Source organism: Nyctereutes procyonoides, unplaced genomic scaffold, assembly GCF_905146905.1.
Source record: "Nyctereutes procyonoides isolate TBG_1078 unplaced genomic scaffold, NYPRO_anot_genome, whole genome shotgun sequence".
In the NCBI taxonomy this organism is placed as follows: Eukaryota; Metazoa; Chordata; class Mammalia; order Carnivora; family Canidae; genus Nyctereutes; species Nyctereutes procyonoides.
In genome coordinates this window covers 90178660-90249561 of record NW_026575125.1, presented here as the reverse complement: position 1 = coordinate 90249561, position 70902 = coordinate 90178660, and the positions used below count along the sequence as shown (strand labels likewise).

At 45.9% G+C, this 70902-nt stretch overlaps 3 protein-coding genes and 1 non-coding gene across 6 annotated transcripts in view; 3 read left to right on the top strand and 1 right to left on the bottom strand.

The window, feature by feature from the left end:
- Positions 1 to 2985, top strand: part of LOC129517814 (uncharacterized) — a 9144-nt gene extending 6159 nt beyond the window's left edge. For 2 of the 3 annotated variants that reach the window (XM_055337955.1, XM_055337954.1), the window contains 2 exons: positions 568 to 637; positions 2594 to 2985. In XM_055337955.1, coding sequence (XP_055193930.1) covers positions 568 to 595 — 28 coding nt within the window. In that variant the 3' untranslated portion in view covers positions 596 to 637; positions 2594 to 2985. The remainder of the gene's footprint in view (positions 1 to 567; positions 638 to 2593) is intronic. The other variant, XM_055337956.1, reaches the window with a different exon arrangement.
- A 25701-nt stretch (positions 2986 to 28686) lies between these two features.
- Positions 28687 to 46569, top strand: LOC129518048 (uncharacterized). Its single transcript, XM_055338099.1, has 5 exons — positions 28687 to 28901; positions 29159 to 30016; positions 36464 to 36509; positions 38666 to 38712; positions 46349 to 46569. The coding sequence occupies exons 1-5, from the start codon at positions 28687 to 28689 to the stop codon at positions 46518 to 46520; spliced, it is 1338 nt and encodes a 445-aa protein (XP_055194074.1). The 3' UTR covers positions 46521 to 46569.
- A 1303-nt stretch (positions 46570 to 47872) lies between these two features.
- On the bottom strand, positions 47873 to 47979 carry LOC129518914 (U6 spliceosomal RNA). The gene has a single exon (XR_008666251.1). It is a non-coding gene; the product is annotated as a U6 spliceosomal RNA (small nuclear RNA).
- A 22550-nt stretch (positions 47980 to 70529) lies between these two features.
- The window catches only part of LOC129518047 (homeobox protein Rhox13-like), an 11251-nt gene continuing 10878 nt past the window's right edge, over positions 70530 to 70902 (top strand). The window contains exon 1 of the mRNA XM_055338098.1: positions 70530 to 70902. This exon is cut by the window's right edge and continues 1353 nt beyond it. The gene's annotated coding sequence lies outside the window, so the exon portion shown is untranslated.

Below are 70902 nucleotides of genomic sequence, written 5' to 3'. Positions count from 1 at the left end.
GTGCCTCTCTCTGTCTGTCTGTCAGGAATAAATCAATAAAATCTCTTTAAAAAAAATGAAATTCCCTTCACCTGAATCCTAGAGCAAGAAATCATACATATAAAACCACCACCACCACCACCACAACAACCAAATACAGCAGGAGTTCCGGGCACTTGCACAAAAAGCCTAAAAGCAGTAATAGTAAAAATAAATACATTTCTGAACTTTTAAAATAAAGTGAAAAAATAAAAATAAGATTAAAACTAAATTACAGTAATTTTATAATTGAAAGATAAAATTGCTTTCGTGTGAATCCTAGAACAAAAATATCATATATTAAAAGTGAACACCAATAGCAGGAGGCCTAGGCAGTTGTACTTTATGCTACACCCTCCCCATAAGTCTCAGCTTAACTTGGACGTTAGGTTCTTGCTTCTCTGCTGTGTCATAGGTGTGACATCTTCCCCGAAGCCAATGCCCAAATATTTGTCAATTCACTCCTTATGCAAAGAGCTTATGCTTGTTTTCAGTAGATTAGTCTAATTAAACTCCTTGGTGCATTAATGTGAACGATTTCTACTTCAGACTCCATCTGGATGTGTCCCGACAATGAAGTGTCGCCTAAATGATAACCCGTTCAGAAGATGCGCTCTGTGTGAGTATGTGTGCTTTTGGGCATTGATTTCTTTACAGTTCTATAAAATACATATGTTTAAGTATATAGTATTATAAAATGTGCTCTATCTAAATATATTACCTATAGGGACACCTGGGTGGCTCAGTGGTTGAGCGTGTGTGCCTTCCGCTCAGGGCGTGACCCTGGACTCCCGGGATCGAGTCCCGCATCGGGCTCCCTGCGAGGAGCCTGCTTCTCTCTCTGCCTGCGTCTCTGCCTTCTTCGTGAATAAATAAAATCTTTTAAAATATATATATATTTACATATATATATGTATATGTAAAATTATGTACAATATCTACTGGTGTCTCCAAGTTACCTGTAAGTAATTTATACATAAATATGTATATGAACTCCATAAATATACCATCATATTATACTGATCAAATAATACATGATGACTATATTCTAGAGAACCACATAATATACCATCATATTATACTGATCAAATAATACATGATGACTATATTCTAGAGAACCACATAATGATCTTAAGATATCAACATATTGATGTGCTAATGAGTAACATCAATTCATAGTACATGACCATTGATTCGTATTTTTTTTTTAAGATCTTATTTATTTAGGGATCCCTCTCTCTCTCTGTGACTATCATAAATAAATAAAAATTAAAAAAAATTTCAAAAAAAAAGATTTTATTTATTTATTCATTCATGAGAGACACAGAGAGAGGCAGAGACATAGGCAGAGGGAGAAGCAGGCTCCATGCAGGGAGCCCGATGTGGGACTCGATCCCGGGTCTCCAGGATCACGGCCTGGGCCAAAGGCAGGCGCCAAACCGCCGAGCCACCCAGGGATCCCATTGATCCGTATGTGATCTGTAATTAATACAGTAAGGAACACGCTATTGGCTATATTATTATGCAAGGGTTATACGGCAATTCTATGTTACAGATGACTATCAATACGGGTGATAATTATATGAATTGTATATGACTTCTATAAATGTATTTTATGTTGGCTATAGCAATGATGTCCTATGGATATCTATGGTATTTGTCGGCTATAGGAGATACTCAGGAACTCCAATAAAAAAATATACGGGGAACAAAAAAAAAAAAAGGAGATACTTAGGAAAAGAAAAGAATATGCTTTTGGTATCCTGCATATTTTTTACATGTACACTTAACATATCAAATACATATTCTGTGGATCCCTGGGTGGCTCAGCGGTTTGGCGCCTGCCTTTGGCCCAGGGCACGATCCTGGAGTCCCGGGATCGAGTCCCGTGTCGGGCTCCCGGCATAGAGCCTGCTTCTCCTTCCTCCTGTGTCTCTGCCTCTCTCTCTCTCTCTCTCTCTCTCTCTCTCTCTCTCTGTGTCTGTCATAAATAAATAAATAAATAATCTTTTAAAAAATACATATTCTGTATTAGATAAATATATAGGCATATATTCTACAAATTAAATGTACTTTGTGTATTCTATAATTTATGTTACTACATTGCATATATTTCTACAGTACATATTTATAATATATACAAAGTATATGTTAGTATATAGATCTATATTGCTTACAAAAACAGCACATATACTGTATATGATCTATGCTTGTGATTATCTTTCTATTTATTTAGTTAGTTTTTAAAGATGCTCTTTATTTATTCGTGAGAGACGCACAGAGAGAGAGGCAGAGACACAGGCACAGGGAGAAGCAGGCTCCATTCCAGGAGCCCCATGTGGGACTCGATCCCAGGACTCTGGGATCACACGCCCTGAGCCAAAGGCAGAAGCTCAACCGCTGAGCCACCCAGGCGTCCCTATTTATACTACATTTAAAAATCTATATAAATATGTGTATTATTCGTCTAATTCAGTGACATCTAAAAGGATACATAGGTACAGTTAATACAAACGTATATGTAGGTTTGTATATAAGCGATCCCCTACTATACTAATTTTTTCATTCCTTTTAGGAAATGACATTCCCTCTGGAAACGGGCAATTTCCAAAACCTGGGCTTTAGGTATCCCATGTTCCCCCCGCCCTCCGCCTTCCCCCAATCCCCCCCCTCCCTCCCCAGACCCAAAAGTTCAACACTCCGTTCCCAAATCTAGAAAAGGCAACAAAAACCCAGGAAGGTGAGAAGCTCTCTCTAGGACAACGGTGCCCAAGTCCTGATGCCGGTTTTAGAATGCCTCCCAGCCACCTTGTTTTTTTTGAGGTTTACTGACCTGCACTCTGGCTTCAGACACATCCATGAATCTTGCAAGCTCCTGGCTGAGGGGAGAAAATCACAAGTATTCAGTATGTGGAGTTGGGGGTGATTTAAATAAAATACAGTGTATTTTGTTCCTCTCTTTAAAAAGTTTTTTTTTTTTTTTCGGGGAAATGTCAGTGGCATTTTTCTGAACCAGTCTCTACACTGGGAAAAGTCACACCATTTCAGGATTTACAGCGAGATTCAGTTGACAGAGAATTTCAGGAAAGCCAAGTCTCGCGGGTAAAGGAGGCACAGTCCCCAAGAACACAGGATACTCTGATGCAGTGTCTTTTAGTGTTACCAACTTGAAAATGAAGAAAAATGCCTGAGGAACTACCTCTATGGACTTTAAGTCGTTGCTCTTACCCATTTTATGGGATTAAATTAGAGCCCTAAAACAAGGTGCCGCCCATCCATCTCTCTCTCTCTCTCTCTCTCTCTCTCTCTCTCTCTCTGTCTCTCTCTCTCTCTCTCTCTCTCTCTCAGCGATGATCAAGTTGGAGTACATTGCTGCTGGGTGCTAAGGGATGGCACAAACCGCTGTTCATTCTTTGGTTGTGTTTAAAGTGTGGGTATCACTAAATCCCCCCCTCCCCTGTCCCCGAGCACTGCCGCAGAAACCATACGCCCCCACACACACTGCTCTGTAATGGCTAGCTTGAGGCTTCCTTTTCTGGGGCAGTTTCCCCTCAAGCAAAATTTAGATTTAATTTCTATTTAGATTTAATTTTTATTTTTTTCAAAGATTTTACGTATTTGAGAGACAGTGAGAGAGAGAGAGAGAGAGAGAGAGCAAGTGCACAGGAGCAGGGGCAGAGGAGAGGGAGAAGCAGACTCCCTGCCGAGCAGGGAGCCAGCCCCACTTGGGGTTCAGTCCCAGGACCCTGGGATCCTGACCTCAGATGAAGAAGGCAGAAACCTAACCCACCGAGCCACCCAGGCGCCCTCAGATTTTGTTTTCAAAGAATCTCTACAGCCGGCGTGGAGCTCCAACTTCCCACCCCAAATCAAGAGTCACGTTCTCTACTGACTGAGCCAGCCAGGCGCCCCCTTTTTCTTTTCTTTTCTTTCTTTTTTTTTTTTTTTAATTTTAAGATTTTCAAAGACCTTGAGCAAAATTTCAGGGCATGCAGAATATCCACTCATCCAGATAGTTTTTCAGCTGCAGTATTTCAAAATGCACAACGCGGGCAGCCCGGGTGTGTCAGCGGTTTAGCGCCTGCCTTCAGCCCAGGCTGTGATCCTGGAGACCGAGGATAGAGTCCCACGTCAGGCTTCCTGCGTGGAGCCTGCTTCTCCCCCTGCGTCTCTCTCTCTCTCTCTTTGTGTCTCTCATGACTAAATAAATAAAAATCTTTTTAAAATATGACATAGCTACTTTAAAAAAATGTACAAGGCGGTGCAGGGGCCCTGCGGTGGGCGTAGAGATTCCTTCAACCAAATAAGATTTTAGAAATCAGCGCAGAAATACTTGAGGACGAGAGGACTGATCAGGATTTTATTTTATTCATTCATTCATTCATTCATTCATTCATTCATTCGAGACACACACACACAGAGAGAGAGAGAGAGAGAGAGGCAGAGAGAGAAGCGGGCTCCATGCAGGGAGCCCACGTGGGGCTCCTTGCCGGGTCTCCAGGATCGCGCCCTGGGCGGAAGGCGGAGCCAAACCTCTGAGCCACCCGGGCTGCCGGGATCAGGATTTTAAACCACCCTAGCAGGATCCTAAGCCGGTTGCGCCCTCCCCCCCCTCGCCTCTCGCCCACTGCGTTCGGCCGGACTTGTTTATGTTACCAGCTGGTGGACGCGCTGGCCGGAGCACATGGGCTTAACTTCCGCCGTCGCCGCCCTGGCCCCGCCCACAGAGCGCTGGGCTCCCGAGACAACCAACCGCCCAAGGCCGAGCCCGGAGCCCCGAGTGAGTGCCCAGCCGGCCCCCCGCCGCCTGGAGGCCGGTAGCTTAGACTTCAGCCTCGAGGAGAGAGACGGGTGATAACTGGTCCCAGGCCCTCCCCCTCCCCGGCGCCCCGCGGGGCAGCCGGCTTACCGCGTAGGCGCGCTGGGGTACTGGGTGCGCTGGAACACGCTCTCCAGCTCATGCAGCTGCACGCGGCTGAAGACGATGCGCTGGCCCGCCTGCTGCCCGTTGCCCGGCAGGGGACACGGGACGGTGGCCTGGGGCGGCTGCCCTGGCACTGGGCCCTGGTCGCCGTGCCCCTGGGGGGTCCCGTCGCCCGCCGGCAGTGGAAATCCCGCGGCCTCGTCACCCATTGCCTCCTCGCCGTCGCGCTGGCCTTCACCGTCACCGTCGCGCTGGCCCTGACCGTCGTCACCGTCGCGCTGGCCCTGACCGTCGTCACCGTCGCGCTGGCCCTGACCGTCACCCTCGCCGTCACCGTCACCCTCGCCGTCAGCTTCCTCCATGACCTGGTCTGCTCCCCTGCCGTGGTCAGGTGTGAACTCGGCCGCCGCTCCCTCCTGGGTCAGCGACATGGCCACAGGCTGGGTTTCTGCAAAGGAGGAAATCCACACGGAGAGATCAGGGCATCGGAGCCTAGACTGTGGGAGGCGGGAGGCAAGGGGCAGCAGCATCTGCGGGGCGTCGGGCCTGCTCCCCTCGCCCAGGGAACCTTCGTTTCTGGGGCTTGATGGGGGCACGTGTCCCAACCGGCACCGACCCTGCGGCTCTTCCCCGCCCTCGTCGACTCCCGGGCCGAGGAAGCCCATGACTTCGTCCCTGCGTCGGCTCAGAGGCTCCATAGCCCTCGCGCTGTTCCCTGCAGATCCCGCGCAGGGTCCTCCTGGATCCGTGGGTCGGGCGCAGAGAGGTGCCGTGCTGCCAGGCTCCCACGGAGCGGTCCTCGCGTTGTCAGGTTCCCCTGCTTCTGAGCAGACGGCCTCTCTCTATCTATATACACCCCCTCCGGAGGGGGGCGGGGTGGGCTCGCCGAGGTGCGCATGCGGCTGGGCTTGGCACCCCCCGGGCAGTGCACTTGCAGGGAGAGCTCCAGTGGGGAGCACTTTCTTTGCCCAGTGCATCCGTCGGTCGATGCCTAGCGAGAGAGGTTGAGTCTTCTTCAAGTCCCAGCTAGGCTCATGCGCCCCAAATCTGGGTCGGCTGAGAGGCAGACCTCCCCCTAGCTCTGGAGCCCTTGCAGAAGAAGCCTTGGGAGAATGTCTCTTGGGCCGGCCCTGCGTATCCAGCGGCGGCGACTAGGCAGGGAATAGGCATCCGACGAATGTCACGGGCTCCGAGGTGCCACTTGGAGGTTTTTCTGTGAGGCGCCTCAAGTCAGAGCCCGCCAGACTCCCCCCCCCCCCCCCCAGACTCCTGGGTACCCGAGAACAGAAGCTTGGGCTCGGGTCTTCTGAGCGTGCCTGGTGCTCAGACGCGCACTATGCACAGAAAACCGAGCTTGCGCCTTGAGAATGTCCGGCGCCTCTAGAATTTGAGTAATGAAGCCCCGTCTCAGTACAGGGCTCCGAACCCGCACAGCGCTCAGGGCGTTCCTGGTCTGCTGGAACTGTACGAGCTCCGGCTTGGTTGCGTTTTTCCCAGGCCTTTGGCTCAAACCTTTGTTTCTCTCATTGCAACCATGGATCCTGAAACCTGTTTGGGCTCAGCGTCTGTGCCTCTGCCCAGATGCTCTAGACAAGCATGCAAGGGTCCCCTTAGGGCGGGACCCTTGGGATCTGGGTGATGACCCACCCACTTTCTTGCCGCCATTTCTCCCCCACCCCTTTCCCTCCTCCCCTTAGTTTTTCTTCGTGTGTGTGTGTGTGTGTTTCAAAGATGTTATTTATATATTCATGAGAGATACGGAGAGAGAGGAGGCACAGGCACAGGCAGAGGGAGAAGCAGGCTCCGTGCAGGGAGCCCGACGTGGGACTCGATTCCGGGACCCCAGGATCGCGCCCCGGGGCCGATGGCAGCGCTAAACCACTGAGCCACCGGGGCTGCCCCCAGAGCTGTTTTACAGATGCCCCAGCACTTTTGTTAATATCCTGAATTTTGAACATAGCTCCTAACAACGGGTCCTGTGCGGGACAACGGACTTGACTTACCCTACGTTTACCGCACAGCCTCACTCCTCCAACTCCATTTGAAATCAGAAGCTGGGCAGCCCCGGTGGCTCAGCGGTTTAGCGCCGCCTTCGGCCCAGGGCGTGATCCTGGAGACCCGGGATCGAGTCCCACGTCGGGCTCCCTGCAGGGCGTCTGCTTCTCCCTCTGCCTGTGTCTCTGCCTCTCTCTCTCTCCTCTCTGTGTATTTAAATAAATAAAAAACCTTAAAAAAAATTGAAATCAGAAGCTGCCTCATTTCTGTGGGCTCCTAAAACGCATCTCGGGCCCTAGGTGCCTCACTAACTGTGCCTAAGGGGATGGAAGCGCGCCCCTTGCCCCGTGCTCCTGCAGGAGGGGCAAGAAACTAACTACAAAAGGTCTGTGGACCGATTCATTTTCAAAGAGGTGGTAAGGGATGGCAGTAGGACTGCCTCCTCCTGGCTCGCACCCAATGTTTCCTCCCCAGGTTGGCCCCTTGTTGGGTGCCACAGGCGCCCACCCCACCCCACGCCCCCTTGGCCCGACTGGACCCAAGGCACAACTGTGGACTTGAGATCAGTTACTGCGTGAGAGACCTACAAGGGTTTTCCTCCTCTTTGTGTTCGACTACCTACGATATCCGTGGCAGGTTCTTTCCTGTCTCAGGGCGCCACGGAGCGTTCACTCCTGGGTGCTCTCCTTCAGTCACTCACGTGAGCCTTGCCATACATCGCCCTACCTGGGCATCGGTTGTGGGTAGCGTTTACTTATTAAAATGTTTACTTAACCTTCTTCACACGTCGCACATATTAAAACCGGAATGGAGCATCATCCTCAGCAAAAACAGCCACGAGTCATGGTTCCGTGGGCCGGCGTCATGGGAGGGGGCTCTGGAGCCAGTCGGCTGCAACCTGCACCCCGGCTCGCTCACCCCTTGTTAGCTGGCTAACCTGTGGAGTTGCTTATTCTCACTTTACCCTGGTTTCCCCGTCTGTAAAAGGATAGCAGCAACAACTACCTCACCAGGGTGTGGCCGAACTCACCGAGACGACAAAAATCACATATTCCCGGTGGCCATACCTTGCCGTCGCACATTTCCGATTTCAGTCCATTTGTGTTTATTCATTAACGAGGGTCCGTGAGAGCAGCGAGGTGATGGTCACTCACTGGCAGGTGGCAATGAGGACAGCACGCTATCCTGTGACTATCAGGTCTGTCTTTGCCCTACCTGTCTTTGGGGGGGGGGGGCTTTCTGTTTTTCTGATTTTTTTGAAGTCCTCTCCACACCCAGTGTGGGGCTGGGGCCCGTGACTCCAAGACCAAGAGCCGCCCGCTCCACCCGCTGAGCCACCCGGTCTCATTGTACCTCCGTAGGCTTCAGTCCATAAACCTCTTTGGCTGCTGTGTTTACAGGGCCCTCTGCCAGGCAGCGTGGGGAGCATCTCTGGTCCAGACTCCTCCGCTGTGCATCGTGCCCCTCCCAGGCTGGGGAGAGACATCAGCCCACGTGAGAGAAGGAAGCAGAGACTGATGGGAGTCCCACCACCTCTAACTGGCTCTGTCTGTGTCCCAGGTAAATAAATCAGCTGACATCTCTATGCGTCCCATGCCGCCCCTCTGTAGCATGGGGCTCATGCTGGCCCCTGCTCTCCTGAGCTGTGCCATTTCCATTGATTCACACAGGGAATCCCCACGGGGAGTGCTCAGACTCCTGGAGCTGATGCTGGAGCTAAGAAGGGGTCAGGACCGTGTGGGGTCAGGCTGTACCTGGGCCCTCACCATGATCGGAGGTGCGGGACGTGGAGCCTCGCCCCCGCTCCTGAGCGGCTTGTGAGAACCTGTGGAGCCAACCTAGCTGTGCTTGCTCATGCTGGTGACCTCCTGTGAGTGCTCACTGTGCCCCAGGGCCTGGCTCTCAATCCTACCACCGTCCCGAGGAGGGAAGGGGGTTTGGGGGGCTGGGGGCGGTGGAGGCCATACTTTTTTTCTTAACCAAGGCAGCGAAGGCCTAGAGAGTGTCCGTGACTTTGACAAGGTGCAGAGCTTGGTGGAGGTGGGGCAGGATACAAACCTCTGAAGAGACTGTTCCTCGCAGCCACGGGTAGAAGCACACTGGGCTTCTGGGGAGCAGTGGGGGTTTCCCTTACACCTCAGAGGGACTCCAGGTTCCGCAAATGCTAAGCAAATGCTAAGCAGGCCATGCATGGAACCTCAGTGCAAGGGGGTAGTAGGAGCAGCCCCAGGAGGGAAGAAGCATACAGCTCATCTCAGGGGACCCAGACACAGCCAGGGTGGCTCTGGAGTGTGACCTGGAGAGGAAGCTAGAGAGGTGTCTGCAGAGAACTCTGTAATACTGAGGGGCACGTAGAGTTTACATGTTAGGTGTGTGGGGGGTGGTGAATTCAAGGAGGGCGTTGGAACTTGTATGTCTGGGATGATGGTTAAAGTGAGAGAGTTTTGGGCCAGGGGGAGCCCTGGCGGAAGCAGTGTTTTAGGATGAGTTTCTAGGAGGCGATTCTCTCAGCTGGTTCTTGGTTCAGTTCCTTGCGGTTAGTGGGGGTGGGCACCCAGGTCCAGAGCCAGAGTCCCTGCTTGGAGGCCACCGCTGTCCACCAGGTACATCGGAGGTCCCCTTCAGTTGGAATGTAAAATTCTGTGTGTGTAGTGGCATCTGTCTAAGTCACGTGTGCACTTGCATGGGCTCGAGTGGAGACGGTGCCCCTCACCACCCGCTCCCACCTCAAGAAATCTTCTAGGGAAGACCAGGGAATTGAGGAAAGTAAGCAGGCTCTGGACTTGGAGCGCTTGCATCTGGTTTCAGGGCACAGTTTCACTCCTTCCGCTTTCCTGCTATCCGCTCACTATGTGACACTGGCAGGCCTGACTGTCTCTCGCCGCCTTTTCCCCAACCGAAAATAGGGCAACTATTCCTACTACTACCAGTGTTCACTAAAATAATGATAATCACCTCACAGAATTCTTAGGAAGTATGGAAAGATGGTTTCCCTTTCTCTCTCCTTTCTTCTCTCTTTTCTCTCTCCCCCCTCCCCTTCCTCCCTCCTTTCTTCCTTCCTCCATCATCTACTCCTGTCTTCTCCGTCCCTCCCTCCATTCTTTCCATTCATCTTCCTCTCCTCTGCCCATACTTCTCTTCTGGCTGTGATCATTTAAAAGAAACTCAAGGGCAGGGCACCTGGCTGCCTCAGGCAGTGGAGCATGGGACTCTCGATCTCCAGGTTGTGTGTTTGAGGCCCCTGTTGGCTGTCGAGATTACTTAACAAACAAAAGCAAAAACCAACCAACCAAACAAAAACAACCTTTTAAGAAATGAATGAAACTCAAGACAGTATGTCTTTTCATCTCTACACCTTTATAGTATGGAGTTTCCAAAAAACTTAGACACTTCACCTCCATAACCACAGCGCAATCCGAGCCTCGAAATAGCAGCAACAATCTGTTGGAGGGATGCCTGGGTGGCTCAGCGGTTGAGCGTCTGCCTTTGGCCCAGGGCGTGATCCCGGGGTTCCGGGTTCGAGTCCCGCATCGGGCTTTCTGCATGGAGCCTGCCTCTCCCTCTGTCTGTGTCTCTGCCTCTCTCTCTCTCTCTCTCTCTCTCTCCTCTCTCTCTCTCTCTCCTGTGTCTCTCACGAATATATAAATAAAATCTTTAAAAACAACAACAATCTGTTGGAATCATGGCCCAGTCGCCTACATTTAGAGTTTTCTGATTGCCTAAAAAATAACTTTTTACAGGTGGTATTTTTATAATTTAAGAGGCACCTGGGTGGCTCAGTCGGATAAGCGTCTGCCTTTGGCTCAAGTCAGGATCTTGGCGTCCTATGGAACCAGTGGAGCTCCCCGCTCAGCAGGGAGCCTGCGTCTACCTCTCCCTCTGCAGCTCCCCCTGCTTATGCTTTCTCTCTCTCTCCTCTCCTCTCCTCTCCTCTCCTCTCCTCTCCTCTCCTCTCTCTCCCTCTGTCTCTCTGTCAAATAAATAAAATCTTTTTAAACATTTCTAGAACTGAAGCTTTATTGTATCTGCAGTGATAAAATACGGAAGTCTTGGGAGGCATCTGCACGTAGAATTCTAGCCTTCAGAGGGTGAGGGTGAAATCAGAGATAGCCCCAATTTAACTATTACTGCTGATGATTGCAAGTGGCAATAAAGCACTGCAGATTTTGTGTTCTCTGCCCTATCTCAGGGCACCATGGACCCTTCAGGTTTGTTCTAGGGAGCTGTATCATTTGGCTGCTGAATCCCAGCCTGGAGGAGCCTGGTACTGCAGGTTCCTCTGCTATACTGCAGTGTTAAGAGTAAAATTCCATGGATTTTTTTCTTTAAATTATGTCTGTTACATTAGTGCATTTATGACAAAATCACCACGGTTAGTGGCTCCATGTGGTGAATATATATATACACATACTTAAATATGTGTATGTATGTATGTATGTATCTATCTATCTATATATATATATATGATGGAATATCATTTGGGCTTTAAAAATTAGGAAATGCCATTTATAAAAACTTGGATGAACCTGGAGGAAGTTATTTTGAATTATTAAATAAGCCAGACACAGAAAGACAACCTGCATGATCCCATTTATATGTAAAATCTAAAAGAATCCAACTCCTAGGGACCCCTGGGTGGCTCAGCGGTTGGGCGCCTTCCTTCGGCTCGGCTGGGCTCCGGGAGCGATCCTGGGGTCCCAGGATCGAGTCCCACGTCAGGCTCCCTGCATGGAACCTGCTTTTCACTCTGCCTGTGTCTCTGCCTCTCTCTCTCTCTCTCTCTCTCTCTCTGTGTGTGTGTGTGTGTGTGTCATTCATGAATAAGGAAATAAAATCTTTAAAGAAAAATAAATAAAAGAATTCAACTCCTAGAAGCAGAGCGCAGAATGGTGGTTTTAGGAGTTGGGGTTTAGGGAAAACGTGGAGATGTTGGACCAAGGGCACCAAATTTCAATTATGCAACATTAATACGTTCTGGAGATTGAATGTACAGCATGGTGATTTCGTTAATAACATGGTCTTGCTACTTGAGATTCACTAAGAGAGTGGATCTTAAGTGTTGTTACCAGAAATAAAAGGCAACCAGGGAGGTGATAGATATGTTAATTCCCTTGATTTTGGCAATCTTTTCACCATGTATACATACATCAAAATATCAAGTTGTAACCTTAAATATTTGAATTTTTTTTAAAGATGGCTTCTTCTTTTTTTTAATTTTTATTTATTTATGATAGTCACAGAGAGAGAGAGAGAGAGGCAGAGACATAGGCAGAGGGAGAAGCAGGCTCCATGCACCGGGAGCCCGACGTGGGATTCGATCCTGGGTCTCCAGGATCGCGCCCTGGGCCAAAGGCAGGCACCAAACCGCTGTGCCACCCAGGGATCCCAATATTTGAAATTTTAATTTGTCTTTTATACCTCAATAAAGCTGAACAAAATTTTTTCTTTTTTTTTAAGATTTTATTTATTTATTCATGACAGACACAGAGAGAGAGAGAGGCAGAGACACATGCAGAGGGAGAAGCAGGCTCCATGCAGGGAGCCGGATGTGGGACTCAATCCCGGAACTCCAGGATCACACCCTGGGCTGAAGGCAGGCGCTAAACCGCTGAGCCACCCAGGGATCCCCTGAAAAAAAATTAAAATAGACACAAATAGAGGAGAGGTGAGAAGCTGATAAATAACACCAGGTGAGGGAGGACATTTAAAAGAACATCGAGGGCGCCTGGGTGGCTCAGTGGTTGAGCTTCTTGGGATCCAGTCTGCCTTGGCCTCCACCCCCCACCCCCACACCCCTCCCCAGTCTGCTTTTCCCTCTGCCTGCGTCTCTGCCTCTCTCCTTGTGTGTGTGTGTGTGTGTGTGTCATGAATAAAATCGTTTTAAACATAAAAGAACACCTACAGCAATAATAATATGAAAAATAGCTAACCTTCATTAGAGGAACAATAGCTAAGTTTATAGAGCGCTTAGGAAGGTCTTTTGTTCTACTCTGCTGCTTTAACTCTCCACCCTCCCCAACTCACAACAAAGAATTCGCATTCACAAATCGTGTTATTATCTCAAGCCAGAGATGTTTGTTCATCATCCCATAAGCAGTGGTCCAGTGCCTCCTTAGTGCCAGGCACTTTGAGTTCCGTGATGAATAAAACAGAGCTCCTAGAGTACACGTGTCGTGATGGGCAACTGAATCATGTATAGAATTGTTGAATCACTATATCCTACACTTGAAACTAATAGAACATTGTATGTTAACTATACTGGAATTAAAATAAAAAACTTTTAAAAAATAGGACTCCTTACTTCCATGAGCTTTAATCTAGTGGCAAAAAATAATTATATATATAAACTATATATGTGTGTGTATCACACATATATAACACATATATAACATATATAACACACATACTCTGGAAAGATAACATAGAACAAGTAAATTCCTAATGTGGAGGGGATCTGGCTGCAGCATCTGTCACCCCACTGATCACCAGGGTTGATTTGCCTGATCTGGCTGGAAAAAAAAAAGGAAGGAAGGAAGGAAGGAAGGAAGGAAGGAAGGAAGGAAGGAAGGAAGGGAGAGAGAGAGGGAAATAAAGAAAGAACGAAAGAAAGAAGAAAGAAAGAAAGAAAGAAAGAAAGAAAGAAAGAAAGAAAGAAAGAAAGAAAATTAAAATTAAAATAAGTAAATTCTAGTAGGTGGGAGCTGCCTGGCCGCGTCTGCTCCAATTCGGGAGGTGGCAGGTCCCTTACGAAGGGACTTGAGTAAGAGTGAGGATCTAAGGATTTAGGGATTTATAAGGGCTTGTCCTAGATGGATTGAAGAGGAGGAGGAAACCGAGTGTGTAAGGCAGGCAGAAAACGCCCAAATGATCATTCCAGAGCGGGATGAATGGTGAAGGGGCTTCTGAAGGCAGGCGGGCTCTTCCGTCTCACTCACCTCCCCTCTCTCCTCGCCCCCGAGGCCAGGCCCCGCCGTCGCCCCCAACTCGCAGGCGCGCGCGGGCACCGCGGCGGGGGCCGAGGCGAGGGCGTGCCCCGCGGTGCGCAGGGCGGGCCTTGGAGAGCGAGGCCGCGGACGGATCGGCAGGACCGGTGTGGGGAGCCTGGGGCGGGGCCGCCCCACCGACGGCTCAGCTGCGCGGGGGACAGCAGCGGGCCCGCGGGGAGCGGGCGGACCGGCTGCGCTCCGCGCTCTTAGAGCAAATGCGACGCTGCCGCTCGGAGTCCCGAGTCCGGAGTCCGAAGCCTCGGGCTCGGGGCGGCGAAAAGCGGCCGCTGGAGCCGCTGTTGCCGCGAGCGGTGCCCTGGCTTCCAGGCTTCGATGCCACGGATCTGCCCACCGCAGAGACTTGGGACCAGCGCCGCCAAGTCCACAGGCCCTTAGGGCGGGCTCCTGCCCTGACGGGAGCCGCTGTGTGCATCCGCGCAAATGCGCCACGGAGCCAACCAGATCCCTGCATCCTTCCGGATGCTCAGGAGCCTCTTGGAGTCTACGCTGAACAGGACACCGCGTCTTCTCTCAGCCAGCTGCCCGAAGTGACGGAAGGGAAGGGCGATGGGCCACAAGACACTTCACAGAGAGCCAGTTGGACAGGACAGTCAATTCATCAGCTTTTGCATTAAGGTGTGTGCGTGCGTCTATCACGTGTTCCATAAGATAGGGTGCGTGCTCCGTCGTGTATAGATGCGTGTGTGTGTGTGTGTGTATGTATATACGCATGTAATATACGAATGGCTCAAGTTGAAGTCCAAGTTTTTAAAAAAGGTTTATTATTATTATTATTATTATTATTATTATTATTTATTAACGAGCGACACACACACACACAGAGGCAGAGACACAGGCAGAGGAGGAGCAGGCTCCGTGCAGGGAGCCCCACATGGGACTCCATCCCGGGTGTCCGGGATCACGCCCGGGCTGCAGGCGGCGCTAAACCGCTGAGCCACCCGGGCTGCCCGCAAGTTTCTTAATCTCTCCTGAATTCAAAGAAAACTCTCTCGGGGCGCCTGGGTGGCTCACTGGTTGAGCATCTGCCTGTGGCTCGGGGCATGATCCCCAGTTCTGGGGATCGAGTCCGCACCGGGTTCCCTGCGGGGAGCCTGCTTCTCCCTCTGCCCGTGTCTCTGCCTCTCTCTGTGTGTGTCTCTCATGAATGAATGAATAAAATCTTTAAAAAAAAGAAAAAAGAAAAATCTGAACGGAATGGGGAAAAATTACCAAGTATTGAAAGTATTTTCTATGGAAATGGCAGTATGTTTATATTACAGCTGCATTCTTTAGTAGAAAAATACAGGAGGCTGAATTACATTTTTTGAAACATTGTATTTATTTATTTGACAGAGACTATGAGACAGAGAGAGCATAAGCATGGGAGTGGCAGAGAGAGGGAGAGGGAGAAGCAGGCTCCCTGCTGATCAGGGAGCCCAATGTAGCAATCCATCCCAGGACCCCAGGATCACGACCTGAGGGGAAGGCAGATGCTTAACCGCCTGAGGCACTCCGGCGCCCTGAATTGCAGCTTCGAAAAGATTTTATTTATTTACTTGAGAGACAGAGTGCACAAGCTGGGGGCGGAGGGGCAGAGGGAGAGGGAGAAGCAGGCTCCCCACTGAGCACGGAGCCCAATGTGGGGCTCCATCCCAGCATCCCAGGCCCCTGAGATTATTTGACCCGAGCCAAAGGCAGGCAATCAACCAGTTGAGACTCCCAGGTGGTCCTTTTTTTTAGATACTTAAGAACATCTTAATTACAGATAAACAACAATATATTTTTCAATAGAATGTCCCATGCAGAGGATCCCTGGGTGGCTCAGCAGTTAGGCACCTGCCTTGGGCCCAGGGCGTGATCCTAGAGTCCCGGGATCGAGTCCGGTGTCGGGCTCCTTGCATGGGGCCTGCCTTCTGCCTGTGTCTCTGCCTCTCCCCCCCCCCTCTCTCTCTGTGCATCTCTCATAAATAAGTGAATAAAATCTTTAAAAAAAAAGAATGTTCTATGCAATTTTTGGGATATACTTCTATGAAAAGATTATTTGTTGCTTATTTGAAATTCACATATAAGGGAAAGTTCTGCACCTTATCTGTGAATGGAAGTTTACTTCTGGATCTTGAAAATCAACAAGATTAAAATATTGAGGGCAGCCCAGGTGGCTCAGCGGTTTAGCGCCATCCTGGCCCCAGGGCGTGATCCTGGAGACCCGGGATCGAGTCCCATGTTGAGCTTCCTGCGTGGAGCCTGCTTCTCTCTCTCTGCTTGTGTCTCTGCCTCCTCTCTCTCTCTCTCTCTCTCTCTGTGTGTGTCTCTCATGAATATATAAATAAAATATTTTTTGATTAAAATATTTAGGGGCACCTGGGTGGCTCAGTGGGTTAACCGTCTGCCTTTGGCTCAGGTTATGATCTCAGAGTCCTGAGATTGAGCCCCACGTTGGGCTCTGTGCTTGGCGGGATGTCACCTCCCTCTCCCTCTGTGTGCACATGCGCGCTCTCTCTGTCTCTCTCTCAAATAAATAAGAAATCTTCTTATAAATAAAATATTGATACCTTTAAAATCTTTTGAATTTCTGTTCTTTCATTCTTTTATATAATACCTTTAGTCATAAATGATAATTGGCATTACAAAATTTCAGGGAATTCATAGAGGTCCAAAGCGGAAAGATCAAATCTACTCACAGCTCAGGAAGAAAAAATACTCTTGGTATTGGTGATATTCAATCTTGCTTGATATCCTCAAGGATATTCCTACACACACAAGGATAAAGAACAGGGGTGAATGGATGCACGTATGTATAGAGAGAATCTAATAAGGCTGGAATCATACTGTATGTGCTTTAAAAAATAAAAAAGTATTACAGTTAAATTTTACTGCATTTAGTAGAAGAAAAAGAAACCTAGGAGACTGAAAAAACTGCTAAACTTCAGGAAATTGTTTCCTGACCAACAAGAGATATTAGTTCCCTAAAATCCCCTTTTTCTTCTCCAGAGAGCTCTGAACTTCCCAATCTGTTACCTTGTCTCCGAGGCATAGTATTTTCTTAAGACTCTCCCCAAGATGCCCACTTATCATTAAGAACAGCTACAAAATGTTCCAGCAAGTATGATCAGGTCCTGTGGGGTCTGATTCATCACCAGAGGGCCTCCTGTCCTAGACACTCAGATGTCTTCGTCCTCAGTGCTCAGAAATTTGAGATCAAAACTAGGTGAGTGAAAAATAAATAATAAAATTAAAAAAAAAAAAAAGAACGAGGCAAGTAGCGTGAGAACCAAAGAAACTCAGAGAGAGGGACGCCTGGGTGGCTCAGCGGTTGAGCATCTATCTGCCTCCGGCTCAGGGCGTGATCCCCCGGGTCTGGGATTGAGTCTCCCATCGGGCTCCTTCGGGGGAGCCTGCTTCTCCCTCTGCCTGTGTCTCTGTCTCTCTCTCTCTCTCTCTCTCATAAATAAATAAATAAATAAATAAATAAATAAATAAATAAATAAAATCTTTAAAGAAAATAAACTCACAGAGGGGGACACAGAAGGGAGAGAACAAAGCATGTACGAGAGCAGGGCTTATAAACAGAAGTAGGAGGGTAGAATAATGGCATCCTAGGATGGTTAGCTTTCGTAGGTTCTTTTTTTTTTCTTTTTAAGATTTTTATTTATTTACTGTATTTATTTTTTTTTATCCCTTAAAGATTTTATTTATTTATGAGAGGCACAGAGAGTGAGAGAGAGAGAGAGAGAGAGAGAGAGAGAGAGAGGGAGAGACAGAGACACAGGCAGAGGGAGAAGCAGGCTCCGTGCAGGGAGTCCGACGTGGGACTCGATCCCGGGGTCCCCAGGATCAGGCCCTGGGCTGAAGGCAGGCGCTAAACCGCTGAGCCACCCGAGGTGCCCTATTTATTTACTTTAAAGAGAGCAAGAGCACAAGAGGAGGGAGCGGCAGAGGGAGAGGGAGAGAGAGAATTTTTTTTAATAAATTAATTTTTATTGGTGTTCAGTTTACCAACATACAGAATAACACCCAGTGCTCATCCCGTCAAGTGTCCCCCTCAGTGCCCGTCACCCATTCACCCCCACCCCCCGCCCTCCTCCCCTTCCACCACCCCTAGTTCATTTCCCAGAGTTAGAAGTCTTTATGTTCTGTCTCCCTTTCTGATATTTCCCACACATTTCTTCTCCTTTCCCTTATATTCCCTTTCACTATTATTCATATTCCCCAAATGAATGAGAACATACACTGTTTGTCCTTCTCCGATTGACTTACTTCACTCAGCATAATACCCTCCAGTTCCATCCACGTTGAAGCAAATGGTGGGTATTTGTCGTTTCTAATGGCTGAGTAATATTCCATTGTATACATAAACCACATCTTCTTTATCCATTCATCTTTCGATGGGCACCGAGGCTCCTTCCACAGTTTGGCTATTGTGGACATGGCTGCTAGAAACATCGGGGTGCAGGTGTCCCGGCGTTTCATTGCATCTGAATCTTTGGGGTAAATCCCTAACAGTGCAATTGCTGGGTCGTAGGGCAGGTCTATTTTTAACTCTTTGAGGAACCTCCACACAGTTTTCCAGAGTGGCTGCACCAGTTCACATTCCCACCAACGGTGTAAGAGGGTTCCCTTTTCTCCGCATCCTCTCCAACATTTGTTGTTTCCTGCCTTGTTAATTTTCCCCATTCTCACTGGTGTGAGGTGGTATCTCATTGTGGTTTTGATTTGTATTTCCCTGATGGCAAGTGATGCAGAGCATTTTCTCATGTGCATGTTGGCCATGTCTATGTCTTCCTCTGTGAGATTTCTCTTCATGTCTTTTGCCCATTTCATGATTGGATTGTTTGTTTCTTTGGTGTTGAGTTTAATAAGTTCTTTATAGATTTTGGAAACTAGCCCTTTATCTGATATGTTATTTGCAAATATCTTCTCCCATTCTGTAGGTTGTCTTTGAGTTTTGTTGACTGTATCCTTTGCTGTGCAAAAGCTTCTTATCTTGATGAAGTCCCAATAGTTCATTTTTGCTTTTGTTTCTTTTGCTTTCGTGGATGTATCTTGCAAGAAGTTACTGTGGCCAAGTTCAAAAAGGGTGTTGCCTGTGTTCTCCTCTAGGATTTTGATGGAGTCTTGTCTCACATTTAGATCTTTCATCCATTTTGAGTTTATCTTTGTGTATGGTGCAAGAGAGTGGTCTAGTTTCATTCTTCTGCATGTGGATGTCCAATTTTCCCAGCACCATTTATTGAAGAGACTGTCTTTCTTCCAGTGGATCGTCTTTCCTCCTTTGTCGAATATTAGTTGACCATAAAGTTCAGGGTCCACTTCTGGATTCTCTATTCTGTTCCATTGATCTATGTGTCTGTTTTTGTGCCAGTACCACACTGTCTTGATGACCACAGCTTTGTAGTACAACCTGAAATCTGGCATTGTGATGCCCCCAGCTATGGTTTTCTTTTTTAAAATTCCCCTGGCTATTCGGGGTCTTTTCTGATTCCACACAAATCTTAAAATAATTTGTTCTAAGTCTCTGAAGAAAGTCCATGGTATTTTGATAGGGATTGCATTGAACGTGTAAATTGCCCTGGGTAGCATTGACATTTTCACAATATTAATTCTGCCAATCCATGAGCATGGAATATTTTTCCATCTCTTTGTGTCTTCCTCAATTTCTTTCAGAAGTGTTCTATAGTTTTTAGGGTATAGATCCTTTACCTCTTTGGTTAGGTTTATTCCTAGGTATCTTATGCTTTTGGGTGCAATTGTAAATGGGATTGACTCCTTAATTTCTCTTTCTTCAGTCTCATTGTTAGTGTATAGGAATGCCATTGATTTCTGGGCATTGATTTTGTATCCTGCCACGCTACCAAATTGCTGTATGAGTTCTAGCAATCTTGGGGTGGAGGCTTTTGGGTTTTCTATGTAGAGTATCATGTCATCGGCGAAGAGGGAGAGTTTGACTTCTTCTTTGCCAATTTGAATGCCTTTAATGTCTTTTTGTTGTCTGATTGCTGAGGCTAGGACTTCCAATACTATGTTGAATAGCAGTGGTGAGAGTGGACATCCCTGTCTTGTTCCTGATCTTAGGGGAAAGGCTCCCAGTGCTTCCCCATTGAGAATGATATTTGCTGTGGGCTTTTCGTAGATGGCTTTTAAGATGTCGAGGAAAGTCCCTCTATCCCTACACTCTGAAGAGTTTTGATCAGGAATGGATGCTGTATTTTGTCAAATGCTTTCTCTGCATCTAATGAGAGGATCATATGGTTCTTGGTTTTTCTCTTGCTGATATGATGAATCACATTGATTGTTTTACGAGTGTTGAACCAGCCTTGTGTCCCGGGGATAAATCCTACTTGGTCATGGTGAATAATTTTCTTAATGTGTTGTTGGATCCTATTGGCTAGTATCTTGTTGAGAATTTTTGCATCCATGTTCATCAGGGATATTGGTCTGTAATTCTCCTTTTTGGTGGGGTCTTTGTCTGGTTTTGGAATTAAGGTGATGCTGGCCTCATAGAATGAATTTGGAAGTACTCCATCTCTTTCTATCTTTCCAAACAGCTTTAGTAGAATAGGTATGATTTCTTCTTTAAACGTTTGATAGAATTCCCCTGGGAAGCCATCTGGCCCTGGACTCTTGTGTCTTGGGAGGTTTTTGATGACTTCTTCAATTTCCTCCCTGGTTATTGGCCTGTTCAGGTTTTCTATTTCTTCCTGCTCCAGTTTTGGTAGTTTGTGGCTTTCCAGGAATGCGTCCATTTCTTCTAGATTGCCTAATTTATTGGCGTAGAGCTGTTCATAATATGTTTTTAAAATCGTTTGTATTTCCTTGGTGTTGGTAGTGATCTCTCCTTTCTCATTCATGATTTTATTAATTTGAGTCTTCTCTCTCTTCTTTTTAATAAGGTTGGCTAATGGTTTATCTATCTTATTAATTCTTTCAAAGAACCAACTCCTGGTTCTATTGATCTGTTCCACAGTTCTTCTGGTCTCAATTTCGTTGAGTTCTGCTCGAATTTTAATTAACTCTCTTCTTCTGCTGGGCGTCGGGTCGATTTGCTGCTTCTTCTCTAGCTCCTTTATGTGTAAGGTTAGCTTTTGTATTTGAGTTCTTTCCAGTTTTTGAATGGATGCTTGTATTGCGATGTATTTCCCCCTCAGGACTGCTTTTGCTGCATCCCAAAGATTTTGAACAGTTGTATCTTCATTCTCATTAGTTTCCATGAATCTTTTTAATTCTTCCTTAATTTCCTGGTTGACCCTTTTATCTTTTAGCAGGATGGTCCTTAACCTCCACGTGTTTGAGGTCCTTCCAAACTTCTTCTTGTGATTGAGTTCTAATTTCAAGGCGTTATGGTCTGAGAATATGCAGGGGACGATCCCAATCTTTTGGTATCGGTTCAGACCCGATTTGTGACCCAGTATGTGGTCTATTCTGGAGAAAGTTCCATGTGCACTTGAGAAGAATGTGTATTCAGTTGAGTTTGGATGTAAAGTTCTGTAGATATCTGTGAAATCTATCTGGTCCAGTGTATCATTTAAAGCTCTCGTTTCTTTGGAGATGTTGTGCTTAGAAGACCTATCGAGGGTAGAAAGAGCTAGATTGAAGTCACCAAGTATAAGTGTATTATTATCTAAGTATTTCTTCACTTTGGTTAATAATTCGTTTAAGTATTTGGCAGCTCCCACATTCGGGGCATATATATTGAGGATTGTTAAGTCCTCTTGCTGGATAGATCCTTTAAGTATGATATAGTGTCCCTCTTCGTCTCTCACTACTGTCTTCGGGGTAAATTTTAGTTTATCTGATATAAGGATGGCTACCCCTGCTTTCTTTTGAGAACCATTTGAATGGTAAATGGTTCTCCAACCTTTTATTTTCAGGTTGTAGGTGTCCTTCTGTCTAAAATGAGTCTCTTGTAGACAGCAAAGAGATGGGTCCTGCTTTTTTATCCAGTCTGAAACCCTGCGCCTTTTGATGGGGTCATTGAGCCCGTTCACGTTCAGAGTTACTATTGACAGATATGAGTTTAGTGTCATCATGATATCTATTTAGTCCTTGTTTTTGTGGATTGTTCCACTGAACTTCTTCTTAAAGGGGAATTTTAAGAGTCCCCCTTAAAATTTCTTGCAGAGCTGGTTTGGAGGTCACACATTCTTTCAGTTCCTGCCTGTCTTGGAAGCTCTTTATCTCTCCTTCCATTTTGAATGAGAGCCTTGCTGGATAAAGTATTCTTGGTTGCATGTTCTTCTCATTTAGGACCCTGAATATATCCTGCCAGCCCTTTCTGGCCTGCCACGTCTCTGTGGAGAGGTCTGCTGTTACCCTAATATTCCTCCACATGAAAGTCAGGGACTTCTTGTCTCTTGCTGCTTTAAGGATCTTCTCTTTATCTTTGGAATTTGCAAGCTTCACTATTAGATGTCGAGGTGTTGAACGGTTTTTATTGATTTTAGGGGGGGGATCTCTCCATTTCCTGGATCTGAATGCCTTTTTCCCTTCCCAGATTGGGAAAGTTTTCAGCTAGGATTTGTTCAAATACATATTCTGGCCCTCTGTCCCTTTCGGCGCCCTCGGGAACCCCAATTAAACGTAGGTTTTTCTTCCTTAGGCTGTCATTTATTTCCCTTAATCTGTCTTCATGGTCTTTTAATTGTCTGTCTCTTTTTTCCTCAGTTTCCCTCTTTGCCATTAACTTGTCTTCTATGTCACTCACTCGTTCTTCCACCTCGTTAACCCTCGTCGTTAGGACTTCTAGTTTGGATTGCATCTCATTCAATTGATTTTTAATTTCTGCCTGATTGGATCTAAATTCTGCAGTCATGAAGTCTCGTGAGTCCTTAATGCTTTTTTCTAGAGCCACCAGTAGCTGTAGAATAGTGCTTCTGAATTGGCTTTCTGACATTGAATTGTAATCCAGATTTTGTAACTCTGTGGGAGAGAGGGCTGTTTCTGATTCTTTCTTTTGAGGTGAGGTTTTCCTTCTAGTCATTTTGCTCAGTGCAGGGTGGCCAATAACAAGTTGTATTGGGAAAAGGAGAGAAAGAGAGAGACGGAAAGAAAAGAGAAAGAGAAAAATGAAAAAGAAAAAAAAAGGAAAAAAAGAGAAGAAAAAGAGAAAGAAAAAGAAAGAAAGGTGAAAAAAAGGGGGGGTGGGGGAAGCAATCAGAAATCAAAAAGAAAAGAAAAAAAGAAAAAAAGAGCAAAAACAAAAAAAACCACGGGGGAGTATCTTCTGATTCTGTAGACTTTAAGTCCCTTGACTTCCCCTGGAACTGGTCCGTCCAGCTGGTCTTCTGGGGGAGGGGCCTGTTGTGCTGATTTTCAGGTGTTAGCACTTGGGGGAGCTGCTCTGCCCCTGCCTGCTGCAGGGCTCAGTGGGGGTTGTTTACCCCGTGAGGCCCCAGGAGGAACAGCCCCAGTTGCTATGGCAACCCTGGAAGCCTGGTTTCAGCCTCCGGAGGAACTATGGGGTTCTTCGTCCGCAGGGGCCTGGAGGCTCCGGGGCGGGGCCGCTGATCTGCTCAGCTCCGGGCAGGAGCGTCCTCGCTGTCCCGGGCCCTCCCGGCCTCTGCCTGTCCCGGGGGGAGGCCGGATCCTGGGCTGTGTCCCGGCGCCCTGTGCTCCGGGGTCTGCGCTGTTGGATTCGCGCTCCCGCCCCGCAGCCCCCTCCGCGGAGCCGCCGCCCGAGCCCCTCTGAGCTGCTCCGGGTCCCGACGTGCGCGCTGCAGCCCTTAGGGAGCTCGGCGCACTCTCCCGGGGCGCAGGTGTCTGTTAGGGTCCCAGGGAGCCCGAGGGCATCCCCGCCCTCCTGGGTCCTGCTCCAACTCCCTGCGAGCCCCTTTCCGCCCGGGAAGGTTGGTGCAGCTCCTGCTCCTCCGGGACGGGGCTCTCCTGTCCTGGGGACACTCGCCCCGGCCTCAGCCCGGCTCCTCGCGGGGCCCCTCCCCTCGGAGGCCTTTTGTTTCTTTATTTCTTTTTCCCCGTCTTCCTACCTTGATAGAAGCGCGAACTCTTCTCACTGTAGCGTTCCAGCTGGTCTCTCTTTACATCTCAGGCCGAATTCGTAGATTTTCAGGATGATTTGAAGGTTATCTAGGTAATTTGGTGGGGACAGGTGACTTGGGGACCCTACTCTTCCGCCATCTTGCCCCTCCTCCGAGAGAGAGAATTTCAAGCAGACTCTGCTGATTAAAGAGCCTGACTTGGGGCTCCGTCTCATGACCCCGAGATCCTGACCTGAGCCAAAACCAAGAGTCAGATGCAACCGACTGAGCCACCCGGGCACCCCAGGTGTTGGTTGGTTGGTTGGTTTCTTTCCTTCTGACTTTCTTCGATGACGTTCTTCTGCTCCAGACAATGAAAATTGTTTAATGTTAGCTTATCCTGGAAAGGTTGCAACCTGGCAGCTGCAGCCTGAATCTAGTCCACAGATCTCTTTTAGATAGCTGGCACACTTTTCAATAAGACCTATTTCAGTTAGTTACAACAGTTGAAGAAATGGAAGGTTTCATATAGATGTTTGGAGTTGGGGCCAATCTTGAAAAAAACCCGGAAAATCTGGCCGTCTTGGCCCAACATTCCCCTGCAGCACAGTGAGCTGGGTCTGAGTACAGGCCGTCCCCTTTGAAAGAGATGTGTTCTTCCTCAGTTTGCCCGTCTCCACTCTCCTTGCTGTTATGTTACCTGCCTTCATCGGCATTTGAGTTGGTAACTCCAGCCATTAAAGAACATGTTGTTTAGAGGCGCCTGGGTGGCTCAGTTGAACTGTCGAGCATCCGACTCTTGGTTTTGGCTCCGGGCATGAACTCAGGATCGTGAGATTGGGCTCGGAGCTCAGCGCACAGTCGGCTTGGGATTCTCTCTCTCTCCCTCTCCTCTGCCCCTCCTTCCACTCATGTTCTCTTTCTCTCGCTCTCTCTCAAATGAACAAATAAATCTTTGAAAATTTTAAAAAGAAAACAGAACATGTTTTTTTAGGGGTGCCTGGCTGGCTCGGTCAGAAAAGCATGGGACTCTTTGATATCAGGGTTGTGAGTTCAAGCCCCACGTTGGCTGGAGAGAACACTTAAATAAATAAAACTTAAAAAAAAAAAACAGTCCCAAAGCATGTTTTTCATTACGTGAAATGTCAGGCATACATAAAAGCAGAGAGAATCCCAACCTTATGTATTCATCTCTCAGTTTCAACAATTATTCAGAACCAGCCTTGTTTCATCAATACCCTCACCAATTCAACACACTTGCATATGCCCCTGGATTATTTTGATGCAAATCAAGACATCACATGGTTTTCATCCGGAGATATTCCAGTGTCTCTAAAAGAACGAGAATGTGTAATTTCTAATCATGCCTCTTTCCGTTATGCCACTTATGCCATAGGTTATACTGTGGTGATAGGATATTTTATGCAATAATAGTAGTGAATTCTTTTGAAGATTTTTATTTATTGGGACGCCTGGGTGGCTCAGCGGTTAGGTGTCTGCCTTCATGCTCAGGCCATGATCCCGGAGTCCTGGGATCGAGTCCCGCATCGGGCTCCCTGCATGGAGTCTCCTTCTCCCTCTGCCTCGCTTCCTGTGTCTCTCGTGCATAAATAAATAAATGAGAGAGAGGCAGAGACATAGGCAGAGGGAGAAGCAGGCTCCCTGCAGGGAGCCAGATGTGGGAATTGATTCCAGGTCCCCAGGACCACCACCTGAGCTAAAGGCAGATGCTCAACCACTGAGCCACCCAGGTGCTCCTAAAAATAAAATCTTAAAAAAAAAAACAAAAGAAAAAAGTTATTTTCCAAACATGGCTAATTATTTCTCACCAAATAGTTGTTTGTTTGTTTTTTTGTTTGTTTGTTTTTTCAGATAGATTAGCCTGGGTGCTGTCTTCAGTCACTTGCATGCATCTTGCAAGCTCCTTTCTGAGGTGAGCAACCCACAAATATTCAGTATTTGGAGCTAGAGGAAATGAAATTCATCATCTTCAGTTCATGCATGCTTTTAAATACCTATTCCCAGTGGGGTGCCTGGGTGGCTCAGTCAGTTGAGCCTCTGACTCCTGATTTCAGCTCAGGTCATGATCTCAGAGTTGTGACATCAAGCCCTGCATCCGGCTCAGGGTGGAGTCCGCTTGAGATTCTTTTCATTTGCCCCTCCCTCTGCTCTCTCCCTCTCTGGCTCTCTCACTCTCTCTCAAATAAATAAATAAATCTTTAAAATAAATAAATAAATGATTACCTATTCCAGGGGCACCTAGGTGGCTGTCGGTAGAGCATGTGACTCTCGATCTCGGGGTTGGTGAGCTTGAGCTCCGTGTTGTGGGGTTGAGTTTACTTTTAAATACATACGTACAGGGCAGCCCCGGTGGCTTAGCGCAGCCTTCTGCCCAGGGCCTGATCCTGGGGTCGCGGGATCGAGTCCCACATCGGGCTCCCTGCATGGAGTCGGCTTTTCTCCCTCTGCCTGTGTCTCTGCCTCTCTCTCTGTCTCTGTGTCTCTCATGAATAAATAAATAAAATCTTAAAAAAAAAGAAGGAAAACCCTTTTAAAAAAATACAGACAGACAGAGAGACTTACCTATTCCACCACACTCTCTCCCGGTACATTGTTTTGTAATATTCAGATTGAGGCCTTGCTTTAGGGATGGTTTTTTTCTCCACACTAAGGGTTTTTAAAAATATTTTATTCATTTGTTAATGAGAGGCAGAGACACAGGCAGAGGGAGAAGCAGGCTCCCTGCAGGGAGCCCGATGTGGGACTCAATCTCGGGTCTCCAGGATCACGCCCTGAGCCAAAGGCAGACCCTTAACCGCTGAGCCACCCATGCATCGCAAAACCTCAGGATTCCTGGTAAATGATACCTTCTGCACAGTTTTTTTAAAATAAAAATTAATTATTATGAACAAATTATCGATAAAATTTTATTTTTATTATTTTTAAAGATTTTGTTTATTTATTCATGAGGCACACAGAGAGAGAGAGAGGCAGAGACTTAGTATGAGGGAGAAGCAGGCTCCCCCCAAGGAGCCTGATGTGGGACTCGATCCCAGGACCCCGGGATTATGACCTGTACCAAAGGTGGATGCTCAACCACTGAGCCACCCAGGGGTCCAAATTATCAAAATTTTAAAGAGAGACGGAATCCGATCCTTCACTTACACAACTGGCCACTCCTTATTCTTCTCACCATGATTTTAGTCAAACACTGTTTACAAAAACCTAGGTAGCATCAGGCTAGCATTTCCCTGCTTGATTTTTTTAAAAAGAATTATAAATAAATAAATAAATAAATAGATAGATAGATAGATAGATAGATAATTTTTAGGGGCAGCCCTGGTGGCGCAGTAGTTTAGCGGCGCCTGCAGCCCTGGGTGTGATCCTGGGGACCCGGGATCGAGTCCCACGTCGGGCTCCCTGCATGGAGCCTGCTTCTCCTTCTGCCTGTGTCTCTGCCTCTCTCTCTCTCTCTGAATAAATAAAATCTTTTAAAAAATAACTTTTTTAAGATTAATTTTTTTTAAATTTTTATTTATTTATGATAGGCACACAGAGAGAGAGAGAGGCAGAGACACAGGCAGAGGGAGAAGCAGGCTCCATGCACCAGGAACCCGACGTGGGATTCGATCCCGGGTCTCCAGGATCGCGCCCTGGGCCAAAGGGAGGCGCTAAACCGCTGCACCACCCAGGGATCCCCTAAGATTAATTTTTTAAGGGCAGCCTGGGTGGCTCAACGGTTTGGCACCTGTTTTCGGCTCAGGTCATAATTCTGGGGTCCGAGGATGAGCCTCATGTTGCCCTTCACCTTGCTTGTGCTGACTCTCTCAAATAAATAAAATCTTTTTTTTTATTTTTTAAAAGATTTTATTTATTTATTCATGAGAGGCAGAGACATAGGCAGAGGGAGAAGTAGGCTCCCTTCAAGGAGCCGGATATAGGACTCTATCCTAGGTCCTGAGCCAAAGGGAGACAGTCAACCACTGAGCCACCCAGGTGCCCCAAATAAAATATTTTTTTTTCTTTTTAAAAAATCTTTTATTTTAAAGATTTTATTTACTTATTCATGAGCGACTCAGAGAGAGAGATAGAGAGGCAGAGACACAGGCAGAGGGAGAAGCAGGCTCCATGCAGGGAGCCTGATACGGGACTGAATTCCAGGGCTTCGGAATCACGCCCTGGGCTGAAGGCGGCGCTAGATCGGTGAGCCACGAGGGCTGCCCTCAATTTAATTCTTAGACTAGCTAGAAGACTTTGAAAGCTAGAGGGCAAAATTTTTCCTACCCTGCACCGTCCTGCATCTCTTTTATTTGACAATAAGTAGAATTTTATTTTTTCCTGTTCAAAATATCAGGTTGGTAATTTTCGTAAAGGAAGTGGAGAGGAGAGAGGGGTAGAGGGAGCCGTAGGGGGAAAGGTCGAAATTCACCTGGGTTCATGCCCCGAGCCCAGCACAGGAACCAGCTGAGGTTGTATCGGGGACCACAGATGCTGGAGTGGAACGCTACAGAAGATACATAATCTGTGGTGTGCAGCGCTAGTAAAATGCAACAGTATTTGGGTGCACTAAGCACTGGAGGGTTTAAACTTGCACTCTGGTGTGGTTTCATCACTAAAAATCTGGAGTACTTGAACTTTTTCAAGGGGCACCTCGGATTTCTTGTGGAGTGTATCTTACCCAGAAAGCTTTGCAAACCCAGCTCCAGGATCCCACCCTGGGTACCCTTGGGAACATGGTGGGGTGTGCTTTCTGTATCCTTGCAGATACTCAGTTAACAATTTTATTACTAGAATGTGGTGTGCACCGCCTGCCAAACATAAAGGGCTGAACGGTGAGCCTTTCTCCAAACTTTTCCAGAAGAGCTCGGTAGATAGTGTGAAGTCTATAGCCCTCATCTCTTCCCGCAAACCTCTACCCCAGCCATTGCCCCCAGATCAGTTTGAATCCAGTATAGCCTTTTCCACAGAATATGCACTCTGGTCAAGTGGGGCGTGGCAAACTGAACTGTAAATCAGATCCTCCCCTTCTCCACACAGCCAAACCCCCCACCAGCCCCCACCTTTCCCATCATGCCTCTATTTTTTGGCCACACCCCAGCCACTTGCACGCGTAAGCAAGCCCCACCCACTGCAATTGGCGGGAAAAGGACAGCCAGTAGCAGTCGTCTAAGGGGGTGTGCGTGGGGGTAGAACTTGCCGCAAATCCCCTGGCGCAAAAGAGGAGGAGCTTCCGCCTCAGACTGCACCTCTGTTCTCAACCACAGAGGAGGGTTTGTGGAAGCGCTGGTCTTCCACAGCGCCACAGCCATGGAGCCTCTGCCCAGAGGTAGTTACTATGACCCGGGTGACTACTATGACCCCAGCAACTACTGGCTGGGAATGAATCAAGTGCAAGTAAGATCTGAATCTGTGCAGGGTTCAGCACCAGAAGCTGAAGGCAGCCACATCGATGAAGGAAATCCAGGCCTTGTGGACAAATTCATGTACCACGACGATGGCGGCAACCTCGAAAGGGACATCAACCTGGAAGATGCCATCAACTTCTTCCACGGCGATATGAACCTAGGCATCAACTTTGAAGACAACTTCAACCTCGAAGACAACTTCAACCTCGAAGACAATTTCAACCTCGAATACGACTTCAACCTCGAAGACGACTTCAACCTCCAAGACAACTTCAACCTCGAAGGCGACATCAACCGCGAAGGCAACTTCAGCCTCGAAGGCAACATCAACCGCGAAGGCGACATCAACCTCGAAGGCGACATCAACCGTGAAGGCAACTTCAACATCGAAGGCGACATCAGCCGTGAAGGCGACATCAACCTCGAAGGCGACTTCAACCGCGAAGGCGACTTCAACCTCGAAGGCAACATCAACCGCGAAGGCGACTTCAACCTCGAGGGCATCGTGAACCATGAAGGTGAAGGGATCCACGAGGTCGGCGGTGGCATCCAGGAGCTGGGGCAGCTGGCGCCTGAAGAGCTACCCCAGGCGGTGGCTGCTAGGGCTCCCCAGCCCCGAAGGAGACGGCGAGCCCAGCGGAATAAGTTCACGCAGGTGCAGGTTCAGGAGCTGGAAAGTGCCTTCCAGCACACTCAATATCCAGATGTGCTCACAAGGTAAGAGGCTTGTTCCAGGAGGTGCCCAGTTCTCCTGGGACCGTGGGCTCATGTCTAGGTGTCTTTGGTTCTCCCCCCACCCCTCAGCCTCCTTCTTTCCTGTCGAAACCAAAAGGGCCAAGGGTTGAGGGAAGGAGAATGCCTTCTGTGCATCAAGGTAAATATTTTTATACAGTAATTACGTGAAACAAGTCTGGAAACTGTGGTGGGTAGTCTTTTTGTTTTTGTTTTTTAAATTGTGGTAGGGGCACCGGGGCTGGCTCAGTTGAGAGAGCCCGGACTCTTGATCGTTGGCGGTGGTCATGAGTTCGAGCAGAGATTACTTAAATAAGCTTTTTAAAAAAAAGACTTAAAAAAAAAACTTGTGGTAAAATAGAGGCGCCTGGTTGGCTCAGCTAGAGGAGCGTGTAGCTCTTGATCTGCGGTGTGGCGCGGGGGTCGTGAGTTTGAGCCTCACTTGTCTGTAGAGATTCTTTAAATAAATAAACGTAAAGGGGCAGCCCGGGTGACTCAGCGGTTTAGCGCCGCCTTCAGCCCAGGGAGTGATCCCGGGGTCCTGGGATCGCGTCCCGCATTGGGCTCCCTGCGTGGAGCCCGCTTCTCCCTCTGCCTGTGTCTCTGCCTCTCTCTCAGTCTGAGTCTCTCATGAATAAATAAATAAAATCTTTTAAAAAATAAACGTAAAAAACTTTAAAAATGTGTCATAGCGACACCTGGGTGGCTCCATGGTTGAGCGTCTGCCTTCCGCTGGGGCGTGATCCCGGTTCGGGGACCAAGTCCCACGGGAACCTGCTTCTCCCTCTGCCCATGTCTCTGCCTCTCTCTCTCTCTCTCCCTTCTTTTTTTAAAGAAATTTTGTGGTAAACTATGGTGCCTGACTGGCTCAGTCAGAGGAGGGTGCAGCTCTTGATCTATGGGGTCGTGAGTTTGAGCCCCACTTGGGTACAGAGATTACTTAAATAAATAAACTTAAAGACTTTAGGGGCATCTGGGTGGCTCAGATGGTTAAGCAGCTGCCTTGGGGGGGGGGGGCTGGGATAGAGCCCTGAGCTGGCTTGCAGGGCTTTCTGCTCAGCAGGGAGCCTGCTTCTCCCTCTCCCTCTGCCTGCCCCTCTCCCGTGCTCTCGCTATCAAATAAATAAATAGATAAATAAATAAATAAATAAATAAATAAATAAATAAATAAGGAACACCTGAGTAGCTCAGAGGTTGGGCATCTGCCTTTGGCTCAGGGCGTGATCCTGCAGCTCTGGATCAAGTCTGATGTCGGGCTCCCTGGAGCCTGCTTCTCCCTCTGCCTGTGTCTCTCGTTAATAAATAAAATCTTTAAAAAAACCCAAATATTTATTCATGAGAGACACAGAGAGTAGAGAGAGAGAGGGAGAAGCAGCCTCCGTGCAGGGAGCCTGATGCGGGACCCGATCCCAGGCCTCTAGGATCAGGCCCTGGAGGCCACACTAAACCGCTGAGCCACCCCGCTGCCCAAAATAAAATCTTTAAAAAAATAAAAAGCCTTAAAAAAAACCAAGTAAAATAGGGGTGCCTGCCTTGCTCAGCCAGAGGAACGTGCAGCTCTTGGTCTTGGAGTTGTGAGTTTGAGCCCTACTTTTGGCTTAGAGATTATTTAAAAAAGTTTTAGAAACAATAAATTGTGGTAAAATATAAAGATTAAATTTGTGATCTTAACCATTTTTATGTGTACAGTTCAGTAGTATTAAGTACATTTATATTTTTGTATAACTAATCTCCAGAACTCCTTTGACCTTGCAAAACTGAAAGGATTGCACAGTGAACAACTCACTATTCCCCCATTTCCCCCTGCCCCTGGCAGTCGCCTTTTTTACTTTGTGTTTTAATGAATTTGACTATAGTAAGTGCCTCATTTAAGTAATTTAAGAATTACACAGCGCTTTTCTTTTTATGCCTGGTATATTTCACTTAGTATGATGTCCCCAGGGTTCATCCATGATGTAGCATGTCTCAGAATTTCCTTCCTTTTTAGGGCTGAGTAATTTTCCATTGTTTGTAAATACCATATTTTGTTTATTCATTTATTATTGGGCACTTCAGTTTGGTTATTGTGAATAATACTGCTATGAACTTAGAGTCACTGTTTTCAATTATTTTGGGTATATACCCAGAAGTGGAGTTACTGGATCATATGGTAATCCTGTTTTTAATTTTTTGTGTAGCTGTTCTGTGTTCCATAGTGGCTGCACCATTTTGCATTCTAACTAGCAGTCCACAAGGATTTATTTTAATTTCTTCACGTTCTTGTTAACACTTGTTATTTGCTTTTTCTTTTTTCTTCTTTTGTGTGTGTGTGAGAGAGTGTGGGTGCACAAACAGTGGGAGAGGCAGAAGGAGGGAGAGAGAATCTTAAGCAGGCTTTACAGTCTCCAGGAGCCTGATGCGTGCCTTCATCTCCTGACCCTGAGATCATGACCTGAGCCAAAATCAACAGTTGGAATGCTAAACTGACTGAGCCATGCAGGCACCCCAACACTTGTTATTTTCTGGCTGTTTTAATGTTTTATTCTTAAGTTTTCTCTAGATCCAAGGTGGGTCTTGAACTCACAACCCCAAGATCAAGAGTTGCACGCTTGGGGTGCCTGAGTGGCTGGGATGCTGAGTATGGAACCTACTTAAGATTTTCTCTCTTGGAAAAAAAAATTTTTTTCTCTCTTGGGATGCCTGGGTGGCTCAGTGATTGGGCGACTGCCTTTGGCTCAGTGCGTGATCCAGGATTCCCCAGGATCAAGTCCTGCATCGGGCTCCTTGCATGGAGCCTGCTTCTTCTCCCTCTGCCTGTGTCTCTGCCTCTCTTCCTATGTCTCTCATGAATAAATAAATAAAATCTTTTAAAAAAGAAAAAGATTTTCTCTCTCCCCCTCCCTTTCCCCTTACCCCTGCTGGTGCTCTCTCCCGGGGGGAAAAAAAAGTTTCATGCCCCACTGACTGAGCCAGTGAGGTGCCCGTTTTTTGTTAGCCATCTCAAAGGATGTGAAAAGTGATATCTCATTATGGTTTTGATTTGCATTTTTCTTTTTTTGAAAGATTTTATTTATTGTTTGTTTATTTATTCATGAGAGACACAGTGAGAGAGAGAGAGGCACAGACACAGGCAGAGGGAGAAGCAGGCTCCATGCAGGGAGCCCGATGTGGGACTCAATCCCGGGACTCCAGGATCACACCCAGGGCTGAAAGCAGGCACTAAACCACTGAGCCACTCGGGCTGCCCTGTTGAGCATCTTTTAATGTGCATATTCAAGTCTGACCCATTTTATTCTTTATTAAGACTAATTTATTAATTTTTTTCCTGATTTATCTATTTTGGTAAAATACATTTAACATAAAATGTAATGTCTTTACCATTTTAAAGTGTACAGTTCGGTGGTATAAAGTACTTCTTATCATGCAACTATCACCACCATCTATTTCCAGAAATCTTTTTATATTGCAAACCTGAAACTATTACCATTACACAGTGACACCCATACCCACCTCACCCCTCAGTCCTGGGTAGCCACTATTCTACTTTCTGGCTATGATTTTGACTACACTAAGCACCTCATACTAGTTGAATTAGGCAGTATTTGCCTTTTTGTCACTGGTTTATTTTACACGGCCTACAGTCCTTTAATTTTTTATAAGGCTTTTGATTTTTTTGAAGTATAATTAAAACATACAGTGTTGTATTAGTTTCAAGTGTACAACATAATGATTCGACAATTTTATACGTTACTCAGTGCTCACCCTGATAAGCGTAGTCACCGTCTATCACCATAGAACATTATTCCAGTATTATTCCCTATGTTGTATTTTCATTTCCATGACTTATTTATTTTATAACTGGAATTTTTTGTTTTTATAATATTTTATTTATTTATTTGAGAGAGTAAGTGAGAGAGAGCAAACACCAGCAGGGGCAGAGGAAGAGGAAGAAGGAGAAGCAGACTCCCCTGCTGATCAGGGAGCCCGACTCGGGGCTCTATCTCAGGACCCTGCCATCATAACCTGAGCCGAAGACAGATACTCAACCAACTGAGCCACCCAGGCACCCGTGTATCATCTTTTTTTAAAAAAAAATTAGGGGCCCTTGGTAGCTCAATCACTTGAGCTTCCAACAAGCCCCAAATCAGGCTCTGCACTCAGCATGGAGTCTGCTTGTCCCTCTCCCCACCCCTTCCTCTCTCAAATAAATAAAATACTAATTTTTTTATTTGAGTATAGTTGCCAAACAATATTACATTAGTTTCAAATATACCACATAGGGGCAGCCCCAGTGGCTCAGAGGTTTAGCGCCGCCTTCAGCCCAGGGTGTGATCCTGGAGACCGGGATCCAGTCCCACATCGGGCTCCCTGCATGGAGCCTGCTTCTCCCTCTACCTGTGTCTCTGACTCTCTCTCTCTGTGTGTCTCTCATGAATAAATAAAAAAAAATCTTTAAAAAAAAACAACAAATATACCACGTAGTAAATCAACTTCTCTATATGTTGTGCTATGTGCACTACAGGTATAGCTACCATCTGTCATCATATGATCCTATTGCAATATCATTGACTACATTCTCTGAGCTGTGTCTTTAATTCCTGTGACTTCTTTATTTCATAGCTGGAAGTCTGTATCTTCTCCCCTTCACCTATTTTGCCCATCCTCCTATTCCCCAAGCATACAGTCTTTAATGTTCTTCTGTGTGGAAGCATATGCTACAATTTCCTTCCTTGTTAAGACTGAATAATATTCCATTGCATGAAAAAAAATATTCCATTGCATGTGTATACCATATTTTATTTACCCATTTTTCATTATTGAGCACTTGGGTTGCTCCTTTTGGCTATTGTGATTATACTGCTATGACCATATGTATGAAAATATCTTCCCAAGACCCTGTTTTTAATTCTTTTCAGTATATACTCAGAAATGGAATTGTTGGATCATATGGCAATTCTGTGTTTAATTTTGAGCAACTATTCTACTGTTTTCCTTAGCAGCTATACTATTTTATATTCCTACCAAGAGTGCACAAGGGTTTTAATTTCTCTAAATCCTCACCAACACTTGTTATTTTGGTTTTTTGATAGTACTCATTCTAATAGTATGAGGTGGTATTAGTCTGGTTTTGATATGCACGTTCATTACTGATGTTGAGTGTCTTTCACACCCATTTGTATATCATCTTTGGAGAAACATCTATCCAAGTCCTTTGCCTATTTTTTAATCTGGATGATGTTTATTTATTGAGTTGTAGTCCTTAATATACACTGGATATTAATTCCTTATCAGATATATGATTTGCAAATATTTTTCCCATTGCATGGGTTGCCTTTTCACTCTATTGATATTGTACTTTGATCTAAAAAAGTTTTTGATTTTTTTAATTTATTTATGATAGTCACAGAGAGAGAGAGAGAGAGAGAGAGAGAGAGAGAGAGAGAGAGGCAGAGACACAGGCAGAGGGAGAAGCAGGCTCCATGCACCGGGAGCCCGACGTGGGATTCGATCCCGGGTCTCCAGGATCGCGCCCTGGGCCAAAGGCAGGCGCCAAACCACTGCGCCACCCAGGGATCCCCAAGTTTTTGATTTTGATGTAGTCTAATTTATACATTTTTTCAGTTATTGTCTGTGTTGGTGACTTTTTGTAAATAAAATTTTATTGGAATAAGGGTAAGGAGAATAAGGTACTCTCCTGCAACTGCAATGCTAGATCGTTTCATTTAAAATCTCGAGGGGGGAGGTACCTGGCTGGCTCGGTCCAAAGAGCATGTGATTCCTGATCTTGGGGTTTTGAGTTCAAGCCTTCAAGCCCCACATAGGGCATAGAGCCTACTTTAAAAATAAAAAAATAAATATATAGATAAATAAATAAGTAAAATTTAGAGGGAGGGGCACCATGTTGGTCATAGAGGTTACTTAAAAAAATAATAAATAATAATAATAAATAAATAAAATTGTGATAATTTGTTCATCATAGATTTTTTTGCATTAATTATTATTTTTTAAATAGTGCTTTAAAATTGTTTATCTTGAGTACCGAGTTGTTGATGACACCTTAAATTTTGAGGGGAAACTATCTATAAAGCAAGGCTGGAGCTGAGAATGACAGAAAAGTTTACTTGAAGGGGGTCTTTTTTTGTAAGATTTTATTTATTTACTAGACACAGAGTGAGAGAGATCATGAGCACACATGAGTGGGGTGGGGGGCAGAGAGAGAAGCAGACTCCCCGCTGAGCAGGGAGCTTGCCAAGGGACTTGATTCCAGGATCCTGGGATCATGACCTGAGCCGTAGGCAGACGCTTAACCAACTGAGCCACCCAGGCACCCTTGGTGGGGGGGGGTATAGCGGGGAGGGTACATATTTTTAAACAAGGATAAAATGTATATCGATACATTTCCTTTTATCCACAACTCCAAATACTGATCATTTGTGGTTTTTTTCTCCTCAGACAGGAACTTGCAAGACGCATGGATGTGACTGAAATCAGAGTGCAGGTCAGTAAACCTAGATGGCAGGGCAGCCAATTCTACAACTGGCTTTAGGACTTGGGCACTTTTGTCCTAGACAGTCTCAAGTTGGTGTGTTTCAGTTGTCTTTTTTAACATTGGCAAATAAGTTGACTGTAGGGGGTCTTTGTGGGTAGAAAATGGGATATTTGAACTCTAGCTTATGGATATTTCCCATTACCAGAGGGAACATGATTTCTTTTTTTCTTTTTTTTCTCTTTCTTTAAAGATTTTATTTATTTATTCATGAGACACAGAGAGAAAGGCAGAAACATAGGCAGAGGGAGAAGCAGGCTCCCCATAGGGAGCCCGATGTGGGACTTGATCCCAGGACCCTGGGATCATGACCTGAGCCAAAGGCAGATGCTCAACCACTGAGCCACCCAGGTGCCCCAGAATATGATTTCTTACAGGAAAAGAAGAAATGAGTTGCTTCTCCTATTCTGTATACAAAATTAAATATATATGTGTGTATCTATATAGCAAGCATATAGATAGGTATATCCATATACCTATATAGTACATATATATATGTATATGTGTGTTTTCAGTAAAGTTTAACTCCTTCTAACATCTTCTTTAGAGAATACTTCTGTGTGGAGTCATATTGGGGCTGAGGCTGGCTGTAGAAATTTTCAAATTAATGCACAGAGGAGCAAGTTACAAGAAGGTTCCATTGTACTTGTCGCGGCCGGCGCAAGAAGGTCCGGATTCAGGAACCGAGGGCAAGGGGATGAGAAATAAACAAGAAACTAAAAGTTCATGGGATAGGAGGTTCCATGCGGCTGATGGCCACAATGGACAAGCTTTATTTTTACATGTATAGTTTATATAGCCTCTATAAGCAGGTGACCTATTTCTCTAAGGAGAAATACATCTCATGGACGAACATACATTGTCTTTAAAACTAACAATAGCTAGAACACCGCAAATTCCTGTCACTTGTTCTTAAGCAGTAGAGCATGAATGCCACATTTAGAATAAACAATGAGGTTTGTTCATTAAGTAATGACTACCAAGGCAGTCATATGTCAAGCCACTTCCTTGCTCACTTTATGGGAACTTGTCCCAATAATATTTTAAAGGAGAAGCAAATATGTACTTTTACTTCGATAAGGGGGAAGAGCTAGGTGCAGTCCCAGCGGGTTGGCCAGGCATGACAAGGAGCCTTTCTCAACCTGGAACCCTGCCTCGCACCGCAGGACTGCGGGTTGGCCAGGGACAACAGGGAGCTTTAGCTCAACTTGGAACCCTGCCTCGCACCGCAGGACTGCGGGTTGGCTAGGGACGACAAGGAGCTTTGGCTCAACTTGGAACCTTGCCTCACGCCGCGGGACCGCTCCCGACATTTCCCCCTATATTTTTCAAATGCAAAAAATGAAGTTGTGCCTTAGAGGAGTTTAATTGATTATTGAATTTTTTGCAAAAGCAGGCAAACATTGCATACATCAGAATTAACCCGATTATTAATGCCAAAAATATCCAAAAGGAATGTTTCAGTGAATTGAAGGGATTAAAACCATTTAGCGGATTTAAGATCTCACCGGCTAAATCGCTGGGGTCTTCATAATATAACATACTTTGGCTAATGGCGTCTATTTCTTGTTGTAATTTTAAGAGATCTAGACTAATATTAGCGTGATTCCAAACCCCTTGTAGATGCATACGTACATTTTCCCATGACCCATTAAAAGGGAGTGGGGTAACACAAATATGTTTATAAGCGTCATGGCAAGTCAATTGGGTTATAGTTTTTAGTACAACAAATTGATCACCAAGATATAAAACGGCTTCTTTTAAAGCTTCAATCTGCGCTTCAATTTTTTCATCGATTCTCTTCTGAGCATCAAGAGCAATAGTTACATTTCTAGCAAGTTCATTTACATGTTCAGCAGTCTGAGCATTTTCATGCAAAGATACAACAGATACAGTAGCGGAGGCAATAAGAGCAATAGTAGCCACCATCCCTGCAATTAAAAGTCCAAGAAATCTTCGAGTTCTTCTTAGCTTCTTCACCAATTCTTGAGCTAACTGCACGCCAAAGTTCGCGTACCAAGGTCCTCTCACATCAACAGGGATCATCCAATATGGAGGTTGTTGCACCAGGAATAACTTTGTGTTGAAATCAATCTTCTTATCTATAGGTACGCAATTTGTTAATATGCACAAGGGACAATGAATTCGATAAAAGGTAGGGGTTTTGGTTTTTTCAACAGTTACCTGGCCGTTTCCTATTACTAAGAAAAAGGGAGGGGGTACGCATGTGCGAACGCGGAGCGTGGGATTGAGAATAGCTTCTGGATAGCTTATGCTATCATTTGTATATATTTGGTCAAAAGCAGCATAAAGCTTCCATAAATCTCTATGTATTTTTCCTGTACTAGTCAATAAAATGGATCGCGGGATAGCTCGAGTGTGTTCTTGCAATTCCACATTGGGTATGCGCATGTAGCTAGGAGTTGAACGAAGGGGTTTTAGGATGGGACCCAATGTGGAGGTGGATGTATGACGTGCTGATCGAGATAGATCAAATATTGGGAAGTCCACTTCATGTGGAGAGAAAATCTTGGGTGAATACATCTGGCAATCATCAAAAGCATAGGTTCCTTCCAATGCATTTCCTTCGTAAGGACATTGATTCATAATAATAGGGGTACTATTGGAATCATGAACTCCATCTCCAATGATTTCCAACTTCTGCCAACAGGCCTGTGTATACTTTTGTGCCCATTGCGTTTTACCTTTTACATGAAAGGGAGACTAAGTAGAGTAATTTAGGACTCTGCCTACAGGCACGGGTCCTAAGCAAGAGAGTGTTAGTCTCTTTGGATGAGTTTCTTTTTGAAAACAGATCGGAGGGTGAAAGGCCAATCCGGAATAGTTTATAGGAGATTGTACAGAAGGGAAAAAACTAGGGACCCCGTTCCCCATGATAGAGAAATTAATATAAACTTTAGGGGTCGGATCCTCCCAAGTTACTGGCTGTGCTACAGGAGGACTGGACAAATAAGCCCAGAACAATTTTCCTTCAGCAGGGGGAGGGATAATAAGAAGGCTGAGACAAGCCAGAAAATGAGTCAAGGGGATTAGTTGTTTACCAGAGGATATTACCAAACTTGTGGCTTGTGAGGTTAATTTCCTCATTTGCCTCCATGATGGCAGATTCATCTTACGAGTCCTCTTCCTCCGAGGAGGGCATAAGTTCAGCCGACTCATCTTCCTTCTCAGTTTTGATATCTCTAACAAATTTGGCTGGAACCCAGCGCGGCGCTTCTTCATCCTGTGGGAAGATACAAGCATATCCTCGACCCTGTCTAAGCAAGGGGTCAGGGCCTTTCCACTGTCCTGTCATAGGATCCTTCCACTTTGCCATAAGGGGTGGATCAGTATTTTTTCCCCAATGTTTTTCTGATGGTGTATATCCATCATCATGCACAATCAAAAAATTTAAAATGAATATTGCTAAGTCTAGGTGCATGTGGGGGGAATATTTCATTTTTCCTGCCATAATCTCCCCCTTTTTTAGTTTTTGTAAGGTATTTTTAAGTGTAAGATGAGCTCTTTCAATAATAGCTTGACCTGTAGAGTTGTAAGGGATGCCTGTGGTATGCTGAATGTGAAATGTTTCACAAAAGGTTTTAAAAGCTTGGGATATATAAGCACTCCCATTATCAGTCTTTAATCGTTTAGGCATTCCCATGTAAGCAAAAGCATGAAAAAGATGATTTTGAACATCAGTAAAACTTTCACCAGAATGAGCGGAAGCTACGATCATACCAGAATAAGTATCAATAGAAACATGCACAAATTGTAATTTATTAAAAGATGAATAATGTGTTACATCCATTTGCCAGAGATCATTGGGCAAAAGGCCCCGCGGATTAATGGCAAAAGAAGGGGTGTTAACATATTGGGGACATAAGGAGCAATTTTTAACAATTTGCCTAGCTTGTTCTCTAGTTATATGGAATTGCTTTCGTAGGGATCGAGCGTTTTGGTGGAAAAGAGAGTGACTTTTCATTGCCATACCGACAGAATCCTTATTAGCAATGACAGAATATAAATGAGTATATCTGTCAGCCAAATCATTTCCTGAGGATAAAGGCCCAGGTAAACCAGAATGTGCTCTAATATGAGAAACAAATATAGGTGAAACTCTTTTTAAGAGCAGCTGCTGTAATTTATGAAAGAGGCATGAAAGTTCCTCATCATTAGAGTTTATGAAAGAATCAGCAAGGATGGGTAATATCCTGGCGACATATTGACTATCTGAATAGAGATTAAAGGGTTCTTGATAGATTTCAAGAGTTTTCATGACAGCATAAAGTTCAGCCCTCTGGACAGATTTTGTCTTATAGGACAATTGAATGACATTTTTATGTTGTTTATGCAGATAGACAATGGCAATGTGCCCATCTTTGCTGGCGTCCGAAAATATGATGGGAGCATCTTTAATCGGTTGACTCGAAATTGGAGAGACAAATATAGTAGGAATGATGGAGAGTCCCTGAAGGAGTTTGTCATTGGGAAGATGAAAAAGAAATTGACCAGGAAAATTTGCCATAGATGTTTGCCATTCCAAGGAGGTTTGATATGCATCCTCTACCACTGAGGCGGTTAAAAGAGGACATATAATACTATGAGGCTCATGTCCAAATAACTGGATGCATCTCTTCCGTCCTCTAGCAATTAATAAAGATATAAGGGAAATCGTTGGGTTGATGACATGCAAAACATGCATAGCTAAATGTAGCCATTCCAAAGGCCCATGGATTTGCCACAACACTGCCATAGGGAGAGTATCAGGTTTTAAGATTATTAAGTTAACATTCTCTGTCAGATCTCTTTGTTGAAGCTGCGCAGAGGAAATTTTATTTGCTACTAAAGCCAAGGCATCCTCTGCTTCTGGAGTAAGCTGTCTTAAAGATGAAGGGGAGGAGTTCCCTTTTAAAATAGAAAAAAGGGGCTGTAACTGAGAAGTGGTGAGAGACAGCGAAGGGCGGAGCCAATTTATATCACCTAATAATTTTTGGAAGTCATTTAAAGTTTTTAATTGCGAGGTTCTAACTGCGATTTTCTGTGGCCTAATACTCTGTTTACTAATAAGATATCCTAAATACTCAAAGGGAGCTTCTCTCTGTACCTTCTCAGGAGCTATTTGAAGTCCAGCAGAGCTAAGACATTGGGAAAGAACCCAAAGGCGTTAGCCAAGTGTTCACTGGTCTCTGCTGCCAGTAATAGGTCATCCATATAATGAATACAATATACCTCAGGGAATTGTTTCCTGAAAGGGATTATAGCTCTTTTTACGTATTCTTGACATAAGGTGGGACTGTTAATCATTCCCTGAGGTAAAACAGTCCATTCGTATCGATAGTAGGGTTCTTGTAAATTTGTAGAGGGCAAAGAAAATGCAAAATGCTCCCAGTCACCAGGGGCTAAAGATATGGTAAAGAAACAATCCTTTAGGTCTAGAACCAACATCTGAAAATTTAGCGGAATGGCAGAGGGAGAAGGGAGGCCAGGTTGTAGGGTCCCCATGGGAAGTATTAACCTGGTTGACTGCTCTTAGGTCTTGTAAAAGCCGCCATTTTCCTGTCTTCTTTTTAATGACAAAAATAGGGGTGTTCCATGGGCTAGTAGAGGGTTTTAAATGGCCGAGGTTTAATTGTTCTTGTATCAAGATCTCAGCAGCCTCTCTTTTTTCTTTCACTAAGGGCCATTGATCTACCCAAATAGGAGTGGAAGTTTTCCATTTGAGAGGCAATGCATGGGGAGGATTCAATGGCCCTGGGGAAAACCCAAACCTTGTCGGGCGGATTAGGAATGGGGGCTATAAAGGCTGGGTCCCCTTGCAAATTTTTACCTAAGCCTTTTCCAGGCTGATATCCATGCTGTATCAATTGATTAAAAGACCAATCATTGGAAAGGGAGAGATTCATTTGAGACAAAACATCTCTGCCCCATAAATTTAATTCTATATCTAATATAAAGGGCTGAAATACTCCTTGTAAATCATTCGTCAAATCTCTCCATGTAAGCAAATCAGAACTTTGTTCAGGGGAGGAGGCAAAGCCTACCCCTCGAATAGGTACATCAACTGTTTTCTTGGGCCAAGTTTTAGGCCAATTATGATTAGATATAACTGAAACATCGAATAGGTACATCAACCGTTTTCTTGGGCCAAGTTTTAGGCCAATTATGATTAGATATAACTGAAACATTTGGACACTGGGGCATATTATTCTAACTGTATCAAAGAACTTATCCAAAGAGTTATGAGAAACCTTAAACCCCTTCTCCCTTAGAAGAGCCTGTAGAACTTTTAAAAAATACCCGTGTTCTACAGATTGCCTTTGTCCCATGATTATTTTACTCCTATCGTTCACGGAGCCGCCGTGATCCCCTTACCTGTAATGTAAACACTTCTTCTTTCACTCTGTCTCGTGTCCCTGTTCGGGCGCCACTTGTCGCGGCCGGCGCAAGAAGGTCCGGATTCAGGAACCGAGGGCAAGGGGATGAGAAATAAACAAGAAACTAAAAGTTCATGGGATAGGAGGTTCCATGCGGCTGATGGCCACAATGGACAAGCTTTATTTTTACATGTATAGTTTATATAGCCTCTATAAGCAGGTGACCTATTTCTCTAAGGAGAAATACATCTCATGGACGAACATACATTGTCTTTAAAACTAACAATAGCTAGAACACCGCAAATTCCTGTCACTTGTTCTTAAGCAGTAGAGCATGAATGCCACATTTAGAATAAACAATGAGGTTTGTTCATTAAGTAATGACTACCAAAGCAGTCATATGTCAAGCCACTTCCTTGCTCACTTTATGGGAACTTGTCCCAATAATATTTTAAAGGAGAAGCAAATATGTACTTTTACTTCGATAAGGGGGAAGAGCTAGGTGCAGTCCCAGCGGGTTGGCCAGGCATGACAAGGAGCCTTTCTCAACCTGGAACCCTGCCTCGCACCGCAGGACTGCGGGTTGGCCAGGGACAACAGGGAGCTTTAGCTCAACTTGGAACCCTGCCTCGCACCGCAGGACTGCGGGTTGGCTAGGGACGACAAGGAGCTTTGGCTCAACTTGGAACCTTGCCTCACACCGCGGGACCGCTCCCGACATGTACTATATTAAAGCCAAACATAACTTCTTAGCTAAGCGGGTGGATTCCAAACAGTGGGGTGAGGGAGAAATGTATCCTCAGAACACACTATATAAGTAACTAACGTCTGTTTATTGGTGCTGAAACTGATGAGGTGAGACAGCTTCAAAGTCCGAGTACCTGGTCGTCCTGCTGTTATGTTTAAGTGTTTGATAAAGCAGTGTGGAATGGCAGCTCTACAGTTTAATTTTCTGGAATACTTTGATGTATCAACCTGAAAACACTGCTAGAACAGTCCTGTTATGGTGAGAATGGGGAGAGAGTTTGCAAGCTTTGGAAATTTGTCTAAAGAATGAAACAAAAAAAATTAAAATAAAAAAAGAATGAAACAAGCAAAAAAAAATCCAATATTAATTGACCTAAGAAGGGCAAAAAAGGTTAGAGAAGAATTGCATATAGCTAAAATAGGCCTTATAGATGCTACACAAATTCAGTGTTACAAATCTGCTAAATGTATAAGTGAATATTCTCTTGAGGATTTCTAACATTTAAGGATTTTTTTTTTCATTTTGGTGATACTGTTTTAAAGAATTGAGTTTTGTGGAATTTGTTTAAGGTTTAGGTGTCCCTTATTTTGGAGTAGATTCACAGTGCTAATTTTAAATACTTTTATTCCCTTGGGCATTGTTGACTAATTTGTGGGTCATGGGATAAAAAGGTGACCCCCCCAAAACCCATTTAAGTTATTTCAAAGTGATATTTGCCCAAAAAAGAAAGGAAAGGAAATCAGGATGGATGTATTGGCTTTGCTACAGAGTGCATGTGAGTTGCTACAGGGGTGCCTGGCTGGCTCAGTTGGAGGAGCGTGCAACTCTTGATTTCAGGGTCGTGGGTTTGAGCCCCACACTGGGCTTAGCGATTACTAAAAAAAATAAGCTTAAAAATATATTTTAAAAAGGGGAGTCGCTGCTCTGGTGGGAATATCTGAAAAGCAGCCCAACAAAGCTGACCGTTGAGTAATGGCATCCCAACCCCAGAGACTGGGGCCCCAGGCTTAGCTCAGATTGGAAAAACTGGAAAGAGGTTGGGAGCACTTGTTCAGGCTGATAAGGCATGTGCAGAGGAAAAGAAAAATGCAAGGTTTGGTGACTAGCTTTTTCTCCTTTCTGGGTTTATGTAGTGTTCTCTCCACGGCATTCTGAAAGGAACATAAGCCACAAGAAATAAATCAGGGAGAAAACTAAGTGTTCTCATATATTTCCAAACCATACAGCGTGAATTTTCCCCAAGATACTTAATACATGATTTTCCTCCTTTGTTTTGCAAATAGAACTGTTCTGTGAAACCAATATTGAGGGTACGGCCCCATACGACAGCTAGCTATGGGCTTTACTTACCTGATGTCTATGGAGATCTGACCACTGATACACTTGGATCGAGTCCTGTGTCAGGCTCCCTGCATGGCATGGAGACTGCTTCTCCTTCTGCCTGTGTCTGTGCTTCTCTCTCTCTCTCTCTCTCTCTCTCTCTCTCTGTCTCTCATGAATAAATAAGTAAAAATTTTTTTAAAAAAGAAGATGGTAAAGTGTGACAGTTTTGTTTGTGTGTTTGTTTGCAAAAGTAGTTGGCAGATATGTAGAAAGGAGCCATTTTATGACCCCTTACCCTCACTATTGTTGACTATCTTCCTAAAATGCCTGTTCCACCTTCTTGCCGGAAGAATAAGGGATGGGATTGGGACCTCCTGGTTGAGTAGCAACGCCTAGGATAACCTGCCCTGCTGGACAACAGCGGCTCCTCCAGGATCCTGGAACTGTAGCCAGAGCAGAGTGAGCTGACCTGGTCCTGAGCCCAGGAAGGTTTGTAGGGTGGGGCAGGTTGGAGCATGCCAAATTGACAACAGCGACAATGAATGAAGCTCAGTGAGCTTCGGTGAGCTCAGTGAGCATTTTAGTTAATTTGGGTCAAGTTGGTCCCCACTTTCCTTAACACTGCAGGCTAAAATCAAGGCAATGTTCATGGCTTCAGCAGCTCTCATGTCCCAGCTGGACAAGCCACAAACTCCACGGGACCCCATGACTAGGCCTTCCTTGCCAGACTACTTTTTAACTCTCAAGAGGTTTCATAGGACAAATGATCTTTTAGACATCCTTAAAGGAAATCTGTCTAAAAACCCAATGCATTTCCTCCTGTTAATTATTTACTTCATCCTGATGATAGGCTTTTCAAGTAGGGAGCCATTCCCCTCAATATGTCTTTAAATAGGGCCCATTATTTGCAATGCCCAGATTGTCCCCAAAACAAGGTGACATTCTCTCCAGTGAGGAGGGGCAGAAGCTAACTGGAGAGCTAATGATCAGCTGTCAGGATACAGACCGTTCTTTGTCCTGTTACCAGGCATTGGATCAACAGCAAGGACCCGGTGCAACTCATAAGCTAGACCTGCATGCAATACCTGAAAAAAATTTGAATATTAAAATTAGGAGAAGAGAGACAAAGCAATAAGCGTATTCCAGAACCTGGCATGTAGCTGATGCTCACTGAGGATGAGCTAAAGGGAGGGGATGTGGTGTTAGCTTTCCTGAATAAACAGCTTCTCTTGGTGCTGCACGAAAAATCTCGAAGGCATATACGGTTGCATGTAGGTTTTTTTTCTGTTATGACATTGAGTGTTCGATATGCTAAATTACGCCCTTTTTCTCTCTGCTTGTAGGTTTGGTTTAAGAACAGGAGAGCCAAGTATAGGAGAGATGAGAGGGCATCAAAGCTCAGAAACACACCACCTACCAACCTGGACCACCTTTTCATCCTCATGTTGGATGGGCCCTAGAATGCCATCCTTGTTCAGAAACCAGTTTGGAGATGGGTTCTTTTGGTGTCACTGACACTCAGGCCACCTATGCTGCCCCTTCCACCCATATCTCCTCTAATAGTTTGTTGCGTTGTCAATAAAGAAGTGAATTCACCATGCGTTTGTCTTTGTGTACCAAATGGGGGCAAATAGGGTATGTACGTAAATTGTTAAGGAAATGCCATCGAAACAGAATGACAAGGGGGCTTCCTTTTATGTGGCGACATCCCTGAATAACTATATAGGCCCTGCATGTCACAGAAGCTCCCCAAGTACCCATGATAAGCTTGCACTGACCCATATATCTTCTCTTCCATTCCTCACCCCATTTTCATCCCCACCTTGCCCCTTTGGGACCACAAATATGTGCAAGATGAGGTGTGATGAGTCCTAGTGAAAGAATAGTGTTGTTTCGGGAAAGGAGCTCCACTCATGCTGACATGTTCAAGTTGAACACTGGAATCTAGGGAAAACCTAAAAGGCTACCCAGGGATTTATGGGAGGGTGGCCACCAAACATTCATCCAGTATGTTTCAAATTCTATTAACTACCTATCCTTTTTGTGGAGGAGATTGAGGAATAGAAGCCATTCTGGCAGGGACACCTAGGTGGCTCAGCGGTTGAGTGTCTGCCTTCGGCCCAGGGCGTGATCCTGGAGTCCCAGGATCGAGTCCCACATTGCGCTCCCTGCATAGAGCCTGCTTCTTTCTCTGCCTATGTCTCTGCCTCTCTTTCTGTGTATGTTTCTCATGAATAAATAAATAAAACCTTTTAAAAATAATAATAATAATAAAAAGAAAAATAAGAGATTCCATCAGGGCCAGAAAGAGGCTCTTCTCCCTTTTCTTTCTCCCACCCCCACCAGCCTAGGAAAGAAGCATATTATCAATCTTTCCCCAGCTGAGAAGCTGACTATCATACCTTCATAAGCATTTTGTCACCTTCCACATCCTTGAGAGGACCCTGATTCCGTTGTTAAACACTGAAAAGGGACCTATTGGTTTACTACTGTTCAAAGCAAGAGGGGGATCCCTGGGTGGCTCAGCACCACCTTCAGCCCAGGGCGTGATCCTGGAGTCCCGGGATTGAGTCTCGCATCGGGGTCCCTGCGTGGAGCCTGCTTCTCCCTCTGCCCGTGTCTCTTCTCTCTCTCTTTCTCTCTCTCTCTCTCTCCCTCTCTCTGTCTCTCATGAATAAATACATAAAATCTTAAAAAAAAAAAACAAAGCATGAGTAAGGAGATGGTCTCCAGAGCAGTATTCTAGAATAATCACTTGTGAAGAAACAGTCATACCTTTGCTTTGTTCATGCTGTCTTCTTGGTGTGAAACTGCCAAGTGTAGGAAAAAAAAGGAAGGGTTGGTGAAGAGGCCAGGCCCATTTTTTTTAAAATAAGGAATGTTTCATGAATTTGCATGTCATCCTCCTGCAGGAGCCATGCTAATCGTATCTGTATTGTTCCAATTTTAGTATACATGCTACTGAAGCGAGTACAGGCCCACTTTTTAAAAAGCATACTTTCTTCTCGGTTCAACCTTTGGTTTTGAGGACTCTTTAGCAATGTGAGGCTCCTTTAATGGAGTTCTGTGTTAAAAGTGATCAGTTGTGAGGGGCACCTGGATGGCTCAGTGGTTGAGCATCTGCCTTTAGCTCAGGGCATGATCCCAGGGTCCTGGGATCGAGTCCCACATCAGGCTCCCCTGCAGGGAGCCCGCTTCTCCCTCTGCCTGTCTCTGTGTCTTTCATGAATAAATAAATAAAATCTTTTAAAAACAAACAAAAAAAGGAGGATGTTATTGTTACCCAGAGACACTTTAAACCGACTGAGCCAGCCAGGCATCCCCCAAAGAGAATTTCTCTTAATGTACATTTCAAATATCCCAGAGGCATAGACAAGAATTAATTATTATAATATAAGGAAATAACTTTGATTTAATTAAAAAAATCTTTAGAAGCTGGCTACCAATGAGGCGCCTGGCTGGTTTAGTCGGTGGAGCATGCAACTCTTGATCTTGGGGTTTTAAGTTTGAGCCCCAGGTCGGATGCAGAGATTACTTAAAAATAAAACCTTAAAAAAATCTTTAAAAAAGGAAGAAGAAACTAGCTACCAACAACTTCATTGACCTGAGATAGGTTGTCTTTGTAGATGTTAGTTTTTTAAGATATTTTATTATTTTTTAAGTGGGTATAACCCACTGTAGGGTTCAAACTTACAACCCCAAGATCAAGAGTTGCATGCTCTACTGACTGAGCCAGCCAAGCACCCCTATAGATGTTGGTTTGGGCTGAAAAGTTGTAAGTACAACCTTTAAGTAGTACAGTAGATTTAGCATTTTACTGTAATCTAATAGTTCTGGATGTAGTCTTGCTTTCTACAGTTTTCCACAATAAACGACACATGCCAGCTAACTTTCAAAATGGTAGGGTTGATGGTCAAATTAAGTAGGAGGAAAGCATGAACTATTTTAGGAAAAAAACTTTTTTTGATTAAAATTAGATTTATGTAACCTGGATCTTGATTCAAACAAACATGATCAGAACCTTGGAGATTTAACTTACAAGTACTTGACAATCAAAATTCCAAACAACTGGGGGAGGGGCAAGATGGCGGAAGAGTAGGGTCCCCAAATCGCCTGTCCCCACCAAATTACCTAGATAACCTTCAAACCATCCTGAAAATTTACGAATTCGGCCTGAGATGTAAAGAGAGACCAGCTGGAATGCTACAGTGAGAAGAGTGTAGAGATTACTTAAAAATAAAACCTGTAGGGCCGCCCGAGTGACTCAGGGGTTTAGTGCCGCCTTCTGGGATCGAGTCCCACATCGGGCTCCCTGCATGGAGCCTGTTTCTCCCTATGCCTGTGTCTCTGCCTCTCTCTCTCTCTCTCATGAATAAATAAGTAAAATATTAAAAAAGAAAGATACAAGTGACTGAGTCCTGCCCTGTGGATTTCCTAGATGCTGTGAAGGGCTAAGGGCCTTTCCATGTTCAAAATCACCACCAAGACCATGGTCTCCAGTACTGCCCTTGTTGCGGGGCTATAAACTCAGTGGGTCTATCTCTCTTTTTATTTATTTATTTCTAAAGATTTTACTTCATTTATTCATGAGAGACACAGAAAGGCACAGACACACGCAGAGGGAGAAGTAGGCTCCAATAAGGGAGCCCGATGTGGGACTTGATATCGGGACTCCAGGATCAGACCCCAAGCTGAAGGCAAGCGCCAAACCGCTGAGCCACCCAGGCTGCCCTTAAAAAATTAATCTTAAAAAAGTTATTTTTTAAAAGATTTTATTTATTCAGAGAGAGAGAGAGAGGCAGAGACACAGGCAGAAGGAGAAGCAGGCTCCATGCAGGGAGCCCGACGTGGGACTCGATCCCGGGTCCCCAGGATCACACCCAGGGCTGCAGGCGCCGCTAAACTACTGCGCCACCAGGGCTGCCCCTAAAAATTATCTATCTATCTATCTATCTATCTATCTATCTATTTATTTATTTATTTATTTATAATTCTTTTTAAAAAAATCAAGCAGGGAAATGCTAGCCTGATGCTACCTAGGTTTTTGTAAACAGTGTTTGACTAAAATCATGGTGAGAAGAATAAGGAGTGGCCAGTTGTGTAAGTGAAGGATCGGATTCCGTCTCTCTTTAAAATTTTGATAATTTGGACCCCTGGGTGGCTCAGTGGTTGAGCATCCACCTTTGGTACAGGTCATAATCCCGGGGTCCTGGGATCGAGTCCCACATCAGGCTCCTTGGGGGGAGCCTGCTTCTCCCTCATACTAAGTCTCTGCCTCTCTCTCTCTCTGTGTGCCTCATGAATAAATAAACAAAATCTTTAAAAATAATAAAAATAAAATTTTATCGATAATTTGTTCATAATAATTAATTTTTATTTTAAAAAAACTGTGCAGAAGGTATCATTTACCAGGAATCCTGAGGTTTTGCGATGCATGGGTGGCTCAGCGGTTAAGGGTCTGCCTTTGGCTCAGGGCGTGATCCTGGAGACCCGAGATTGAGTCCCACATCGGGCTCCCTGCAGGGAGCCTGCTTCTCCCTCTGCCTGTGTCTCTGCCTCTCATTAACAAATGAATAAAATATTTTTAAAAACCCTTAGTGTGGAGAAAAAAACCATCCCTAAAGCAAGGCCTCAATCTGAATATTACAAAACAATGTACCGGGAGAGAGTGTGGTGGAATAGGTAAGTCTCTCTGTCTGTCTGTATTTTTTTAAAAGGGTTTTCCTTCTTTTTTTTTAAGATTTTATTTATTTATTCATGAGAGACACAGAGACAGAGAGAGAGGCAGAGACACAGGCAGAGGGAGAAAAGCCGACTCCATGCAGGGAGCCCGATGTGGGACTCGATCCCGCGACCCCAGGATCAGGCCCTGGGCAGAAGGCTGCGCTAAGCCACCGGGGCTGCCCTGTACGTATGTATTTAAAAGTAAACTCAACCCCACAACACGGAGCTCAAGCTCACCAACCCCGAGATCGAGAGTCACATGCTCTACCGACAGCCACCTAGGTGCCCCTGGAATAGGTAATCATTTATTTATTTATTTTAAAGATTTATTTATTTATTTGAGAGAGAGTGAGAGAGCCAGAGAGGGAGAGAGCAGAGGGAGGGGCAAATGAAAAGAATCTCAAGCGGACTCCACCCTGAGCCGGATGCAGGGCTTGATGTCACAACTCTGAGATCATGACCTGAGCTGAAATCAGGAGTCAGAGGCTCAACTGACTGAGCCACCCAGGCACCCCACTGGGAATAGGTATTTAAAAGCATGCATGAACTGAAGATGATGAATTTCATTTCCTCTAGCTCCAAATACTGAATATTTGTGGGTTGCTCACCTCAGAAAGGAGCTTGCAAGATGCATGCAAGTGACTGAAGACAGCACCCAGGCTAATCTATCTGAAAAAACAAACAAACAAACAAACAAACAAACAACTATTTGGTGAGAAATAATTAGCCATGTTTGGAAAATAACTTTTTTCTTTTTTTTTTTTTTAAGATTTTATTTTTAGGAGCACCTGGGTGGCTCAGTGGTTGAGCATCTGCCTTTAGCTCAGGTGGTGGTCCTGGGGACCTGGAATCAATTCCCACATCTGGCTCCCCGCAGGGAGCCTGCTTCTCCCTCTGCCTATGTCTCTGCCTCTCTCTCATTTATTTATTTATGCACGAGAGACACAGGAAGCGAGGCAGAGGGAGAAGGAGACTCCATGCAGGGAGCCCGATGCGGGACTCGATCCCAGGACTCCGGGATCATGGCCTGAGCATGAAGGCAGACACCTAACCGCTGAGCCACCCAGGCGTCCCAATAAATAAAAATCTTCAAAAGAATTCACTACTATTATTGCATAAAATATCCTATCACCACAGTATAACCTATGGCATAAGTGGCATAACGGAAAGAGGCATGATTAGAAATTACACATTCTCGTTCTTTTAGAGACACTGGAATATCTCCGGATGAAAACCATGTGATGTCTTGATTTGCATCAAAATAATCCAGGGGCATATGCAAGTGTGTTGAATTGGTGAGGGTATTGATGAAACAAGGCTGGTTCTGAATAATTGTTGAAACTGAGAGATGAATACATAAGGTTGGGATTCTCTCTGCTTTTATGTATGCCTGACATTTCACGTAATGAAAAACATGCTTTGGGACTGTTTTTTTTTTTTAAGTTTTATTTATTTAAGTGTTCTCTCCAGCCAACGTGGGGCTTGAACTCACAACCCTGATATCAAAGAGTCCCATGCTTTTCTGACCGAGCCAGCCAGGCACCCCTAAAAAAACATGTTCTGTTTTCTTTTTAAAATTTTCAAAGATTTATTTGTTCATTTGAGAGAGAGCGAGAGAAAGAGAACATGAGTGGAAGGAGGGGCAGAGGAGAGGGAGAGAGAGAGAATCCCAAGCCGACTGTGCGCTGAGCTCCGAGCCCAATCTCACGATCCTGAGTTCATGCCCGGAGCCAAAACCAAGAGTCGGATGCTCGACAGTTCAACTGAGCCACCCAGGCGCCTCTAAACAACATGTTCTTTAATGGCTGGAGTTACCAACTCAAATGCCGATGAAGGCAGGTAACATAACAGCAAGGAGAGTGGAGACGGGCAAACTGAGGAAGAACACATCTCTTTCAAAGGGGACGGCCTGTACTCAGACCCAGCTCACTGTGCTGCAGGGGAATGTTGGGCCAAGACGGCCAGATTTTCCGGGTTTTTTTCAAGATTGGCCCCAACTCCAAACATCTATATGAAACCTTCCATTTCTTCAACTGTTGTAACTAACTGAAATAGGTCTTATTGAAAAGTGTGCCAGCTATCTAAAAGAGATCTGTGGACTAGATTCAGGCTGCAGCTGCCAGGTTGCAACCTTTCCAGGATAAGCTAACATTAAACAATTTTCATTGTCTGGAGCAGAAGAACGTCATCGAAGAAAGTCAGAAGGAAAGAAACCAACCAACCAACCAACACCTGGGGTGCCCGGGTGGCTCAGTCGGTTGCATCTGACTCTTGGTTTTGGCTCAGGTCAGGATCTCGGGGTCATGAGACGGAGCCCCAAGTCAGGCTCTTTAATCAGCAGAGTCTGCTTGAAATTCTCTCTCTCGGAGGAGGGGCAAGATGGCGGAAGAGTAGGGTCCCCAAGTCACCTGTCCCCACCAAATTACCTAGATAACCTTCAAATCATCCTGAAAATCTACGAATTCGGCCTGAGATGTAAAGAGAGACCAGCTGGAACGCTACAGTGAGAAGAGTTCGCGCTTCTATCAAGGTAGGAGGACGGGGAAAAAGAAATAAAGAAACAAAAGGCCTCCGAGGGGGAGGGGCCCCGCGAGGAGCCGGGCTGAGGCCGGGGCGAGTGTCCCCAGGACAGGAGAGCCCCGTCCCGGAGGAGCAGGAGCTGCACCAACCTTCCCGGGCGGAAAGGCGCCCGCAGAGAGTTAGAGCAGGACCCAGGAGGGCGGGGATGCCCTCGGGCTCCCTGGGACCCTAACAGACACCTGCGCCCCGGGAGAGTGCGCCGAGCTCCCTAAGGGCTGCAGGGCGCACGTATGGACCCAGGAGCAGCTCAGAGGGGCTGGGGCAGCGGCTCCGCGGAGGGGGCTGCGGGGCGGGAGCGCGAATCCAACAGTGCAGGCTCCGGAGCACAGGGCGCCGGGACACAGCCCAGGATCCGGCCTCCCCCCGGGACAGGCAGAGGCCGGGAGGGCCCGGGACAGCGAGGACGCTCCTGCCCGGAGCTGAGCAGATCAGCGGCCCCGCCCCGGAGCCTCCAGGCCCCTGCGGACGAAGAGCCCCATAGTTCCTGCGGAGGCTGAAACCAGGCTTCCAGGGCTGCCATAGCAACTGGGGCTGTTCCTCCTGGGGCCTCACGGGGTAAACAACCCCCACTGAGCCCTGCAGCAGGCAGGGGCAGAGCAGCTCCCCCAAGTGCTAACACCTGAAAATCAGCACAACAGGCCCCTCCCCCAGAAGACCAGCTGGACGGACCAGTTCCAGGGGAAGTCAAGGGACTTAAAGTCTACAGAATCAGAAGATACTCCCCCGTGGTTTTTTTTGTTATTGTTTTTTTTTTCTTTTTTTCTTTTCTTTTTGATTTCTGATTGCTTCCCCCACCCCCCTTTTTTTTCACCTTTCTTTCTTTTTCTTTCTCTTTTTTCTTCTCTTTTTTTCCTTTTTTTTTCTTTTTCATTTTTCTCTTTCTCTTTTCTTTCCGTCTCTCTCTTTCTCTCCTTTTCCCAATACAACTTGTTATTGGCCACCCTGCACTGAGCAAAATGACTAGAAGGAAAACCTCACCTCAAAAGAAAGAATCAGAAACCGCCCTCTCTCCCACAGAGTTACAAAATCTGGATTACAATTCAATGTCAGAAAGCCAATTCAGAAGCACTATTCTACAGCTACTGGTGGCTCTAGAAAAAAGCATTAAGGACTCACGAGACTTCATGACTGCAGAATTTAGATCCAATCAGGCAGAAATTAAAAATCAATTGAATGAGATGCAATCGAAACTAGAAGTCCTAACGACGAGGGTTAACGAGGTGGAAGAACGAGTGAGTGACATAGAAGACAAGTTAATGGCAAAGAGGGAAACTGAGGAAAAAAGAGACAGACAATTAAAAGACCAGGAAGACAGATTAAGGGAAATAAATGACAGCCTAAGGAAGAAAAACCTACGTTTAATTGGGGTTCCCGAGGGCGCCGAAAGGGACACAGGGCCAGAATATGTATTTGAACAAATCCTAGCTGAAAACTTTCCCAATCTGGGAAGGGAAAAAGGCATTCAGATCCAGGAAATGGAGAGATCCCCCCCCTAAAATCAATAAAAACCGTTCAACACCTCGACATCTAATAGTGAAGCTTGCAAATTCCAAAGATAAAGAGAAGATCCTTAAAGCAGCAAGAGACAAGAAGTCCCTGACTTTCATGTGGAGGAATATTAGGGTAACAGCAGACCTCTCCACAGGGATGTGGCAGGCCAGAAAGGGCTGGCAGGATATATTCAGGGTCCTAAATGAGAAGAACATGCAACCAAGAATACTTTATCCAGCAAGGCTCTCATTCAAAATGGAAGGAGAGATAAAGAGCTTCCAAGACAGGCAGGAAATGAAAGAATGTGTGACCTCCAAACCAGCTCGGCAAGAAATTTTAAGGGGGACTCTTAAACTTCCCCTTTAAGAAGAACGTCAGTGGAACAATCCACAAAAACAAGGACTAAATAGATATCATGATGACACTAAACTCATATCTGTCAATAGTAACTCTGAACGTGAACGGGCTCAATGACCCCATCAAAAGGCGCAGGGTTTCAGACTGGATAAAAAAGCAGGACCCATCTCTTTGCTGTCTACAAGAGACTCATTTTAGACAGAAGGACACCTACAACCTGAAAATAAAAGGTTGGAAACCATTTACCATTCAAATGGTTCTCAAAAGAAAGCAGGGGTAGCCATCCTTATATCAGATAAACTAAAATTTACCCCGAAGACAGTAGTGAGGGACGAAGAGGGACACTATATCATACTTAAAGGATCTGTCCAGCAAGAGGACTTAACAATCCTCAATATATATGCCCCGAATGTGGGAGCTGCCAAATACTTAAACGAATTATTAACCAAAGTGAAGAAATACTTAGATAATAATACACTTATACTTGGTGACTTCAATCTAGCTCTTTCTACCCTCGACAGGTCTTCTAAGCACAACATCTCCAAAGAAACGAGAGCTTTAAATGATACACTGGACCAGATAGATTTCACAGATATCTACACAACTTTGCATCCAAACTCAACTGAATACACATTCTTCTCAAGTGCACATGGAACTTTCTCCAGAATAGACCACATACTGGGTCACAAATCGGGTCTGAACCGATACCAAAAGATTGGGATCGTCCCCTGCATATTCTCAGACCATAACGCCTTGAAATTAGAACTCAATCACAAGAAGAAGTTTGGAAGGAACTCAAACACGTGGAGGTTAAGGACCATCCTGCTAAAAGATAAAAGGGTCAACCAGGAAATTAAGGAAGAATTAAAAAGATTCATTGAAACTAATGAGAATGAAGATACAACTCTTCAAAATCTTTGGGATGCAGCAAAAGCAGTCCTGAGGGGGAAATACATCGCAATACAAGCATCCATTCAAAAACTGGAAAGAACTCAAATACAAAAGCTAACCTTACACATAAAGGAGCTAGAGAAGAAGCAGCAAGTCGACCCGACGCCCAGCAGAAGAAGAGAGTTAATTAAAATTCGAGCAGAACTCAACGAAATTGAGACCAGAAGAACCGTGGAACAGATCAATAGAACCAGGAGTTGGTTCTTTGAAAGAATTAATAAGATAGATAAACCATTAGCCAACCTTATTAAAAAGAAGAGAGAGAAGACTCAAATTAATAAAATCATGAATGAGAAAGGAGAGATCACTACCAACACCAAGGAAATACAAACGATTTTAAAACCATATTATGAACAGCTCTACGCCAATAAATTAGGCAATCTAGAAGAAATGGACGCATTCCCGGAAAGCCACAAACTACCAAAACTGGAACAGGAAGAAAAAGAAAACCTGAACAGGCCAATAACAAGGGAGGAAATTGAAGAAGTCATCAAAAACCTCCCAAGACACAAGAGTCCAGGGCCAGATGGCTTCCCAGGGGAATTCTATCAAACGTTTAAAGAAGAAATCATACCTATTCTACTAAAGCTGTTTGGAAAGATAGAAAGAGATGGAATACTTCCAAATTCATTCTATGAGGCAAGCATCACAGTAATTCCAAAACCAGACAAAGACCCCACCAAAAAGGAGAATTACAGACCAATATCCCTGATGAACATGGATGCAAAAATTCTCAACAAGATACTAGCCAATAGGATCCAACAGCACATTAAGAAAATTATTCACCATGACCAAGTAGGATTTATCCCCGGGACACAAGGCTGGTTCAACACTCGTAAAGCAATCAATGTGATTGATCATATCAGCAAGAGAAAAACCAAGAACCATATGATCCTCTCATTCGATGCAGAGACAGCATTTGACAAAATACAGCATCCATTCCTGATCAAAACTCTTCAGAGTGTAGGGATAGAGGTGACTTTCCTCGACATCTTAAAAGCCATCTACGAAAAGCCCACAGCAAATATCATTCTCAATGGGGAAACACTGGGAGCCTTTCCCCTAAGATCAGGAACAAGACAGGGATGTCCACTCTCACCACTGCTATTCAACATAGTATTGGAAGTCCTAGCCTCAGCAATCAGACAACAAAAAGACATTAAAGGCATTCAAATTGGCAAAGAAGAAGTCAAACTCTCCCTCTTCGCCGATGACATGATACTCTACATAGAAAACCCAAAAGCCTCCACCCGAGATTGCTAGAACTCAGACAGCAATTTGGTAGCGTGGCAGGATACAAAATCAATGCCCAGAAATCAATGGCATTCCTATACACTAACAATGAGACTGAAGAAAGAGAAATTAAGGAGTCAACCCCATTTACAATTGCACCCAAAAGCATAAGATACCTAGGAATAAACCTAACCAAAGAGGTAAAGGATCTATACCCTAAAAACTATAGAACACTTCTGAAAGAAATTGAGGAAGACACAAAGAGATGGAAAAATATTCCATGCTCATGGATTGGCAGAATTAATATTGTGAAAATGTCAATGTTACCCAGGGCAATTTACACGTTCAATGCAATCCCTATCAAAATACCATGGACTTTCTTCAGAGAGTTAGAACAAATTATTTTAAGATTTGTGTGGAATCAGAAAAGACCCCGAATAGCCAGGGGAATTTTAAAAAAGAAAACCATATCTGGGGGCATCACAATGCCAGAGTTCAGGTTGTACTACAAAGCTGTGGTCATCAAGACAGTGTGGTACTGGCACAAAAACAGACACATAGATCAATGGAACAGAATAGAGAACCCAGAAGTGGACCCGGAACTTTATGGTCAACTAATATTCGATAAAGGAGGAAAGACTATCCACTGGAAGAAAGACAGTCTCTTCAATAAATGGTGCTGGGAAAATTGGACATCCACATGCAGAAGAATGAAACTAGACCACTCTCTTGCACCATACACAAAGATAAACTCAAAATGGATGAAAGATCTAAATGTGAGACAAGATTCCATCAAAATCCTAGAGGAGAGCACAGGCAACACCCTTTTTGAACTTGGCCACAGTAACTTCTTGCAAGATACATCCACGAAAGCAAAAGAAACAAAAGCAAAAATGAACTATTGGGACTTCATCAAGATAAGAAGCTTTTGCACAGCCAAGGATACAGTCCACAAAACTCAAAGACAACCTACAGAATGGGAGAAGATATTTGCAAATAACATATCAGATAAAGGGCTAGTTTCCAAAATCTATAAAGAACTTAGTAAACTCAACAGCAAAGAAACACACAATCCAATCATGAAATGGGCAAAAGACATGAAGAGAAATCTCACAGAGGAAGACATAGACGTGGCCGACAGGCACGTGAGAAAATGCTCCGCATCACTTGCCATCAGGGAAATACAAATCAAAACCACAATGAGATACCACCTCACACCAGTGAGAATGGGGAAAATTAACAAGGCAGGAAACAACAAATGTTGGAGAGGATGCGGAGAAAAGGGAACCCTCTTACACCGTTGGTGGGAATGTGAACTGGTGCAGCCACTCTGGAAAACTGTGTGGAGGTTCCTCAAAGAGTTAAAAATAGGCCTGCCCTACGACCCAGCAATTGCACTGTTAGGGATTTACCCCAAAGATTCAGATGCAATGAAACGCCGGGACACCTGCACCCCGATGTTTCTAGCAGCCATGTCCACAATAGCCAAACTGTGGAAGGAGCCTCGGTGCCCATCGAAAGATGAATGGATAAAGAAGATGTGGTTTATGTATACAATGGAATATTACTCAGCCATTAGAAACGACAAATACCCACCATTTGCTTCAACGTGGATGGAACTGGAGGGTATTATGCTGAGTGAAGTAAGTCAATCGGAGAAGGACAAACAGTGTATGTTCTCATTCATTTGGGGAATATGAATAATAGTGAAAGGGAATATAAGGGAAAGGAGAAGAAATGTGTGGGAAATATCAGAAAGGGAGACCGAACATAAAGACTTCTAACTCTGGGAAATGAACTAGGGGTGGTGGAGGGGGAGGAGGGCGGGGGGTGGGGGTGAATGGGTGATGGGCACTGAGGGGGACACTTGACGGGATGAGCACTGGGTGTTATTCTGTATGTTGGTAAACTGAACACCAATAAAAATTAATTTATTAAAAAAAATTCTCTCTCTCCCTCTCCCTCTGCCGCTCCCTCCTCTTGTGCTCTTGCTCTCTTTAAAGTAAATAAATAGGGCACCTCGGGTGGCTCAGCGGTTTAGCGCCTGCCTTCAGCCCAGGGCCTGATCCTGGGGACCCCGGGATCGAGTCCCACGTCGGACTCCCTGCACGGAGCCTGCTTCTCCCTCTGCCTGTGTCTCTGTCTCTCCCTCTCTCTCTCTCTCTCTCTCTCTCTCTCTCTCTCACTCTCTGTGCCTCTCATAAATAAATAAAATCTTTAAGGGATAAAAAAAAATAAATACAGTAAATAAATAAAAATCTTAAAAAGAAAAAAAAAAGAACCTACGAAAGCTAACCATCCTAGGATGCCATTATTCTACCCTCCTACTTCTGTTTATAAGCCCTGCTCTCGTACATGCTTTGTTCTCTCCCTTCTGTGTCCCCCTCTGTGAGTTTATTTTCTTTAAAGATTTTATTTATTTATTTATTTATTTATTTATTTATTGAGAGAGAGAGAGAGAGAGAGAGAGAGAGAGAGAGAGAGACACAGGCAGAGGGAGAAGCAGGCTCCCCCGAAGGAGCCCGATGGGAGACTCAATCCCAGACCCGGGGGATCACGCCCTGAGCCGGAGGCAGATAGATGCTCAACCGCTGAGCCACCCAGGCGTCCCTCTCTCTGAGTTTCTTTGGTTCTCACGCTACTTGCCTCGTTCTTTTTTTTTTTTTAATTTTATTATTTATTTTTCACTCACCTAGTTTTGATCTCAAATTTCTGAGCACTGAGGACGAAGACATCTGAGTGTCTAGGACAGGAGGCCCTCTGGTGATGAATCAGACCCCACAGGACCTGATCATACTTGCTGGAACATTTTGTAGCTGTTCTTAATGATAAGTGGGCATCTTGGGGAGAGTCTTAAGAAAATACTATGCCTCGGAGACAAGGTAACAGATTGGGAAGTTCAGAGCTCTCTGGAGAAGAAAAAGGGGATTTTAGGGAACTAATATCTCTTGTTGGTCAGGAAACAATTTCCTGAAGTTTAGCAGTTTTTTCAGTCTCCTAGGTTTCTTTTTCTTCTACTAAATGCAGTAAAATTTAACTGTAATACTTCTTTATTTTTTAAAGCACATACAGTATGATTCCAGCCTTATTAGATTCTCTCTATACATACGTGCATCCATTCACCCCTGTTCTTTATCCTTGTGTGTGTAGGAATATCCTTGAGGATATCAAGCAAGATTGAATATCACCAATACCAAGAGTATTTTTTCTTCCTGAGCTGTGAGTAGATTTGATCTTTCCGCTTTGGACCTCTATGAATTCCCTGAAATTTTGTAATGCCAATTATCATTTATGACTAAAGGTATTATATAAAAGAATGAAAGAACAGAAATTCAAAAGATTTTAAAGGTATCAATATTTTATTTATAAGAAGATTTCTTATTTATTTGAGAGAGAGACAGAGAGAGCGCGCATGTGCACACAGAGGGAGAGGGAGGTGACATCCCGCCAAGCACAGAGCCCAACGTGGGGCTCAATCTCAGGACTCTGAGATCATAACCTGAGCCAAAGGCAGACGGTTAACCCACTGAGCCACCCAGGTGCCCCTAAATATTTTAATCAAAAAATATTTTATTTATATATTCATGAGAGACACACACAGAGAGAGAGAGAGAGAGAGAGAGGGGCAGAGACACAAGCAGAGAGAGAGAAGCAGGCTCCACGCAGGAAGCCCGACATGGGACTCGATCCCGGGTCTCCAGGATCACGCCCTGGGGCCAGGATGGCGCTAAACCACTGAGCCACCTGGGCTGCCCTCAATATTTTAATCTTGTTGATTTTCAAGATCCAGAAGTAAACTTCCATTCACAGATAAGGTGCAGAACTTTCCCTTATATGTGAATTTCAAATAAGCAACAAATAATCTTTTCATAGAAGTATATCCCAAAAATTGCATAGAACATTCTTTTTTTTTAAAGATTTTATTCACTTATTTATGAGAGATGCACAGAGAGAGAGGGGGGGCGGAGAGGCAGAGACACAGGCAGAAGGCAGGCCCCATGCAAGGAGCCCGACACCGGACTCGATCCCGGGACTCTAGGATCACGCCCTGGGCCCAAGGCAGGTGCCTAACTGCTGAGCCACCCAGGGATCCTCTGCATGGGACATTCTATTGAAAAATATATTGTTGTTTATCTGTAATTAAGATGTTCTTAAGTATCTAAAAAAAAGGACCACCTGGGAGTCTCAACTGGTTGATTGCCTGCCTTTGGCTCGGGTCAAATAATCTCAGGGGCCTGGGATGCTGGGATGGAGCCCCACATTGGGCTCCGTGCTCAGTGGGGAGCCTGCTTCTCCCTCTCCCTCTGCCCCTCCGCCCCCAGCTTGTGCACTCTGTCTCTCAAGTAAATAAATAAAATCTTTTCGAAGCTGCAATTCAGGGCGCCGGAGTGCCTCAGGCGGTTAAGCATCTGCCTTCCCCTCAGGTCGTGATCCTGGGGTCCTGGGATGGATTGCTACATTGGGCTCCCTGATCAGCAGGGAGCCTGCTTCTCCCTCTCCCTCTCTCTGCCACTCCCATGCTTATGCTCTCTCTGTCTCATAGTCTCTGTCAAATAAATAAATACAATGTTTCAAAAAATGTAATTCAGCCTCCTGTATTTTTCTACTAAAGAATGCAGCTGTAATATAAACATACTGCCATTTCCATAGAAAATACTTTCAATACTTGGTAATTTTTCCCCATTCCGTTCAGATTTTTCTTTTTTCTTTTTTTTAAAGATTTTATTCATTCATTCATGAGAGACACACACAGAGAGAGGCAGAGACACGGGCAGAGGGAGAAGCAGGCTCCCCGCAGGGAACCCGGTGCGGACTCGATCCCCAGAACTGGGGATCATGCCCCGAGCCACAGGCAGATGCTCAACCAGTGAGCCACCCAGGCGCCCCGAGAGAGTTTTCTTTGAATTCAGGAGAGATTAAGAAACTTGCGGGCAGCCCGGGTGGCTCAGCGGTTTAGCGCCGCCTGCAGCCCGGGCGTGATCCCGGACACCCGGGATGGAGTCCCATGTGGGGCTCCCTGCACGGAGCCTGCTCCTCCTCTGCCTGTGTCTCTGCCTCTGTGTGTGTGTGTGTCGCTCGTTAATAAATAATAATAATAATAATAATAATAATAATAATAATAAACCTTTTTTAAAAACTTGGACTTCAACTTGAGCCATTCGTATATTACATGCGTATATACATACACACACACACACACACGCATCTATACACGACGGAGCACGCACCCTATCTTATGGAACACGTGATAGACGCACGCACACACCTTAATGCAAAAGCTGATGAATTGACTGTCCTGTCCAACTGGCTCTCTGTGAAGTGTCTTGTGGCCCATCGCCCTTCCCTTCCGTCACTTCGGGCAGCTGGCTGAGAGAAGACGCGGTGTCCTGTTCAGCGTAGACTCCAAGAGGCTCCTGAGCATCCGGAAGGATGCAGGGATCTGGTTGGCTCCGTGGCGCATTTGCGCGGATGCACACAGCGGCTCCCGTCAGGGCAGGAGCCCGCCCTAAGGGCCTGTGGACTTGGCGGCGCTGGTCCCAAGTCTCTGCGGTGGGCAGATCCGTGGCATCGAAGCCTGGAAGCCAGGGCACCGCTCGCGGCAACAGCGGCTCCAGCGGCCGCTTTTCGCCGCCCCGAGCCCGAGGCTTCGGACTCCGGACTCGGGACTCCGAGCGGCAGCGTCGCATTTGCTCTAAGAGCGCGGAGCGCAGCCGGTCCGCCCGCTCCCCGCGGGCCCGCTGCTGTCCCCCGCGCAGCTGAGCCGTCGGTGGGGCGGCCCCGCCCCAGGCTCCCCACACCGGTCCTGCCGATCCGTCCGCGGCCTCGCTCTCCAAGGCCCGCCCTGCGCACCGCGGGGCACGCCCTCGCCTCGGCCCCCGCCGCGGTGCCCGCGCGCGCCTGCGAGTTGGGGGCGACGGCGGGGCCTGGCCTCGGGGGCGAGGAGAGAGGGGAGGTGAGTGAGACGGAAGAGCCCGCCTGCCTTCAGAAGCCCCTTCACCATTCATCCCGCTCTGGAATGATCATTTGGGCGTTTTCTGCCTGCCTTACACACTCGGTTTCCTCCTCCTCTTCAATCCATCTAGGACAAGCCCTTATAAATCCCTAAATCCTTAGATCCTCACTCTTACTCAAGTCCCTTCGTAAGGGACCTGCCACCTCCCGAATTGGAGCAGACGCGGCCAGGCAGCTCCCACCTACTAGAATTTACTTATTTTAATTTTAATTTTCTTTCTTTCTTTCTTTCTTTCTTTCTTTCTTTCTTTCTTTCTTTCTTTCTTCTTTCTTTCGTTCTTTCTTTATTTCCCTCTCTCTCTCCCTTCCTTCCTTCCTTCCTTCCTTCCTTCCTTCCTTCCTTCCTTCCTTCCTTCCTTCCTTTTTTTTTTCCAGCCAGATCAGGCAAATCAACCCTGGTGATCAGTGGGGTGACAGATGCTGCAGCCAGATCCCCTCCACATTAGGAATTTACTTGTTCTATGTTATCTTTCCAGAGTATGTGTGTTATATATGTTATATATGTGTTATATATGTGTGATACACACACATATATAGTTTATATATATAATTATTTTTTGCCACTAGATTAAAGCTCATGGAAGTAAGGAGTCCTATTTTTTAAAAGTTTTTTATTTTAATTCCAGTATAGTTAACATACAATGTTCTATTAGTTTCAAGTGTAGGATACAGTGATTCAACAATTCTATACATGATTCAGTTGCCCATCACGACACGTGTACTCTAGGAGCTCTGTTTTATTCATCACGGAACTCAAAGTGCCTGGCACTAATGAGGCACTGGACCACTGCTTATGGGATGATGAACAAACATCTCTGGCTTGAGATAATAACACGATTTGTGAATGCGAATTCTTTGTTGTGAGTTGGGGAGGGTGGAGAGTTAAAGCAGCAGAGTAGAACAAAAGACCTTCCTAAGCGCTCTATAAACTTAGCTATTGTTCCTCTAATGAAGGTTAGCTATTTTTCATATTATTATTGCTGTAGGTGTTCTTTTATGTTTAAAACGATTTTATTCATGACACACACACACACACACACACAAGGAGAGAGGCAGAGACGCAGGCAGAGGGAAAAGCAGACTGGGGAGGGTGGGGTGTGGTGGGTTGGGTGGGGTGGAGGCCAAGGCAGACTGGATCCCAAGAAGCTCAACCACTGAGCCACCCAGGCGCCCTCGATGTTCTTTTAAATGTCCTCCCTCACCTGGTGTTATTTATCAGCTTCTCACCTCTCCTCTATTTGTGTCTATTTTAATTTTTTTTCAGGGGATCCCTGGGTGGCTCAGCGGTTTAGCGCCTGCCTTCAGCCCAGGGTGTGATCCTGGAGTTCCGGGATTGAGTCCCACATCCGGCTCCCTGCATGGAGCCTGCTTCTCCCTCTGCATGTGTCTCTGCCTCTCTCTCTCTCTGTGTCTGTCATGAATAAATAAATAAAATCTTAAAAAAAAAGAAAAAATTTTGTTCAGCTTTATTGAGGTATAAAAGACAAATTAAAATTTCAAATATTGGGATCCCTGGGTGGCACAGCGGTTTGGTGCCTGCCTTTGGCCCAGGGCGCGATCCTGGAGACCCAGGATCGAATCCCACGTCGGGCTCCCGGTGCATGGAGCCTGCTTCTCCCTCTGCCTATGTCTCTGCCTCTCTCTCTCTCTCTCTCTGTGACTATCATAAATAAATAAAAATTAAAAAAAAGAAGAAGCCATCTTTAAAAAAAATTCAAATATTTAAGGTTACAACTTGATATTTTGATGTATGTATACATGGTGAAAAGATTGCCAAAATCAAGGGAATTAACATATCTATCACCTCCCTGGTTGCCTTTTATTTCTGGTAACAACACTTAAGATCCACTCTCTTAGTGAATCTCAAGTAGCAAGACCATGTTATTAACGAAATCACCATGCTGTACATTCAATCTCCAGAACGTATTAATGTTGCATAATTGAAATTTGGTGCCCTTGGTCCAACATCTCCACGTTTTCCCTAAACCCCAACTCCTAAAACCACCATTCTGCGCTCTGCTTCTAGGAGTTGAATTCTTTTATTTATTTTTCTTTAAAGATTTTATTTCCTTATTCATGAATGACACACACACACACACACACAGAGAGAGAGAGAGAGAGAGAGAGAGAGGCAGAGACACAGGCAGAGTGAAAAGCAGGTTCCATGCAGGGAGCCTGACGTGGGACTCGATCCTGGGACCCCAGGATCGCTCCCGGAGCCGAGCTGAGCCGAAGGAAGGCGCCCAACCGCTGAGCCACCCAGGGGTCCCTAGGAGTTGGATTCTTTTAGATTTTACATATAAATGGGATCATGCAGGTTGTCTTTCTGTGTCTGGCTTATTTAATAATTCAAAATAACTTCCTCCAGGTTCATCCAAGTTTTTATAAATGGCATTTCCTAATTTTTAAAGCCCAAATGATATTCCATCATATATATATATATATAGATAGATAGATACATACATACATACATACACATATTTAAGTATGTGTATATATATATTCACCACATGGAGCCACTAACCGTGGTGATTTTGTCATAATGCACTAATGTAACAGACATAATTTAAAGAAAAAAATCCATGGAATTTTACTCTTAACACTGCAGTATAGCAGAGGAACCTGCAGTACCAGGCTCCTCCAGGCTGGGATTCAGCAGCCAAATGATACAGCTCCCTAGAACAAACCTGAAGGGTCCATGGTGCCCTGAGATAGGGCAGAGAACACAAAATCTGCAGTGCTTTATTGCCACTTGCAATCATCAGCAGTAATAGTTAAATTGGGGCTATCTCTGATTTCACCCTCACCCTCTGAAGGCTAGAATTCTACGTGCAGATGCCTCCCAAGACTTCCGTATTTTATCACTGCAGATACAATAAAGCTTCAGTTCTAGAAATGTTTAAAAAGATTTTATTTATTTGACAGAGAGACAGAGAGGAGAGGAGAGGAGAGGAGAGGAGAGGAGAGGAGAGGGAGAGAGAGAGAGAAAGCATAAGCAGGGGGAGCTGCAGAGGGAGAGGTAGACGCAGGCTCCCTGCTGAGCGGGGAGCTCCACTGGTTCCATAGGACGCCAAGATCCTGACTTGAGCCAAAGGCAGACGCTTATCCGACTGAGCCACCCAGGTGCCTCTTAAATTGTAAAAATACCACCTGTAAAAAGTTATTTTTTAGGCAATCAGAAAACTCTAAATGTAGGCGACTGGGCCATGATTCCAACAGATTGTTGTTGTTTTTAAAGATTTTATTTATATATTCGTGAGAGACACAGGAGAGAGAGAGAGGAGAGAGAGAGAGAGAGAGAGAGAGAGAGAGAGAGGCAGAGACACAGACAGAGGGAGAGGCAGGCTCCATGCAGAAAGCCCGATGCGGGACTCGAACCCGGAACCCCGGGATCACGCCCTGGGCCAAAGGCAGACGCTCAACCGCTGAGCCACCCAGGCATCCCTCCAACAGATTGTTGCTGCTATTTCGAGGCTCGGATTGCGCTGTGGTTATGGAGGTGAAGTGTCTAAGTTTTTTGGAAACTCCATACTATAAAGGTGTAGAGATGAAAAGACATACTGTCTTGAGTTTCATTCATTTCTTAAAAGGTTGTTTTTGTTTGTTTGGTTGGTTTTTGCTTTTGTTTGTTAAGTAATCTCGACAGCCAACAGGGGCCTCAAACACACAACCTGGAGATCGAGAGTCCCATGCTCCACTGCCTGAGGCAGCCAGGTGCCCTGCCCTTGAGTTTCTTTTAAATGATCACAGCCAGAAGAGAAGTATGGGCAGAGGAGAGGAAGATGAATGGAAAGAATGGAGGGAGGGACGGAGAAGACAGGAGTAGATGATGGAGGAAGGAAGAAAGGAGGGAGGAAGGGGAGGGGGGAGAGAGAAAAGAGAGAAGAAAGGAGAGAGAAAGGGAAACCATCTTTCCATACTTCCTAAGAATTCTGTGAGGTGATTATCATTATTTTAGTGAACACTGGTAGTAGTAGGAATAGTTGCCCTATTTTCGGTTGGGGAAAAGGCGGCGAGAGACAGTCAGGCCTGCCAGTGTCACATAGTGAGCGGATAGCAGGAAAGCGGAAGGAGTGAAACTGTGCCCTGAAACCAGATGCAAGCGCTCCAAGTCCAGAGCCTGCTTACTTTCCTCAATTCCCTGGTCTTCCCTAGAAGATTTCTTGAGGTGGGAGCGGGTGGTGAGGGGCACCGTCTCCACTCGAGCCCATGCAAGTGCACACGTGACTTAGACAGATGCCACTACACACACAGAATTTTACATTCCAACTGAAGGGGACCTCCGATGTACCTGGTGGACAGCGGTGGCCTCCAAGCAGGGACTCTGGCTCTGGACCTGGGTGCCCACCCCCACTAACCGCAAGGAACTGAACCAAGAACCAGCTGAGAGAATCGCCTCCTAGAAACTCATCCTAAAACACTGCTTCCGCCAGGGCTCCCCCTGGCCCAAAACTCTCTCACTTTAACCATCATCCCAGACATACAAGTTCCAACGCCCTCCTTGAATTCACCACCCCCCACACACCTAACATGTAAACTCTACGTGCCCCTCAGTATTACAGAGTTCTCTGCAGACACCTCTCTAGCTTCCTCTCCAGGTCACACTCCAGAGCCACCCTGGCTGTGTCTGGGTCCCCTGAGATGAGCTGTATGCTTCTTCCCTCCTGGGGCTGCTCCTACTACCCCCTTGCACTGAGGTTCCATGCATGGCCTGCTTAGCATTTGCTTAGCATTTGCGGAACCTGGAGTCCCTCTGAGGTGTAAGGGAAACCCCCACTGCTCCCCAGAAGCCCAGTGTGCTTCTACCCGTGGCTGCGAGGAACAGTCTCTTCAGAGGTTTGTATCCTGCCCCACCTCCACCAAGCTCTGCACCTTGTCAAAGTCACGGACACTCTCTAGGCCTTCGCTGCCTTGGTTAAGAAAAAAAGTATGGCCTCCACCGCCCCCAGCCCCCCAAACCCCCTTCCCTCCTCGGGACGGTGGTAGGATTGAGAGCCAGGCCCTGGGGCACAGTGAGCACTCACAGGAGGTCACCAGCATGAGCAAGCACAGCTAGGTTGGCTCCACAGGTTCTCACAAGCCGCTCAGGAGCGGGGGCGAGGCTCCACGTCCCGCACCTCCGATCATGGTGAGGGCCCAGGTACAGCCTGACCCCACACGGTCCTGACCCCTTCTTAGCTCCAGCATCAGCTCCAGGAGTCTGAGCACTCCCCGTGGGGATTCCCTGTGTGAATCAATGGAAATGGCACAGCTCAGGAGAGCAGGGGCCAGCATGAGCCCCATGCTACAGAGGGGCGGCATGGGACGCATAGAGATGTCAGCTGATTTATTTACCTGGGACACAGACAGAGCCAGTTAGAGGTGGTGGGACTCCCATCAGTCTCTGCTTCCTTCTCTCACGTGGGCTGATGTCTCTCCCCAGCCTGGGAGGGGCACGATGCACAGCGGAGGAGTCTGGACCAGAGATGCTCCCCACGCTGCCTGGCAGAGGGCCCTGTAAACACAGCAGCCAAAGAGGTTTATGGACTGAAGCCTACGGAGGTACAATGAGACCGGGTGGCTCAGCGGGTGGAGCGGGCGGCTCTTGGTCTTGGAGTCACGGGCCCCAGCCCCACACTGGGTGTGGAGAGGACTTCAAAAAAATCAGAAAAACAGAAAGCCCCCCCCCCCCAAAGACAGGTAGGGCAAAGACAGACCTGATAGTCACAGGATAGCGTGCTGTCCTCATTGCCACCTGCCAGTGAGTGACCATCACCTCGCTGCTCTCACGGACCCTCGTTAATGAATAAACACAAATGGACTGAAATCGGAAATGTGCGACGGCAAGGTATGGCCACCGGGAATATGTGATTTTTGTCGTCTCGGTGAGTTCGGCCACACCCTGGTGAGGTAGTTGTTGCTGCTATCCTTTTACAGACGGGGAAACCAGGGTAAAGTGAGAATAAGCAACTCCACAGGTTAGCCAGCTAACAAGGGGTGAGCGAGCCGGGGTGCAGGTTGCAGCCGACTGGCTCCAGAGCCCCCTCCCATGACGCCGGCCCACGGAACCATGACTCGTGGCTGTTTTTGCTGAGGATGATGCTCCATTCCGGTTTTAATATGTGCGACGTGTGAAGAAGGTTAAGTAAACATTTTAATAAGTAAACGCTACCCACAACCGATGCCCAGGTAGGGCGATGTATGGCAAGGCTCACGTGAGTGACTGAAGGAGAGCACCCAGGAGTGAACGCTCCGTGGCGCCCTGAGACAGGAAAGAACCTGCCACGGATATCGTAGGTAGTCGAACACAAAGAGGAGGAAAACCCTTGTAGGTCTCTCACGCAGTAACTGATCTCAAGTCCACAGTTGTGCCTTGGGTCCAGTCGGGCCAAGGGGGCGTGGGGTGGGGTGGGCGCCTGTGGCACCCAACAAGGGGCCAACCTGGGGAGGAAACATTGGGTGCGAGCCAGGAGGAGGCAGTCCTACTGCCATCCCTTACCACCTCTTTGAAAATGAATCGGTCCACAGACCTTTTGTAGTTAGTTTCTTGCCCCTCCTGCAGGAGCACGGGGCAAGGGGCGCGCTTCCATCCCCTTAGGCACAGTTAGTGAGGCACCTAGGGCCCGAGATGCGTTTTAGGAGCCCACAGAAATGAGGCAGCTTCTGATTTCAATTTTTTTTAAGGTTTTTTATTTATTTAAATACACAGAGAGGAGAGAGAGAGAGGCAGAGACACAGGCAGAGGGAGAAGCAGACGCCCTGCAGGGAGCCCGACGTGGGACTCGATCCCGGGTCTCCAGGATCACGCCCTGGGCCGAAGGCGGCGCTAAACCGCTGAGCCACCGGGGCTGCCCAGCTTCTGATTTCAAATGGAGTTGGAGGAGTGAGGCTGTGCGGTAAACGTAGGGTAAGTCAAGTCCGTTGTCCCGCACAGGACCCGTTGTTAGGAGCTATGTTCAAAATTCAGGATATTAACAAAAGTGCTGGGGCATCAGTAAAACAGCTCTGGGGGCAGCCCCGGTGGCTCAGTGGTTTAGCGCTGCCATCGGCCCCGGGGCGCGATCCTGGGGTCCCGGAATCGAGTCCCACGTCGGGCTCCCTGCACGGAGCCTGCTTCTCCCTCTGCCTGTGCCTGTGCCTCCTCTCTCTCCGTATCTCTCATGAATATATAAATAACATCTTTGAAACACACACACACACACGAAGAAAAACTAAGGGGAGGAGGGAAAGGGGTGGGGGAGAAATGGCGGCAAGAAAGTGGGTGGGTCATCACCCAGATCCCAAGGGTCCCGCCCTAAGGGGACCCTTGCATGCTTGTCTAGAGCATCTGGGCAGAGGCACAGACGCTGAGCCCAAACAGGTTTCAGGATCCATGGTTGCAATGAGAGAAACAAAGGTTTGAGCCAAAGGCCTGGGAAAAACGCAACCAAGCCGGAGCTCGTACAGTTCCAGCAGACCAGGAACGCCCTGAGCGCTGTGCGGGTTCGGAGCCCTGTACTGAGACGGGGCTTCATTACTCAAATTCTAGAGGCGCCGGACATTCTCAAGGCGCAAGCTCGGTTTTCTGTGC

What these genes read in the sequence shown, in the direction of transcription:
- LOC129518048 (XM_055338099.1), top strand. Translation starts at nt 28,687, where the DNA reads ATGTGGTGTGCACCGCCTGCCAAACATAAAGGGCTGAACGGTGAGCCT. An exon ending in TATCCAGATGTGCTCACAAG is followed by an intron (nt 30,017 to 36,463) that starts GTAAGAGGCTTG and finishes TTTTCTCCTCAG; the next exon opens with ACAGGAACTTGCAAGACGCA. An exon ending in TGACTGAAATCAGAGTGCAG is followed by an intron (nt 36,510 to 38,665) that starts GTCAGTAAACCT and finishes TCTTATCTATAG; the next exon opens with GTACGCAATTTGTTAATATG.